At 46.4% G+C, this 72,089-nt stretch overlaps 1 protein-coding gene across 2 annotated transcripts; it reads right to left on the bottom strand.

Moving 5' to 3' along the window:
• Nucleotides 1-11,834: 11,834 nt before the first annotated feature.
• On the bottom strand, nucleotides 11,835-65,576 carry COPZ1 (COPI coat complex subunit zeta 1). Of its 2 annotated transcripts, XM_063952182.1 has the most exons (10): nucleotides 65,298-65,576; nucleotides 63,216-63,326; nucleotides 49,845-49,913; nucleotides 34,497-34,578; nucleotides 32,936-33,027; nucleotides 25,456-25,511; nucleotides 18,181-18,258; nucleotides 17,510-17,561; nucleotides 14,599-14,637; nucleotides 11,835-12,772 (listed from the first exon to the last, which is right to left on the bottom strand). In XM_063952182.1, exons 1-10 carry the CDS (start codon nucleotides 65,376-65,378, stop codon nucleotides 12,725-12,727), a joined length of 708 nt encoding a protein of 235 aa, XP_063808252.1. In that variant the 5' UTR covers nucleotides 65,379-65,576; the 3' UTR covers nucleotides 11,835-12,724. The 2 variants fall into 2 exon arrangements, with proteins under 2 accessions (XP_063808252.1, XP_063808253.1); XM_063952183.1 differs by lacking the exon at nucleotides 63,216-63,326 and having other exon boundaries at nucleotides 65,298-65,572.
• Nucleotides 65,577-72,089: the final 6,513 nt, after the last annotated feature.

Below are 72,089 nucleotides of genomic sequence, written 5' to 3'. Positions count from 1 at the left end.
CAGATGGAAGAATTAGGGTCAGGAGATTTCACCTGGAAGGTTTGTAATATGGTTATGTCCTTCTCCGTCCCATATGTTCTCCCCGATGATGCATATTTCATATGCGGGAGAAAGGCGTACAAGTGGCTTGCCCCAAACTCTGAAGGATTGTGTTATATTGGAAAAGTATTGCCTGAAGTGATGACTGTAACACATGACAAAATGAAAGACATACATCGTGGTGCCCAAGCTCCTTATACTCACACCCACTACGAGCACGTTGTTAAAAGACACCTGATAGAGAAGACAGAGCATCCGGCCTCTGATCTGATAAGTGAATCCACCGGGATTCAATTCTTAATCGCGTTAGATTTCACCCGCACCGCTAGAGGAGTGCTAAATTATAAATACATATCGGCGCTCGCAAATTTGTTAGATAATATCACTGAAATGTATGATGACACGTTTAGATATACTGGAAGGGAACTTCAAGCTTATAAAACAGAACTGGTGCAGCATAGAATGGTTCTTAATTACCTCACAGCAGTGACAGGCGGATATTGTGTTACATTGGCAACACAGTACGGCGTGAAGTGTTGCACGTATATCACGAATAGCACCGAGGATCCGGTCGAGGTCATAGACCAAAAGATGGACGATATTCTCCAATTGAAGTGGGAATTTCGCCGAAAACACAATCTCACTCTTGCTGCTGTAGGTAATGAGCTGACTGGTTGGGTGTCATGGTTGAACCCGCGAAATTGGTTCTCCGGTTTGGGAGACTGGGCTCAAGGAGTCATAATGGATGTTGGGAAGTTTCTCCTATGTATCTTAGGTGTTATCATAACGATCGGTTTGATATTTAGATGCGGTCAGGCTTTAATGAGGTGCAATCATCGTACTAAGGTAATGAGTTTGAGTAGTGAGGAAACTGTAATTAACCTGGATTTGATTTATGACCCAATGATAGAAGCAATGATGTGATGAAAATGCGATTTCTACGGTCCGTTTCTTTCACCTGTTTTTCTGGTTTTTCTCCAAGATAAAAAGACCCACTTGGACGAGGAAGTCGACGAGACGCTATACAGACAACGGATAGACCAAAGAAGAAGTTTTGACCACTTGAGATATGGACACTTGATGAACTTTGCCATGGATCCCCAGTTTCCCTAGAATTCTTAAACTTACGCTAGCCCAACATTTTTTTGTAAATCTAATGGCATTGACAAAGCTTTTTGCTCACACCTAATGGGCAACACAGCGCAAAGAAGACGACTTTCAACTGATACCGAACAAAACTTCAACCGACAGATGTACATTAACCTGACATAGAATACCACCGCATTTACCGTAATTATGTCTTTTCTTCATTTCTACAACCCTCAGGTAATGACACACATAGTATAGGGAATACAGGCACAGATATCAGCAATCACATATTCCCCCATTCATGTATCATCAACTAAAATGTGCTCCCCATTTTGTTCAAAATCCGAAAAGAGCTCGGTAAAGTTTGACAGCCCATCTACAGACCCGTACCACGGGATAAGAAGGAATTCAAATGTATACTTCGCAATACCTCGAAGCTTGATTTACAACACGTACGGCACGATGATACATGACCCCCCAAACATGGACTCATACACACATGCTTCTGCTATCTCACTAGGTCATACCCTCTTCCCACCTACTCCTCTCTCCTCCCTTACCCAACCATGGAAATGAATTAACCCCTGACATATGTATTTTTCTCCTTTTGAAATGTTTTAGAAGGTGGCAGTTATTATTGACTGCCAAAGGGTGGACTGTCAAAGTCAGAAAAATATCTCTATGCACACTACCATATTTGCACCTCACACAGGTCCGTGCTGCGCATGCGTACGCTCTCCCGTACGTGCGCATACTCACAGTCGCGGGCACCCGCAGGCGCATGGTATGCGTATTTACGGTAGAGTTTATGCGATCGTAGCGTGCGACTCAATCATTACATATTTTCACTAATAATGTATTTTGTAGATCATGGTCCCTTTGATAGATTCTGAAAGTTTGGTTAATATAGAATGTTTATGAACAGAGGAATCCCTCTTTGTTTGATACAAAGGGTCAGACAGGAGTAATACAGTGGTGTTTAGTATCTATCGGAAGAATATTTAATTAGAAATATTCCGGTGTTGGTTTGAAGCAGATCAATCGCTCGTGCGAATAGTTATGGACATAAGAAGTTTATGAACATTTACTTTATTTGCACTTTATTACCCATGCGGCGGGAAACCCAGTTTCCCTCCCACCTGAGCAGTTGGAAATAGTCACAGCCCACCTGTATGAATCAACCTATGACCTTTTGTTATAATGCGAAGCCGAATTCCTGTGTCCAATGAACAATGAGATTGTAGGGACCATTGAATTGTATTGTGTGTGGGGCATAAATAGGCAGGCCGACCATATCCAACTTCACTCTCTTCAACGGTTCTCATTGCTGATAATCGGGAGCTGGATATCGAGGCGCATGCGATCGTTTCCCCTTGTGCGCAAGTTTTCTCCGTAATCATATTGTCTTACTGTGAGCCATCTCTCTCTCTCTCTCTGTCTCTCCCTCTCTCTCTATCTCTCTCGTATTTTCCTTTAATTATATTGTATTGTATTTCCTGTCTAGTTTATCTGGTTAGTTGGTTTATGTTATATTGTAGTGTATCATTTGTACTGTGATTCCTTTTGCAAGTATAATAGTTATAATACATATAATAGGTTTTGGACCCTAAGCCCAGGTATCTGTGTATTTCTTAAAGGGTTAAGTATTCTCTGAGCGTCGGTGACGCTCAAGCAGCTTTGTAGTTAATCAGGTTACACCAGGTTGCACTTACACTCTGTCTCTACACTAAGGTATACTGTGTATCTCATCGTTAAAGGTATAGATATAAAGGTTTAACGTTGTAAGCGTCTGCACCGCTGGTGATCTCCTCGTGGTCCCGAGCGTACGCTACAGCGAATCATCACGTTAGTCGGCAGCCAATAGCGTCCCTGCCTGTGATCACTGGGCCGTAAGCGAACGTGACGCTTGAGCGTCTCGACTACGGTTGAGCGATCGCTACACAACTTGCGTACCCTTACGGTACTTCTTACGTAGATAGCGTACAGTGTTCTTAGACCTCTTAAAGTGTTTTATATACGATAAATATTTAGCTTTATCATATTTCTCGTAGTCCGTAGTGGATGCTGGGAACTCCGTAAGGACCATGGGGAATAGCGGCTCCGCAGGAGACTGGGCACATCTAAAGAAAGCTTTAGGACTAGCTGGTGTGCACTGGCTCCTCCCCCTATGACCCTCCTCCAAGCCTCAGTTAGGATACTGTGCCCGGACGAGCGTACATAATAAGGAAGGATATTGAATCCCGGGTAAGACTCATACCAGCCACACCAATCACACCGTACAACTTGTGATCTGAACCCAGTTAACAGTATGATAACAACGAAGGAGCCTCTGAAAAGATGGCTCACAACAACAATAACCCGATTTAGTTAACAATAACTATGTACAAGTATTGCAGACAATCCGCACTTGGGATGGGCGCCCAGCATCCACTACGGACTACGAGAAATAGATTTATCGGTAAGTAAAATCTTATTTTCTCTGACGTCCTAGTGGATGCTGGGAACTCCGTAAGGACCATGGGGATTATACCAAAGCTCCCAAACGGGCGGGAGAGTGCGGATGACTCTGCAGCACCGAATGAGAGAACTCCAGGTCCTCCTCAGCCAGGGTATCAAATTTGTAGAATTTAGCAAACGTGTTTGCCCCTGACCAAGTAGCTGCTCGGCAAAGTTGTAAAGCCGAGACCCCTCGGGCAGCCGCCCAAGATGAGCCCACTTTCCTTGTGGAATGGGCTTTTACAGATTTTGGCTGTGGCAGGCCTGCCACAGAATGTGCAAGCTGAATTGTACTACAAATCCAACGAGCAATAGTCTGCTTAGAAGCAGGAGCACCCAGCTTGTTGGGTGCATACAGGATAAACAGCGAGTCAGATTTTCTTACTCCAGCCGTCCTGGAAACATATATTTTCAGGGCCCTGACAACGTCAAGTAACTTGGAGTCCTCCAAGTCCCTAGTAGCCGCAGCCACCACAATAGGTTGGTTCATGTGAAAAGCAGAAACCACCTTAGGGAGAAATTGAGGACGAGTCCTCAATTCTGCCCTGTCAGAATGAAAAATTAAGTAAGGGCTTTTATATGATAAAAGCCGCCAATTCTGACACACGCCTGGTTGAAGCCAGGGCTAACAGCATCGTCACCTTCCATGTGAGATGATATTTTAAGTCCACAGTGGTGAGTGGTTCAACCAATGTGACTTAAGGAACCTCAAAACAACATTGAGATCCCAAGGTGCCACTGGAGGCACAAAAGGAGGTTGTATATGCAGTACCCCTTTTACAAATGTCTGAACTTCAGGTACTGAAGCCAGTTCTTTCTAAAGAAAATCGACAGGGCCGAAATTTGAACCTTAATGGACCCTAATTTTAGGCCCATAGACAGTCCTGTCTGCAGGAAATGGAGGAAACGACCTAGTTGAAATTCCTCTGTAGGGGCCTTCTTGGCCTCACATCACGCAACATATTTTCGCCAAATGCGGTGATAATGTTTTGCGCTTACATCCTTCCTGGCTTTGACCAGGGTAGGGATGACTTCATCTGGAATGCCTTTTTCCTTCAGGATCCGGCGTTCAACCGCCATGCCGTCAAACGCAGCCGCGGTAAGTCTTGGAACAGACAAGGCCCCTGCTGGAGCAGGTCCTTTCTTAGAGGTAGAGGCCACGGGTCTTCCGTGAGCATCTCTTGAAGTTCCGGGTACCAAGTCCTTCTTGGCCAATCCGGAACCACGAGTATCGTTCTTACTCCTCTCCTTCTTATGATTCTCAGTACTTTTGGTATGAGAGGCAGAGGAGGGAACACATACACTGACTGGTACACCCACGGTGTCACCAGAGCGTCCACCGCTATTGCCTGAGGGTCCCTTGACCTTGCGCAATATCTGTCCAGTTTCTTGTTAAGACGGGACGCCATCATGTCCACCTTTTGGTTTTTCCCAACGGTTTACAATCAGTTGGAAGACTTCTGGGTGAAGTCCCCACTCCCCCGGGTGGAGGTCGTGTCTGCTGAGGAAGTCTGCTTCCCAGTTGTCCACTCCCGGAATGAACACTGCTGACAGTGCTATCACATGATTTTCCGCCCAGCAGAGAATCCTTGCAGCTTCTGCCATTGCCCTCCTGCTTCTTGTGCCACCCTGTCTGTTTACGTGGGCGACAGCCGTGATGTTGTCCGACTGGATCAATACCGGTTGACCCTGAAGCAGAGGCTTTGCTTGACTTAGGGCATTGTAAATGGCCCTTAGTTCCAGGATATTTTTGTCTCCAGGCTTGACCATAAGCCCTGGATATTTCTTCCCTGTGTGACTGCTCCCCAGCCTCGCAGGCTGGCATCCGTGGTCACCAGGACCCAGTCCTGAATGCCGAATCTGCGGCCCTCTAGAAGATGAGCACTCTGCAACCACCACAGGAGGGACACCCTTGTCCTTGGTGACAGGGTTATCCGCTGATGCATCTGAAGATGCGACCCGGACCATTTGTCCAGTAGGTTCCACTGGAAAGTTCTTGTGTGGAATCTGCCGAATGGGATTGCTTCGTAGGAAGCCACCATTTTTACCCAGAACCCTTGTGCATTGATGCACTGAGACTTGGTTCGGTTTTAGGAGGTTCCTGACTAGCTCGGATAACTCCCTGGCTTTCTCCTCCGGGAGAAACACCTTCTTTCTGGACTGTGTCCAGGATCATCCCTAGGAACAGAAGACAAGTCGTCGGAACCAGCTGCGATTTTGGAATATTGAGAATCCACTCATGCTGCCGCAACACTACCTGAGATAGTGCTACACCGACCTCCAACTGTTCTCTGGATCTTACCCTTATCAGGGAATCGTCCAAGTAAAGGATAACTAAAATTCCCTTCCTTCGAAGGAATATCATCATTTCGGTCATTACTTCAGTAAAGACCCGGGGTGCCGTGGACCATCCCTACGGCAGCATCTGAACTGATAGTGACAGTTCTGTACCATAACCTGAGATACCTTTGGTGAGAAGGGTAAATTTTGACATGAAGGTAAGCATCCTTGATGTCCCGAGACATCATGTAGTCCCCTTCTTCCAGGTTTGCAATCACTGCTCTGAGTGACTCAATTTTGAATTTGAACCTCTGTATGTAAGTGTTCAAAGATTTTAGATTTTAAAATCGGTCTCACCGAGCCGTCTGGCTTCGGTACCACAATAGTGTGGAATAATACCCCGTTCCCTGTTGCAGGAGGGGTACCTTAATTATCACCTGCTGGGAATACAGCTTGTGAATGGCTTCCAAAACTGCCTCCCTGACAGCGGGAGACGTCGGTAAAACAGACTTTTTGGAAACGGCGAGGGGAATACGTCTCGAATTCCAATTTGTACCCCTGAAATATTACCTGAAGGATCCAGGGGTCTACTTGCGAGTGAGCCCACTGCGCACTGAAATTCACTGAGAACGGGCCCCCACCGTGCCTGAACTTGTAAAGCCCTAGCGTCATACTGAGGGCTTGGCAGCGGCGGAAAAGGGTTTCTGTTCCTGGGAACTGGCTGATCTCTGCAGCCATTTTCCTCTCCCTCTGTCACGAGCAGAAAAGAGGAACCCTTTTGTCCGCTTGCCAACCAGGACTGCGCCTGATAATACGGCGTCTTATTTTGAGAGGCGACCTAGGGTACATCCCCTTTTTTAAGGCAATACTTCCAAATGCCGTTTGGAATCCCTGACCACTTTACTGGTAGAATACAAAGCACTTATACTTGATGCCAGTCGGCAAATATTCCGCTGTGCATCATGCATATATAGAAAAGCATCTTTTAATTGCTCTATAGGCAATAATATACTGTCCTTATCTAGGATATCAATATTTCCAGTCAGGGAATCCGACCACGCCACCCAGCACTGCACATCCAGGCTGAGGCGATTGCTGGTCGCAGTATAACACCAGTATGTGTGTAAATACATTTTAGGATACCCTCCTGCTTTTTATCAGCAGGATCCTTAAGGGCGGCCATCTCAAGAGAGGGTAGAGCCCTTGTTCTTACAATCGTGTGAGCGCCTTATCCCCTGTAGGGGGTGCCAACGCACCCTAACCTCTGGCGGGAAAAGGTATACTGCCAATAACTTTTTAGAATTATCAATTGTTATCGGAGGAAAACCCACGCATCATCACACACCTCATTTTATTTTTCAGATTCAGGAAAACTATAGGAAGTTTTTCCTCACCAAACATAATACCCTTTTTTTGGTGGTATTCATATTATCAGAAAAGTGTAAATATTTTCCATTGCCTCAATCATGCAATGTGTGGCCCTATTGGAAATCACGGTTGTCTCTTCACGTCGACACAGGAGCCAGTATCCGTGTCGGCGTCTGTATCTGAGGTAACGGGCGCTTTAGAGCCCCTGTATGAGACATCTGGACATGCACAAGCTGAGTAGCCGGCTGTCTCATGTCAACCACTGTCTTTTATACAAAGCTGACACTGTCACGCAATTTCAACAGTACATCCACTCAGGTGTCGACCCCCTAGGGGGTGACAACACTATTTCAGACACTCTACTCCGTCTCCACATCATTTTTCTCCTCATACATGTCGACACAAAAGTACCGACACACAGCACACACACAGGGAATGCTCTGATAGAGGACAGGACCCACTAGCCCTTTGGGGAGACAGAGGGAGAGTTTGCCAGCACACACCAGAGCGCTATATATATACAGGGATAACCTTATATAAGTGTTTTTCCCTTTATAGCTGCTGTATTGTTTATACTGCGCCTAATTTGTGCCCCCCTCTCTTTTTTAACCCCTTTCTGTAGTGTAGTGACTGCAGGGGAGAGCCAGGGAGCTTCCCTCCAACTGAGCTGTGAGGGAAAATGGCGCCAGTGTGCTGAGGAGATAAGGACGCCGAGAAAGGGGCGGAGCCTATCATCCGTTTTTCTATATGTTTTGGCAGGGGTTAAATGCATCCATATAGCCCAGGAGTTATATGTGATGCATTTATTTTAGCCATATAAGGTTTTATCGATTTATTGCGTCTCAGGGCGCTGCTCCCCCAGCGCCCTGCACCCTCAGTGACCGGAGTGTGAAGTGTGCTGAGAGCAATGGCGCACAGCTGCGGTGCTGTGCGCTACCTTATCTGAAGACAGGATCGTCTTCTGCCGCCGATTTCACCGGACCTCTTCGCTCTTCTGGCTCTGTAAGGGGGCCGGCGGCGCGGCTCCGGGACCCATCCAGGCTGAACCTGTGATCGTCCCTCTGGAGCTAATGTCCAGTAGCCTAAGAAACCCGATCCACTCTGCACGCAGGTGAGTCCGTTTCTTCTCCCCTTAGTCCCACGATGCAGTGAGCCTGTTGCCAGCAGGTCTCACTGAAAATAATAAACCTAAACTAAAACTTTCACAAAGAGCTCAGGAGAGCCCCTAGTGTGCACCCTTCTCGTCGGGCACAGAAATCTAACTGAGGCTTGGAGGAGGGTCATAGGGGGAGGAGCCAGTGCACACCAGCTAGTCCTAAAGCTTTCTTTAGATGTGCCCAGTCTCCTGCGGAGCCGCTATTCCCCATGGTCCTTACGGAGTTCCCAGCATCCACTAGGACGTCAGAGAAAGGCCAATATCCCTTGCAGCTTCCTTTAGATAGGCTGCTGCGTCCCTGATATGACCCAGTGTCAAAAGAACGCTACCCCTGTCCAGGGTATCTATATCAGATGACAAGTTATCGGACCATTTTTCAATATCGCTACTTACCCATACCGAAGCCACGGTAGGTTTGAGCAGCGTACCCGTAGTGACATAAATGGATTTCAAAGTCTTTTCCTGCTTACGATCCGCAGGTTCCTTTAGGGCTGCCGTTTCAGGGGACGGCAGCGCCACCTTTTTGGACAGCCGTGATAAAGCTTTGTCCACAGTGGGGGGTGACTCACACTTTTCCCTATCCCCCGAGGGGAACGGATATGCCACCGGAATTCTCTTGGGAATCTGAAACTTCTTGTCAGGATTTTACCAGACCTGTTCAAAAAGCGTGTTTAGTTCATGAGAGGGAGGAAACGTTACCTCAGGTTTCTTTCCTTTAAACATACAGACCCTTGTATCAGGAACAGCAGGGTCCTCTGTGATATGTAACACATCTTTTATCGCCACAATCATGTACTGAATGCTCTTAGCCAGTTTTGGATTTAATCTGGCATCACTATAGTCGACACTGGAGTCAGAGTCTGTGTCGGTATCTGTATCTGGGTAAATTAACGCTTTTGTGATCCCGAGGGGATCTGAACCTGGGACAACACATCCTCTACGGATTTTTTCCATGCCTGGTTTTGAGACTCAGATTTATCCAATCGAGCCACATTCGCATTCAAAGCACTCAGAACATTTACCCAATCAGGAGTCGGCGGTGCCGACAGGGTCACTCCCACAGCCGTTTCTTTCCCTAATCCAGTCTCCTCCTGGGAAGAGCACTCTGCCTCAGACATGTCGACACACGTGCACTGACATACACAAACACACTGGGCATATAGGGGACAGACCCACAGTAAAGCCTGTCAGAGAAACACAGAGGGAGTTTGCCAGCTCACAACCCAGCGCATATCCCTGTTCTGAACACTTTTATATAAAGTCCCAGACCTGTTAGTGCTTTATATTACATTAAATAGCACCAAATATACTGTGCCCCCTCCTTTTTTTTGCACCCTGTTACTTGTACAGCAGGGGAGAGGAAGGCCAGCGTCTCTGCAGCTCTGTGGAGAGAAAATGGGGCTGGTGAGAGCTAAGCCACTCCCCCTCAATGGGGCGCTTCAGCCTCGCTATTCTATTCAATATTTATACTGGCGGGGGCCCGGATTCAGTGCTTAGGCACTTAAAAACCACTTTTGCCAGGTCTAAAGAGGATTTACATGCTGCCCAGGGCGCGCCCCGCGCCCCACCCCCCCGCACCCTGTAGTGCCGCTGTGCGGTACCTCCAAGCCGTCACTGAAGTCTTCTGATCTTCTTTTACTCATCCGTCTTCTGACTTCTGGCTCTGCAAGGGGGGTGACGGCGGGCTCCGGGAACGAGCATCTAGGCGTACCTAGCGTTCAGACCCTCAGGAGCTAATGGTGTCCTGTAGCCTAAGAAGCAGAGCCTTGAAACTCACAGAAGTAGGTCTACTTCTCTCCCCTAAGTCCCACGATGCAGGGAGACTTGCCAGCAGTTCTCCCTGAAAATAATAAACCTAACATAAGTCTTTTTCTGAGAAACTCTGGAGAGCTCCCCAGTGTGCAACCAGTCTCACTGGGCACAGATTCTAAACTGGAGTCCGGAGGAGGGGCATAGAGGGAGGAGCCAGTTCACACCCCTTTTAAAGTCTTAAAGTGCCCATGTCTCTTGTGGATCCCGTCTATATCCCATGGTTCTTGAAGCGTCCCCAGCATCCTCTAGGACGTATGAGAAAAGAGAACAAAAGTAATAGTAATAAGAGAGGCATTCATAACAATAGCACAGAGAACATCCTAATTGTCACTCTCGCCACCAGATTCATGCTTTTTAATGTAGCTCCCAAGTTAGCATTGCAGCATCAGGATAGCACATCTGTTAATACATTTGGCAGGAATGAGACTGCTGAATTTAAATTATTTAAGATAACAGCTATGCGGCACATACAGAGGAACAGCCAATGTTTACTGGAAATATGTCTGGTTTAAGATTTTAAATTATTACAGCACTGTGTTTATCTAGGAACAATTATGTTTAACGAACAGTCTGCTTCCTATACAAGAGTAAGCAGGTGTAATCCCTGGATGTAGGCAGGGGATGGAGTCTGACAAGCATGAGGACAAAATAGGATGAAACTGGGAAAGGGTGAGTAGGGCAATCAGTGGGGGGGTGATGCAGGGCAGCAGGAGTCGGTGGTAGGTAGGGGGCCATGCACAGTGTTACCACTATATAATGCCAGCTTGTGAGGGTGATCGTATAGAAGGAATGAAGTACATGTAGCATGGTGGGGGTACTGTGTGTGTAACGATACATGTATAGTGTGTTGGGGATACACTGTATGTAGGGCTGCATATGTAGTATGTTGGGGATATAGAGCGCGGTCACATGTATAATGAGCTGGAGGCACTATGTATATGGATAAATGTATAGTGTGCTAGGAGCATATACTGTAAGTATAGGGAGGGCTCAGCAGCCAATGACGGTATTGTAAGCTCGTCTTTAGTGACTGCTACAGGTATTTACTTTCCTTTCTCCCTATGGGTGCGATTCAGAGTTGGGACCCATTTTGCACCCAAGAGCAAAAGTAAAATGTGCTCAGGACAAAATCTACATTTTGCAGAGGTGGCCACAGATGCGAGATGAGACCAACCCTGTACAGGTAACAAATGCACTTACCTCCCTCTGTAAATAAAAGGAGCAGATGCGCACAACAGTACCACACAGTAGTAATTATAATGATGATGTTGGGTTGGTCTAAAAATGCCACAAATAGGCCCAGCACAGGGGTAAGAAAAGACTCTGGTTTGGGACTCTAGCGTGAGGTTCTGTATTGATCTCATTTCCCAGGTTATTTCAGCTTCTTGCGTGTCTTAGTAGAAAGCAAATTAAAGAGATGAAGGGTAATGCTTTTACAAAACAGATTGGCCCTGGCTAGACAAGGGTGAACCTTCATAAACCCAATGCAAGGTCCATGCATTCCAATGCAGCAGGGTATAAGTCATGCAGCCACATGTTGGTGAGCAATACAAATCATAATTAGAAAGTGAAGAGAGAAACTGGAAAACGTACATATTTTCATTTAATTTATTAATCATTGTATCAGTTTCACCTTGTACAGCATTTCCATGATCACAATAATGCACAACTTCTGTACTGAAAAGCTGCTTCCAGGCTAATTATATACTCCTGTCCCTAAACATTTAACATTTATAGGACCTTGCCTGTTAAGTAACCTTGGGAACTGAGGATGTGCTACCCAGATACAGCACAGGTATACATGGCATACATTGTATTGGTCCGCTAGTTATCTTAAACATTTTCAGTTTATAAAAAAAAAAAAAGTCTTCTGTTCCCCATGTGCCAGTCTAGAATACGGAAGAGCTCACATAACATATTTGGGCCCGGTACATGCAGTGCAAATGACAGCCATTTCAATTGGGTATGTCGGTATGTGCTTAATGTCCCGTGGAGAGGGAATGGGCAGCTGATGGGAAAAGCCATCTCCCGCTTTCAAGATCATGAATTTTAAACTTGCAGCTTCCAATGATGATGTGATACATGAGCCTGTGCTGCTGCAGCTTTGTGGCCCTTTCCTAAGAACAACATATGGTGACACAATTTCAGGGCTTTCATGTGTACTTCATTCAAGCTGTTCTGGCATTCTCACCAGCAGTGCAGGAGTATAGTCACCGACTGTTCACACATAATGAACCAGTAAAACATTATGGGGTTAGGTACTTTACATAGAGGCTTTGCTAGTAACAAGACATAACACACAGCAGGACACTTCAGTGCCAGGAGCCATTGCCCCGTACTGAGACAAAGGTGTAATACACATCAGTGACATTGCCCTAAATACTCAGGGGATTTAAAACAGAAGATTGGAGAGAATTTGGGACTATGGCAACCCATCCCATCCCATCCCATCGGAATGAACACGTCCTGGTACAGAATCAGCAGCTATCGCAGCAGAGACCACTTGATCTGCTCTTTTGCAGACTGGAGCACCTGAAAGGATACATAATCATTACAGTTACTATTCTCATACAGGAGCCACTGCTCATTCTATCATACCCAAAATGGTTAGATAAGAGACAAAGGACCAAAAAGGTATACACTTAGTTTTAAAGTTAGACCCAGATTTATCAAGCCTTAGGGTGTGTACACACGGTGAGATATTTTCTTTTGATTTTGACTATATAGTCAAAATCGCAAGAAAAGTTGGTGCAGATCGCAAAGTGAAAGTCACCTTGCGATCCCGATGCGCGGTCCCGCCAGGTCGGCATTGCAAGAAAAGATAGACTGTGCAGGCAAGTCAATCCTTGCTAGATCGGTGTACTATCTAATTCATCTCACATGTCAATGACATCTCACATAAGCCAAAATCGTAAGCACACATAGTCCATATCTCAAGAAAAGTTAGTCAAAATCTGTGCTATCTGGGCTCCAGGGAGTTCAAGGAAAATGGCAAGTGAAAATCTGGCATAGCAAGGATCACACACCCTTAGAGAGTGATAAATTACCAATCAATCAGCTCCTGTCATTTTTCAAACACTGCCTGTAACATGGTAGTTAGGCGCTGATTGACTGGTACTTTACTACCGTGCAATTTATCACTCTCCAAGGCTTGATAAATCTGGGCTTATTTTCTCCGAAAGGGAGATTGCTATGATTGCGCACTAAACTGTGTGCATGCCATACAAATAATGTATAAATAAGTGTAGGTATGATAATGCTTTAGGATTATGAAGAATATGTGCTGCTCTCAGGATGGAGAAAGAGCACACATGGGGGTTTAAGCTCATCTCCCTTTTATATGAACACAACTGTATTTATTACTTTAGTATTTGACTTAATACATTGTAAAGGCCAAGCAGTCCAGATATGGTGCGAACCTCACCTGTGCACCTCACTGTCTCTAAAGCTCTTGCATTGATAATGTGATCACATTCCGACACCATCCCATTAGCGCTACATCTATAATTGTGGAGGTGCATGGAGGTCTTCTCTGCCTACAGCTGCCATCAGTGAATGAAGACTTTCCTTAGTACTGTCCCAATGATGGAATGTTATTTTTGCGACAATATCAATGCATTATTTCAGTGCGGAAACGCAAAACTTTGCCTTAATCCAGAATCTGAAGTGAATGGCACCAACATCCCAGTCATTGTGAAGTGGTTGTGCAGTACAGTGTTCCGGTGCTGTAGTCACAGGATGTATAGTATGGTACCCATCACTATCTTCCAGATAATTTCTACTAGTGACAGTATAATTCAGGAGCCGCTCACAGTATAGTTCTGCCACAGTCGATCCCACACTACAGTTAATAAATACAATGTCACTGTCAGCAGAGTTAATCCGGGTACACACTAGACGATATTCTCCTTGAGCGATATAGTCAGTGTTTGCCCTTGAACTCCCAGGAAAACGAGATGTGCCTAAACACTAAATTACATCACTAACGATATTATTCAGTGACGTCATCCTGCCACATCCCCGAACATGCAGTTTCTGGCGATATCATCAGATTGACCAGCATGTTCAGATGATAGGCGATGTCGTTAACGACCCATGGGAGCTTGCATCGTTAACGACAGTACTGGACGATTGTCGTAACAATATGTCATTATCGTCCACATTGTTAAAAAACTACACTGCAGCACAGATAATACAGTTCATCTATCATACAATCTTCTTACGATACACGTCAGTACTGGCCACTGTTAGTACATAACATTTAACAAAAGGGGGTTTGTTCAACAATTGCAGCCTCTCCCCAAAATAGTTGGAGCCATACAGTGACACAGGAATATGCTGTAATGTCTGACACCTACCTGCGAGACCGTTTGTTCTGTGAGAGGAACGTCATCACCCTGAATAAAATAAAGGTTATTCTTAGTTATATTAGTATATGGGACTTACAACCTTCTCCCAAATACTTTGACCTAAAAAAATTATAGTGATAAAGTTTCCTTTCTAGGTTCTCTTTATATTAACCTCCACACTTCCAGGCACCCTACTGATCTTTGCTGTACTGCAGCCAATTGACACCACTTCCATCATTCTATAGCTCTGCAGGTGGCTCTGCCAGTAGCTGGGCGCAGATTCCTAAGAGCACAGCAAACACTGTAACAGCATGCTAATGGGGCCCATAAATCTGCCTTCTCAGCAGGCATTCACAGGGAGCTGTGTGGAGGACCCAGGGGACAGATGCTAGTAAGAGAAACAACATATGGTGATACTGCACTTAACTACTTCACCACTGGCAGAGATACACTGCACACTCTGATCGCACAGTCTCTGCATTGCTCAGGAAGTCTAAAGATATCGCACCTAACTACTTACTGGTGGCATTAGCGGGGACATCAATACTGTGAATACTTTCTAGGTATGTTACACACATAATTAATGACGGCCTATTTTTTAGCTTTCTACAGATAAAGGAATGCACAACTATATATTTGTTTATGGTGCATATATATATATATATATATATATATATATATATATATATATATATATATATATATACATACATACATATATGTCATACACAGTAGAACTGCAGATGGTATGACCAGCTCTTCTACCGCATGTTAAATAGTGCTGTACACACATAATTGTATTTGTACTGCAGAGCCAATATTGTTCTGGATAGCTCAGCAAGCCTACAGCAGGCCCCGTAGGCGACTAGAGCAAGCATCACCACCAAGTGCTGTCTGCCTGTTTTACAGGCTCAGTGTCTGCACACATAGGGGGCGTCAATCACCAGGCTAATAATATGCCCAGTGCATTGTGCCAATGTTCTGCACTGCTGCTTCTAGATGGGCCACACAACACAACCATACCATGCTGACTCGCCATTTAATAGCGTACCTAGGTGTACAGAGAGGCAGCACTGTACAGAAGTGAGAGCCTTCCTACCACGGCACGCTCACCCCTCTTATTAGAGTTTATTAAATTACCGTTCAGTTAAGCCTCATTGATGGCAAATATCAATCAACAGAGTGAGAAAACAGTGGATTATCTTAATACATACAGATTTTTTTTTTGTTTTACATTGGGCAAAGTGAGACTAGACACACAGGGGGAGATGTATGAAGCTGCGTTATGGGGATTAGTGGTATCAGTGTGTGTAGTTGTGTGCTGCTGGTACCGCTTCTCCCATGTATCAATGAGAAGATGTGTTGGTAATGATGGGAGGGATATGCGCCCCTGTCTTTATCGGCGTCGCCAGTGGCACTGCCCATTTTGACAGCACATCTGTCATTGCCCCACCACAGCAGTGACAGCACTGTCCTTGGCTGTTGCGGCTGTCAGGCTCCTTGCTGTGCATGGGAGATCTTGCAATGCTTGTGAGATCTCACGCATGCCCAGTGGAGCTGGCTGGGAGGTGAGGCACAGCACATCTGCACTAGATTGATGCGCTTTGGGGTCTGGCGGGGATCGCCGGAGGGGAGTTTTCACTCCGCCAGACGAGATGTTAATACATCTTATTGATGCTGCTTCCCCTTGGTAAAGAGGCGAAGCAGGAAGAGCTATAGCAGCAAGATTCGTGCCACTATAATACATCTCCCACACAGTTCTCTAGTGAAATTTCACAGAAAGGTATAAAAATGTATCCTTTGGAACAGCCCTCTGCAAGGGAAGCTTCTAAAGTGTGCCCCTCTCCACTGCTCTCTTACTCTGCACACTGGTGGGCTAACTCTGGGGCAGATGTAATAACCTGGAGAAGGCATAAGGAAGTGATAAACCAGTGATAAGTGCAAGGTGATAAACACACCAGCCAATCAGCTCCTGTTGATTTATATACTGGAGCTGATTGGCTGGTGTGTTTATCACCTTGCACTTATCACTGGTGTATCACTTCCTTATGCCTTTTCCAGGTTAATACATCTGCCCCTCTGTACTTTCAAGGAACACCCTCATGCAACCGTACTCCTCCCATCTGCTGGGGCAAGCATCTGCTCCTATGTGAACAGCGCCCCCTTGTGCCACAAACCCATGCACATGGGTGGATATTCAGCTGCATGGCACCACCACAAACTCCTCATTTTAAAATATGTGGTATAAACATGCTGTCTCTAATCTGCGCTGCCTTACTTTCCTGTTACTCTTCCCCAATGAAGTCAGTCTTTTCTTAACATACGATAACTACTGGACCCTATTGCAGTGGTTCCCAAACTGTGTGCCGTGGCACCCAAGGGTGCCTCGGGACACTTGCAGGGGTGCCTCAGGTTGGTGGTCCAGAACCAATTCAAATTATGCATGGTCAATGTAAAAAGCAAAACCAGTGCTGGTGGCTGCCAATCATAAAATATATTGACAGTCAGAAGCAAATCTTGTCCCTCACCACATAAGTTACCCTAAGGATGACATATAAAGACAATTCACTTAATTTAATATTTATTTCTGAATTTTTCAATAAGAAACTATTGGCTTAGGGGTGCCGTGAAAAAAATTCTGATACTCTAGGGTGCCGTGATTCAAAAAAGTTTGGAAACCGCTGCCCTATTAGCTAGATTTACTATGGTGTGGTATTTTAAAAATTTAGATGTTGCCTATAGCAACCAATTCGATCCTAGCTATGATCTTTTAGAAAATGCTACATAAATAAGTAGAATCTGGTTGCTATGGGCAACATCTCCACTTCTAAAAACCCACACATTAGTAAATCGGATTCTATACCTTACATGGAGCACTTAATGTGAGAAGAACATTCAAGTTAAAGTAATTTCCACATACCCTCAAGGCAACACGATGAACCACTTGCTGGGGGTCACTCTCCAAAATAACACTGCAACGAGGAATAGAGGTGAATGGGGTTAAAAGAAATGTAAGTTGTCATTGAACAGTTATACTAGTAAAGTCCTCCAGGCACCGACGAGTTAAAAAAAAAAAAAAAAGGCAATTCCTACATGTCATTATAGCCAGAGCACAGCGTCTCAATCTGCAGAAGCCTATGATGGAAGCATTCCTAATGATGTCATTACACGGATACATAGCAGCACTTATACGGTAATGACATTGTTAGGAGCTGTTCTCCTTACCGAGTCTCTATGGTGGTAACTGCTGCGCTATCACAATTCAAACAAAAACAAGCACAGACGGGAAATGTACAACTTCCAGATTAACACTTCTATTTACAATCACAGGAGGATTTTACGGTCTTCATTTGTGAATGTGAATTGCCTTGTGTTCATGCTGGATATTTAACCATTACATTGCCAGGAATGTAAGCAGCCAATACCACGGCTTAATAACCAGAGCATTGTAGTAACTGAACAGAGTTTATAACTTGAAAAGTACAAGCAGGTGAGAGGTCTTAGAGAGTACTGCAAAGTAATGCAGCAACACATGGTTTTTATATCTTACAGTTATAGATAATGGCCCAGAGCACAAATGTAATTTCTTACCCGCCATCTATTATCTCATCAACCGCGAGGAACAGCCCTTCCATGTTCTCCAGGAGGGTTCGCTTCTCCACATTTTTTCTGCAGAACAGGCAGATTTGACATTAGTTACGCTTCCCACAGGACAGCAAAAGCAAGAATGACACCTGCAAGCTGTTAAAATTGACTACAAACATACAAAGGAGAGATTGTTTTTTTAAACTCACACTAACGCTGGGTACACACCATTCAACAATGCCACCCAGCAATGCAAGGATACATGGCATCCGCTGTACAAGCTATACGTTCCAACAGCGCAATGCATCACCGCATGTGGCATGGAATCATCCCACTGGATGTGCAACACATCCAAAGGGGCGATTAACCGAACAACAGCTGGGAATAACCGATTAGGGGCACACACTACACAATGTGTACGATATATCGTTCCAACCCGCATTGTGCGCTAAGTCGTATAGTGTGTACCCAGCTTAAGGGGCAGATACAATTGCACTTCGGTATGTTGCTTCTTCTTCAGGGTAAAGTGCCTGGAGCTATTCAATTAGACCTGTGAGCAGCACCAAGGCAGCAGATAACACTAAATTTCCCCCCTCCCGGGCCATCAAAACTTTGAAATGTATTAGGGAACCGAAGGATTACAATATTACAGACGCTATGTAATAACCGAAGCACAGCTTTAAAGATGTGAAAATGTGTGATTGTATTCACTACCATGCGCATGAGAACAACATATAGGACCCAATTCAGATGCGGTCACAAAGCGGCTGTTGTACGCAAATCAGCCAGTGTTTTCTTACTGCAGATGCGTCTCAGGGAACGGACTGACAAGAAGACAGCTTTTTGGTATGGTAACAGTGAGTGGTCAGTTATACACAGGCATGCCATGGCTGTACAGATGGCGTTTTCTGGGCCTGCATAATTTAGCAGTTGCGATCTTCCTCGCTACGGGAGAGCATTCACCACCCCGGGAGAGCAGCTCAGCCTGCACGTCTTCAGAGGCACTCAGAATCATGGCACCGATGTATCAGCAATTATACGCTGGATAGAAATGATGCAACAGCAGTGAGCAGCCCACGTTCAGGTTAGCTCCTGCCCATACAGGTTGAGTATCCCATATCCAAATATTCCGAAATACGGAATTTTTTGAGTGAGATAGTGAAACCTTTGTTTTCTGATGGCTCAATGTACACAAACTTTGTTTAATACACAAAGTTATTGAAAATAATAAGAATTTACTCACCGGTAATTCTATTTCTCGTAGTCCGTAGTGGATGCTGGGAACTCCGTAAGGACCATGGGGAATAGCGGCTCCGCAGGAGACTGGGCACAAAAGTAAAGCTTTAGGACTACCTGGTGTGCACTGGCTCCTCCCCCTATGACCCTCCTCCAAGCCTTAGTTAGGATACTGTGCCCGGACGAGCGTACACAATAAGGAAGGATTTATGAATCCCGGGTAAGACTCATACCAGCCACACCAATCACACCGTACAACTTGTGATCTGAACCCAGTTAACAGTATGATAACAAAGGAGCCTATCTAAGGATGGCTCACTACAACAATAACCCGATTAGTTAACAGTAACTATGTACAAGTATTGCAGATAATCCGCACTTGGGATGGGCGCCCAGCATCCACTACGGACTACGAGAAATAGAATTACCGGTGAGTAAATTCTTATTTTCTCTGACGTCCTAGTGGATGCTGGGAACTCCGTAAGGACCATGGGGATTATACCAAAGCTCCCAAACGGACGGGAGAGTGCGGATGACTCTGCAGCACCGAAAGAGAGAACTCCAGGTCCTCCTCAGCCAGGGTATCAAATTTGTAGAATTTTGCAAACGTGTTTGCCCCTGACCAAGTAGCTGCTCGGCAAAGTTGTGACGCCGAGACCCCTCGGGCAGCCGCCCAAGATGAGCCCACCTTCCTTGTGGAATGGGCTTTTACAGATTTTGGCTGCGGCAGGCCTGCCACAGAATGTGCAAGCTGAATTGTACTACAAATCCAACGAGCAATAGTCTGCTTAGAAGCAGGAGCACCCAGCTTGTTGGGTGCATACAGTATAAACAGCGAGTCAGATTTTCTGACTCCAGCCGTCCTGGAAACATATATTTTCAGGGCCCTGACTACGTCCAGTAACTTGGAGTCCTCCAAGTCCCTAGTAGCCGCAGGTACCACAATAGGCTGGTTCAGGTGAAACGCTGAAACCACCTTAGGAAGAAACTGAGGACGAGTCCTCAATTCTGCCCTATCCGTATGAAAAATCAGGTAAGGGCTTTTATAGGACAAAGCCGCCAATTCTGACACGCGCCTGGCTGAAGCCAGGGCCAACAGCATTACCACTTTCCATGTGAGATATTTTAAGTCCACAGTGGTAAGTGGTTCAAACCAATGTGATTTTAGGAACCCCAAAACCACATTGAGATCCCAGGGTGCCACTGGAGGCACAAAGGGAGGCTGTATATGCAGTACCCCCTTGACAAACGTCTGAACTTCAGGAACTGAAGCCAGTTCTTTCTGGAAGAAAATCGACAGGGCCAAAATTTGAACCTTAATGGACCCTAATTTTAGGCCCATAGACAGGACTGTTTGCAGGAAATGCAGGAAACGACCCAGTTGAAATTCCTCTGTAGGGGCCTTCCTGGCCTCGCACCACGCAACATATTTACGCCAAATACGGTGATAATGCTGTGCGGTTACATCCTTCCTGGCTTTGATCAGGGTAGGGATGACTTCATCCGGAATGCCTTTTTCCTTCAGGATCCGGCGTTCAACCGCCATGCCGTCAAACGCAGCCGCGGTAAGTCTTGGAACAGACAGGGTCCCTGCTGGAGCAGGTCCCTTCTTAGAGGTAGAGGCCATGGGTCCTCTGTGAGCATCTCTTGAAGTTCCGGGTACCAAGTCCTTCTTGGCCAATCCGGAGCCACGAGTATAGTTCTTACTCCTCTCCGTCTTATAATTCTCAGTACCTTGGGTATGAGAGGCAGAGGAGGGAACACATACACTGACTGGTACACCCACGGTGTTACCAGAGTGTCCACCGCTATTGCCTGAGGGTCCCTTGACCTGGCGCAATACCTGTCTAGTTTTTTGTTGAGGCGGGACGCCATCATGTCCATCTTTGGTTTTTCCCAACGGTTTACAATCATGTGGAAGACTTCTGGATGAAGTCCCCACTCTCCCGGGTGGAGGTCGTGTCTGCTGAGGAAGTCTGCTTCCCAGTTGTCCACTCCCGGAATGAACACTGCTGACAGTGCTATCACATGATTTTCCGCCCAGCGAAGAATCCTTGCAGCTTCTGCCATTGCCCTCCTGCTTCTTGTGCCGCCCTGTCTGTTTACGTGGGCGACTGCCGTGATGTTGTCTGACTGGATCAACACCGGCTGACCCTGAAGCAGAGGTCTTGCTTGGCTTAGAGCATTGTAAATGGCCCTTAGTTCCAGGATATTTATGTGAAGTGACGTTTCCAGGCTTGACCACAAGCCCTGGAAATTTCTTCCCTGTGTGACTGCTCCCCAGCCTCTCAGGCTGGCATCCGTGGTCACCAGGACCCAGTCCTGAATGCCGAATCTGCAGCCCTCTAGAAGATGAGCACTCTGCAACCACCACAGGAGAGACACCCTTGTCTTTGGGGACAGGGTTATCCGCTGATGCATGTGAAGATGCGATCCGGACCATTTGTCCAGCAGATCCCACTGAAATGTTCTTGCGTGGAATCTGCCGAATGGAATCGCTTCGTAGGAAGCCACCATTTTTCCCAGGACCCTTGTGCATTGATGCACTGAGACCCGGTCTGGTTTCAGGAGGTTTCTGACTAATTCGGATAACTCCCTGGCTTTCTCCTCCGGGAGAAACACCTTTTTCTGGACTGTGTCCAGAATCATCCCTAGGAACAGCAGACGTGTCGTCGGAATCAGCTGTGATTTTGGGATATTTAGAATCCACCCGTGCTGCCGTAACACTAATTGAGATAGTGCTACTCCGACTACTAACTGTTCCTTGGATCTTGCCCTTATCAGGAGATCGTCCAAGTAAGGGACAATTAAGACGCCTTTTCTTCGAAGAAGTATCATCATTTCGGCCATTACCTTGGTAAAGACCCGGGGTGCCGTGGACAATCCAAACGGCAGCGTCTGAAACTGATAGTGACAGTTCTGTACCACAAACCTGAGGTACCCTTGGTGAGAAGGGTAAATTGGGACATGGAGGTAAGCATCCTTGATGTCCAGAGACACCATATAGTCCCCTTCTTCCAGGTTCGCGATCACTGCTCTGAGTGACTCCATCTTGAACTTGAACCTTTGTATGTAAGTGTTCAAGGATTTCAGATTTAAAATAGGTCTCACCGAGCCGTCCGGCTTCGGTACCACAAACAGCGTTGAATAATACCCCTTGCCCTGTTGCAGGAGGGGTACCTTGATTATCACCTGCTGAGAATACAGCTTGTGAATGGCCTCCAATACCGCCTCCCTGTCGGAGGGAGACGTCGGTAAAGCAGACTTTAGGAAACGGCGAGGGGGAGAGGTCTCGAATTCCAATTTGTACCCCTGAGATACCACCTGAAGGATCCAGGGGTCTACTTGCGAATGAGCCCACTGCGCGCTGAAATTCTTGAGACGTGCCCCCACCGTGCCTAAGTCCGCTTGTAAAGCCCCAGTGTCATGCTGAGGACTTGGCAGAAGCGGGAGAGGGCTTCTGCTCCTGGGAATTGGCTGTCTGTTGCAGCCTTTTTCCCCTTCCTCTGCCCCGGGGCAGAAATGAGGAGCCTTTAGCTCGCTTGCCCTTATGGGGACGAAAGGACTGCGCCTGATAATACGGCGTCTTCTTATGTTGAGAGGCGACCTGGGGTAAAAATGTGGATTTCCCAGCCGTTGCCGTGGCCACCAGGTCTGAAAGACCTACCCCAAATAACTCCTCCCCTTTATAAGGCAATACTTCCATATGCCGTTTGGAATCCGCATCACCTGACCACTGTCGCGTCCATAACCCTCTTCTGGCAGAAATGGACAGCGCACTTACTCTTGATGCCAGTCGGCAAATATCCCGCTGTGCATCACGCATATATAGAAATGCATCTTTTAAATGCTCTATAGTCAGTAATATACTGTCCCTGTCTAGGGTATCAATATTTTCAGTCAGGGAATCCGACCAAGCCAACCCAGCACTGCACATCCAGGCTGAGGCGATTGCTGGTCGCAGTATAACACCAGTATGTGTGTAAATACATTTTAGGATACCCTCCTGCTTTCTATCAGCAGGATCCTTAAGGGCGGCCGTCTCAGGAGAGGGTAGAGCCACCTGTTTTGATAAGCGTGTGAGTGCTTTATCCACCCTAGGGGGTGTTTCCCAACGCGCCCTAATCTCTGGCGGGAAAGGATATAATGCCAATAATTTTTTAGAAATTATCAGTTTTTTATCGGGGGAAACCCACGCTTCATCACACACCTCATTTAATTCCTCAGATTCAGGAAAAACTACAGGTAGTTTTTTCTCACCGAACATAATACCCTTTTTAGTGGTACTGGTATTATCAGAAATATGTAAAACATTTTTCATTGCCTCAATCATGTAACGTGTGGCCCTATTGGAAGTCACGTTTGTCTCTTCCCCGTCGACACTGGAGTCAGTATCCGTGTCGACGTCTGTATCTACCATCTGAGGTAACGGGCGTTTTAGAGCCCCTGATGGCTTTTGAGACGCCTGGACAGGCACAAGCTGAGTAGCCGGCTGTCTCATGTCGTCAACTGTCTTTTGCAACGAGCTGACACTGTCACGTAATTCCTTCCATAAGCTCATCCACTCAGGTGTCGACTCCCTAGGGGGTGACATCTCTATTATAGGCAATTGCTCCGCCTCCACATCATTTTCCTCCTCATACATGTCGACACAACGTACCGACACACAGCACACACACAGGGAATGCTCTGACAGAGGACAGGACCCCACTAGCCCTTTGGGGAGACAGAGGGAGAGTATGCCAGCACACACCAGAGCGCTATATATATACAGGGATAACCTTATATAAGTGTTTTTCCCCCTTATAGCTGCTATATTGTTAATATTACGCCAATTAGTGCCCCCCTCTCTTTTTTACCCTGTTTCTGTAGTGCAGGACTGCAGGGGAGAGTCAGGGAGACGTCCTTCCAGCGGAGCTGTGAGGGAAAATGGCGCCTGTGTGCTGAGGAGATAGGCTCCGCCCCCTTCTCGGAGGCCTTTTCTCCCGCTTTTATGTGGAATCTGGCAGGGGTTAAAATTCATCCATATAGCCCTGGGGGCTATATGTGATGTATTTTTGCCAGCAAAGGTGTTTTTATTGCTGCTCAGGGCGCCCCCCCCTAGCGCCCTGCACCCTCAGTGACCGAAGTGTGCTGAGGAGCAATGGCGCACAGCTGCAGTGCTGTGCGCTACCTTGGTGAAGACAGGATGTCTTCTGCCGCCGATTTTCCGGACCTCTTCTTGCTTCTGGCTCTGTAAGGGGGCCGGCGGCGCAGCTCTGGGACCCATCCAGGCTGGGCCTGTGATCGTCCCTCTGGAGCTAATGTCCAGTAGCCTAAGAAGCCCAATCCACTCTGCACGCAGGTGAGTTCGCTTCTTCTCCCCTTAGTCCCTCGATGCAGTGAGCCTGTTGCCAGCAGGTCTCACTGAAAATAAAAAACCTAAAACTAAACTTTCACTAAGAAGCTCAGGAGAGCCCCTAGTGTGCACCCTTCTCGGCCGGGCACAAAAATCTAACTGAGGCTTGGAGGCGGGTCATAGGGGGAGGAGCCAGTGCACACCAGGTAGTCCTAAAGCTTTACTTTTGTGCCCAGTCTCCTGCGGAGCCGCTATTCCCCATGGTCCTTACGGAGTTCCCAGTATCCACTAGGACGTCAGAGAAATTGTATTAAATGACCTTCAGGCTGTGTATAAGGTGTATATGAAACATAAATTAATTGTGTGAATGTAGATACACTTTGTTTAATGCACAAAGTTATTAAAAATATTGGCTAAAATTACCTTCAGGCTGTGTGTATTAGGTGTATATGAAACATAAATGCATTATGTGCTTAGACTTGGGTCCTATCACCATGATATCTCCTTATGGCATGCAATTATTCCAAAATACGGAAAAATCCGATATCCAAAATACTGCTGGTCCCAAGCATTTTGGATAAGGGAGACTCAACCTGTATTAGCATATAATCGCAACTGCACACGGCAAAAGATAGCAACAGCAATCGCTAGATCAACCACATCTGAATTAGGCCTATAGTGCAGGGTAAAGTTGTGATGTTACTTACCGGAGCATTTGGCTTAATGAGTCAAAGAGGCAATTCAGAACAGCCATCAGCATGAGCTGTACAGGATTAAAAGGAAATATGGGAAAACACGAGTAGATGTTATTTACATATAAAGTTTTCAAGTTCAAATTGTTTTGCAAAGTTGTACACTAGGTTCACGTGGATAGTAATTAAACCACTTCATGTCATTAATGACTGCTTAGGCAATATTCAGAATCTCAAGCAATAGTATTACCAATGGTTCTGAGCTTTGTTATCAACCACAAAACACTGCAGTAGCCGCACATTCTAAAGACCTAACAAAACACTATTCTGCACAAACACAAAGATTTTCAGGCTATATGCCAGACAGAGTTCTTCTGAACTTCTGCAGGCGAACTGGGCATTACTTTGAAACATATAGTGGCAAAGAATATCATATACAAACACCATATGTTCTGGGCCACCGTGGGCAAACAGACCCAATAATCATTGCACCCACTGTACCATGGCGCCCCTAGTGCTACATCAGGTCTTCATTCCAAGCCACAGAGCGAGTCTTGCGGGTTGCGCTTCTAGAGCAGCTGCAGTGTCATTTTCCTGCCATGTTAATGTAAATTTAATGCAGTCTCCATGCAGTCCACAGAGTTTAAGAATTCAGGATCATTTATTTAAATACAAAGTGCTTACTAAACAATTTACAGTGATTTAATAACAAAGTCAAAATGGCTCATTTGAAATGATTTAATTGACATCTGTGTGCCATTAAAGAGATATAAAGCAGTCAGGAATAACATCTTTTAAGTCCAATTTAGTTACATGCAAATAATTTAACCACTCAGTGCTGGTGTCTCTGATGCTGTAATGTCCAAACGCAAACTCTCACACAAGTCAATAGAGAGAAGTATATTTTAGGAGCCAATTAGTGAAACCTAGTATGTAGGGTGTCTTAAGAAGTTGTGCAATCGTTGCAGCCAATTAAACCCCCAAAAGTGGGTGTGCTCAGTTGTGCCCAGTTTAAGTGAATGCACACACTGGAAACAGGAGTTAAGATGCACACACACGGTGAGATATTGTCTATGCGATTTCCCTTGAACTACCCCAGAAGCACCGATCTTGACTATACACACTGTGCGATTTTGACTATGGCATACTTTGAACTACAGTAGATAGTCAAGATTGACTTGCCTGCACAGTCTATTTCTTTCTTGCGATACTGATCACGCGCATCGGTATTGCAAGCTGTATACACACTGGGGGTAATTCCAAGTTGATCGCAGCAGGATTTTTGATAGCAACTGGGCAAAACCATGTGCACTGCAGGGGAGGCAGATATAACATGTGCAGAGAGAGTTAGATTTGGGTGTGGTGTGTTCAATCTGCAATCTAATTTGCAGTGTAAAAATAAAGCAGCCAGTATTTACCCTGCACAGAAACAATATAACCCACCCAAATCTAACTCTTTCTGCACATGTTATATCTGCCCCCCCCTGCAGTGCGCATGGTTTTGCCCATTTGCTATCAAAAATCCTGCTGCGATCAACTTGGAATTACCCCCACTGTGCGATATGCACTAATTTTCCTTGAGATTTTGACTATATAGTCAAAATCGCAAGGTTATATCGCACCGTGTGTATGCACCTTTAGTGTTCATTCCGCTTTTGTCAATCTTGCTCACAACCTCAAAGGAAAAGCAGCTACAAAAGTTATTTTATTTCTAACACATTCATGTGTAAAAATAGGATTTTGATACCTACCGGTAAATCCTTTTCTCGTAGTTCATAAGGGATATTGGGTAACACATTAGTACGATGGGGTATGCACTGGCTCCTTTGGACCAGTCTATACCCCGTCGTACTGATGTGCTCCCCAATATCCCTTATGAATGCTAGAGAAAATATGAATTTGAGGCAATGACATTCTGTTTTTTAATAAACTGCAAGTGGAGTACGGTCCGCTCCTAATAATTACATTAGACATGGTGTCTTTAAAATCTGCACAGGCTCCTTTTCAGAGACCACTGGTCCAGTTCTTTGATAATCCTTCACTCCAGAATGCATTCAAACCTTAGGCTTTACATGCGGGCTATATCGTTCACACCTCTGCAGAATTACTACAAAAGGTACAGAATGAAATTAGCACTCTTCTCTGTTAAGCTATGTGGTTGGTAGTTTCTCGCTCTCCACTTTATCACTTTCAAAGGCTTAGCATAGACTGCAACCTTTATTTTTTTTAACCATATTGTTATCGTAAACCCTATTTGATCCTTATTTCTTTGTAAGGATATCCTTATATCCATCCCATGCATGTTTAAATTGATCTACTATCTTAGCCTCTACCACCTCTGATGGGAGGCTACTCCACTTGTCCACTACCCTTTCTGTGAAGTCATTTTTCCTCAAATTTCCCCTGAACCTACCTCCCTCCAGTTTCAGTGCATGTCCTCGTGTTCTAATACTTCTCTTTGAAGAATGTTTCCCTCCTGGACTTTGTTAAAACCCTTGATACATTTGAAAGTTTCTATCATGTTCCTCCTTTCCCTTCTCTGCTCCAAACTATACATATTAAGATATTTTAGTCTTTCTGGGTAAGATTTGTGCTGTACACCTTGCAACATTTTAGCTGCCCTTCTCTGTATAGTCTGTAATGTATTTATATCCTTCTGGAGATATGACCTCTAGAACTGAATATAGTGTTCCAGATGAGGCCGTACCAATGTATACTGTGGCATTATTACCTTTCTTTCTGCTGCCGATTCCTCTCCCTATGCAGCCAAGCATCTCACTAGCCTTCCTCATTGCTTTGTTACATTGCTTACCAGCCTTTAAGTCCCCTGAAATAGTGACTCCTCGATCCCTTTCCTCCTTTTTGGTTTCCATTATAGTGCTGTTAATACTATATTTAGCCTTTGGCTTTTTGAGACCCAAGTGCATGATTTTGCATTTTTTGGGCATTAAACTGTAGTTGCCACGTTCTTGACCATTCCTCTAATCTACCTAGATCAATCAATCATACGTTCTACCCCTCCTGGTGTGTCTGCCCTCTTGCATACCTTTGTGTCATCTGCAAAAAGGCATACTTTCCCTTCAATACCATTTGGAATGACACCAATAAAGATATTAAAAAGCACTGGTCCAAGTGCTCTATAAATAACATTATTATTGTTTTATATTAAAACATGAGCTGTAACTACTTGAATCTGGTGCTTTGTTACACAAATACAGCGCAGATGTTAATGTCATTTTAGTCCCTTTAATGTAAAGCTTGAGTAAATGTCAGCGCATTATAAGTAAATGATAATAAAAAAAGTAATTGTGAAAAATAGAATTTTGAATACCTACCGGTAAATCCTTTTCTATGAGTCCGTAGAGGATGTTGGGCTGCTCAAAGAACCATGGGGTATAGACGGGATCCGCAGGAGACAGGGGCACTTTAAGACTTTCAAAAGGGGCGTGACCTGGCTCCTCCCTCTATATCCCCCACCAGACTCAGTTTGGAATTGTGCCCGGCGAGACGGACATTTCGAGGAAAGGAATTAACAACAAAGGTGAGCACAACACCAGCTCACGCCATAAGCATGCCGTACAACATGGCAGATAACTGAACACATGTCAACGGACATGAACCAGATTCACCAAGAAGCTGAAAAAAAAAACATAACACCAACTGTGTTTAATCAAAACTACACTGCAGAAACAATACGCACGGGGACGGGCGCCCAACATCCTCTACAGCGAAGAATCTTTGTGGCTTCTGCCATTGCCGCTCTGCTTCTTGTGCCGCCTTGGCGGTTTATGTAAGCTACTGCCGTGACATTGCCCGATTGAATCAGAACCGGCAGGTCTCGAAGATGTTCCGCTTGTAGAAGGCCGTTGTAAATGGCCCTCAGTTCCAGAACGTTGATGTGAAGATGAGTTTCTGGACTTGACCATCTTCCCTGGAAAGTCACCCCCCAACCTCGGAGACTTGCATCCGTGGTCACTAAGATCCAGTCCTGGATCCCGAACCGACGTCCTGCAAGGAGGTGAGAGCTGTTGAGCCACCACAGGAGGGAGATTCTGGTGTTGGGAGATAGAATTATCTTCCGGTGCATATGCAGGTGGGATCCGGACCACTTGTCCAACAGATCCCACTGAAACACTCTGGCATGGAACCTTCCGAATTGGAGGGCCTCGTATGCCGCCACCATCTTTCCCAGCAATTGAATGCATTGATGAATGGAAACCGTTTTCGGTTTCAATAAGAGTTTTACCAAACTCTGAATTTCCAGAGCTTTCTCCACATGGAGAAAAACCTTCAGCTGGACCGTGTCTAGAATCATGCCCAAAAACGCCAAACGGGTTGTCGGGATCAACTGTGACTTTTGCAAGTTCAGGAGCCAGCCGTGCTGTTGCAGAACTGACATGGACAGTGCAATGTCCTGTAACAACTTGTCTTTGGACTTCGCCTTTATCAGGAGATCGTCCAAGTACGGGATAATTGTAACTCCTTGCCTGCGCAGGAGAACCATCATTTCTACCATTACTTTGGTAAAAATCCTCGGAGCCGTGGACAGACCAAACGGCAACGTCTGAAACTGGTAGTGCGTTTCCTGGATAGCAAACCTCAGGAATCTTTGGTGAGGAGGATAAATGGGGACATGAAGGTAAGCGTCCTTTATGTCCAAGGAGACCATGAACTCTCCTTCCTCCAGACTGGAGATCACCGCTCTGAGAGACTCCATCTTGAATTTGAATTTCTCTAGGAATAAGTTGAGAGATTTTAGGTTGAGAATAGGTCTCATCGAGCCGTCCGGCTTCGGCACCACGAACAGGCTTGAATAAAAGCCCTGCCCCTGCTGATCTAGGGGTACCGGGACCACAACCTGATTTAGACACAATTTTTGTACTGCACCGCAGACTAGTTCCCTTTCCTGCAGTGAAGCTGGCAAGGCTGATTTGAAAAACCGGCGAGGGGGCACGTCTTGAAACTCCAGTGTGTACCCCTGGGATACAATCTTCAACACCCAAGGGTCTAGACCCGAGCGAACCCAGACCTGACTGAAAAACCTGAGACGTGCCCCCACCTGAGCGGGTCCCTGTAATGGGGACACGGCGTCATGCGGTGGGTTTAGGATGAGCCGGGGAGGACCTCTGCTCCTGGACAACCGAGGAGGCGGGTGCCCTTTTTCCTCTACCTCTGGTAGCCAGAAAGAAGTTGCCTCGGCCCCTTCTATACTTGTTGGGCCGAAAGGAATGCATTTGATAATTTGGCTGTTTCTTTTGCTGCGTAGGAACAGAGGGTAAGAAGGTAGATTTACCCGCGGTAGCTGCCGATACTAAATCAGCAAGTCCTTCACCGAAAAGTTCTCCTCCCTTGAAGGGAAGGGATTCCATGTTCCTTTTGGAATCAGCGTCAGCATTCCACTGATGAGTCCAAAGCGCACGTCTAGCCGCAATGGACATAGCATTCGCCTTAGCACTAAGGAGGCCAGCGTCACGTACAGCCTCTTTCAAGTATGCAGCTGCATCTCTCATATAACCCAGCGTCACCTGGATGGAATCTCTATCTAGACTCTCCCAATCAGAAGATAAAGTGTCTGCCCACTTTTCAATAGCACTACTGACCCACGCGGACGCAATAAGAGGCCTGAGCAACGTCCCTGTAGTAGTGAAAATAGCCTTCATGGTAGCCTCCTGCTTACGGTCTGCCGGCTCCTTACGAGTCGTCGACTGAGCTGCAGGGAGGGCTACCTGTTTTGACAAACGCGCCAGGGCTTTGTCTACAGTGGGGGGATTCTCCCACGGGTCCCTATCCGACTCGGGAAAAGGGTATGCCACGTTGATTCTTTTAGGAATCTGAAACTTTTTATCAGGGTTATTCCTAATGCTATCAAAGAGAGCGTTCAGTTCAAAACAAGGAGGAAAAGTAACCGAGCGCTTTTTCTCCTTGTAAATCAGGACTCTGGTTTCAGGTGTAATAGGGTCCTCATTAATATTCAAGATATCTTTAACAGCTACAATCATATACTGAATACTCTTAGCCAATCTTGGATCTAATCTGGAATCAGCATAATCGGCATCAGAGTCCGTGTCGGTACCTGTGTCAACTAATTGGTCAAAACTACATTTGTGTGACCCTGCAGGGTCTTGCAACTGTAATAAAGCGTCCTCTACTGTTCTCTTCCACACCTGGGATTGAGACGCAGACTCATCGAACTTTTGATTTAATGATGTGACACTAGCATGCAAAGCATTCAAAGTATTTAACCAATCTGCAGTCGGCGGTGCCGACATGGCCACTCCCAAAACATTTGGTGTCCCCAACAAATCGTCCCCCGGAGAGGAATAATCAGCCTGCGACATGTCTACACCTGAGAAACAGCACACACACCAAGCAGTGAGGGAACACAAAGGGAAAAAGCCAGCTCACACCCCAGCGCCAAATAAGCAGGTCTGTGAACACCAAAGATGTCCCAGAGTTGTCTGCGCTTGTTTTAGATAAATAAATATGCCCCCTCTTATGTCTGTTTAGCCCCCTGGTACTTGCTGCGGAGAGGAAGGACCAGCGACTTCAGCTTGTGGAGGAGGAAATGGCGCCAGTGAGCCGTGAGGAAGAAGCTCCGCCCCCAACATGGTGCGCTTCTTCCCGCCTTTATTATTTCATTACATGCCGGCGGGGGTTAGGGGTCAGTGCCAGGGCACTGTAGGATTAAGCCAGCCTTAGGTAATATATACTCCCCAGGGCGCCCCCCCCCAGCGCCCTGCACCCAGCGGTGTGTACTCAGCGGGAGCTCGGCGCGCACTGTGCATAGCCGCTGTGCGGTACCTCTACAATGCCATCTTGAAAGATGAAGAGAAGTCTTCTTTCTTCTTATACTCACCTGTCTTCTGACTTCTGGCTTGAAGAGGGGGGACGGCAAGCTGTGGGAGGGAGCATCCAGGCGAGCCCGGCGTTCGTCTCCCCTCAGGAGCTGAAGGCATCCTGTCAGCAGCAGCAGAGCCCTGGATCTCATCAGAAGTGGGTCTAGACTGCTCTCCCCTCTTGCCCACGAAGCAGGGAGTTTGTAGCCAGCAGATCTCCCCAAAATAAAAAAACCTAACATTAAGTCTTTCAGAGAAACTCTAGGAGCTCCTCCTAGTGCCCTGTGTCTCGTCCGGGCACATTTCTAAAACTGAGTCTGGTGGGGGATATAGAGGGAGGAGCCAGGTCACGCCCCTTTTGAAAGTCTTAAAGTGCCCATGTCTCCTGCGGATCCAGTCTATACCCCATGGTTCTTTGAGCAGCCCAACATCCTCTAGGACGAAATAGAAATAACAATTCATGTTTGTATTCTTTTGACTGCATACTTTTATTAACTAGACCGGCTTAATGATCTCCTGTAGATAATATCATCCTATTAGCATGCCGGCTACTGCAGTGTAAAAACAGACATAATATATGTGCTATGGAAGAGTCAAAGGATGTTATGATCCAATCCAATTCTTCAACACTCAAGTAATTAGCAAGCTGTGGAACATACCTCATTCTCATGGGAACTTCCAATGACGTAGAAGTACAGGTCAATGCTGCTCTTATACACAACTGTCAGCCCCTCTAATAGAGCAATTTCACCTGCAGAGAGAAGTAAATATTAGCCAGAGATGCAGATAACACACCAGACAAGTGAGAAGAGGAATCGCCTCTACACTAATTTTTTCAAACAAAATCCACCTAGTTTGTGCTGTTTGGAAGATGCATCTGTTTTTTTTCAGGGTACCAAGGATGATTACTTCAAATCGTGGGTAATCCAGCACAGGGTCGTAACTAGGAATATGGAAGCGGCGACTCCGCCTAGGGCACGAGGCCAAACTTACAGAGTTGCACAAGCACTGTTTTTCTTATTTTTATAGACCTGGCTTTGTATTATACCTATGCTGCATTACTATTTTCTAACAATTGAAATGAACTCTTCTAACCCGTCCCTTCCCTCCCGATCTGGTTCGTGCATGTGTCACATATGTAATGCAGTGCATATCCTTGGGCACAGATCCCCTGTAGTGGGTAGTACAGCCTTGAGCACAGATCCCCTGTAATGGGTAGCACAGCCTTGGGCACAGATCCCCTGTAACGGGTGGCATACCCTTGGGCACAGATCCCCTGTAATGGGTAGTACAGCCTTGGGCACAGATCCCCTGTAATGGGTAGCACAGTCTTGGGCACAGATCCCCTGTAATGGGTAGCACAGCCTTGGGCACAGATCCCCTGTAACGGGTGGCACAGCCTTGGGCACAGATCCCCTGTAGTGGGTAGCACAGCCCTGGGCACAGATCCCCTGTAGTGGGTAGCACAGCCCTGGGCACAGATCCCCTGTAGTGGGTAGCACAGCCTTGGGCACAGATCCCCTGTAGTGGGTAGCACAGCTTTGGGCACAGATCCCCTGTAATATGTGTAGCACAGCCTTGGGCACAGATCCCCTGTAGTGGGTAGCACAGCCTTGGGCACAGATCCCCTGTAGTGGGTAGCACAGCCTTGGGCACAGATCCCCTGTAGTGGGTAGCACAGCCTTGGGCACAGATCCCCTGTAGTGGGTAGCACAGCCTTGGGCACAGATCCCCTGTAGTGGGTAGCACAGCCTTGGGCACAGATCCCCTGTAGTGGGTAGCACAGCCTTGGGCACAGATGCCCTGTAATGTGTAGTACAGCCTTGGGCACGGATCCCCTGTAATCTGTAGTACAGCCTTGGGCACACAGCCATCGGTGCTATTTTCTTGTAGTATATATATCCTCTCAATTCTTTTTTTTTTTTTTCAATGGCGGTTGGAGAGCAATTAAGTCATTACTATGTTGCGTTCACCCAGCCCGGCATTGTGGGGTGGGTTTCCCACACCCCGGGGAGAGGATGGGGGTGGATTATTAGGCCTTGCTTCAGGGATATCTCCCACTATTTCCAGAAGCCTTCTTGAAAGTTGTAAATATAATGTAACAGTGTGTGCTTTATTTCTGTGTGATTGGCTAGGGTATGTATCCATTCATTTAGATAAAAATGTATAGTCTTTAAACACGACTGACATTTCAGCTGTACTCATAGACCACACACTTACTGTCTGTCCGATGGGTTTTATTGAAGATATTCTTCTCAAAGGCCTTCTGTTCCTTCACTGTGGGATACGTCTCATCATAGTACTGTGGAGATAACAGACACGCTGTGACCAAGTTAAGAGAATGCATGCACATATATAGATTTACTTTTCCTCATTATCAGTCTGCAGGTTGAGTCTCCCATATCCAAAATTCTGAAATATTTTTTTCTGAGCGATTGAGATAGCGACAGCTTTGCTTTTTGATGGTTCAATGAGCACAAACTTTGTTTAATGCGCAAAATTATTAAAAATATCATATAAAACTGTATAAATTTATCGCCAGGCTGGGTGTATAAGGAGTATATGAAACGTGTTCTGTGTAAGACTATGGTCCAATCCCCAAAATCTCTCATTGTATACAAAAACCCCAAAATGCAGAAAAATCTGAAGTCCACAATACTTCTGGCCCCAAGCATTTTGGATATGGAAGACTCAACTTGGATATTACAAGATGCAGATACATTTATGTCCCTTAAATAGTTACTTGCTCTTAAAGATATAAAAAATAAACTTGTTAGGAGCAGATCACACATAGCTCCCATACATAAAGAAGTCACTGAGAAATTAACGCTGCATTTTATATTAACATAACCAAAATCTTTGGACAGTATTGGTCGTTTTATGCCATCAGTGGCTACCAGGTCTATTTCACTTTACAAGATACCAGATCCGCACTGCCTAAGTAACTGTGGCCCTTTTTGTAATGCAAAGTTTCACACAGGAACATTGAATTCTGGTGTCATTGGCAATGTTTAAGGAATGTCAAACATAGGATTTTAATTAGCTACCAGTAAATCCTTTTCTCGTAGTCCATAGAAAATACTGGGGTCCATTTAGTACCATGGGGTATAGACGGGTCCACTAGGTGCCACTGGGCACTTTAAGAATGTGATAGTGTGGGCTGGCTCCTCCCTCTATGCCCCTCCTAGCAGACTCAGTCTAGGAAACTGTGCCCGAGGAGATGGACATACTTCGATAGAAGGATAGATAAGGATAGTGGTTAGATTCCGAACTAGCGCACACACACACACACACACACACACGAGGAAAGCCAAACTAACCAAACTTGAAACAGGAACAGCAACCGCTGAACCAATATTACTTAATGTAACATTGCAGGAAGAATAAAGCACTGAGCGGGCGCCCAGTATCTTCTACGGACTACGAGAAAAGGATTTACCGGTAGTTAATTAAAATCCTATTTTCTCTTACGTCCTAGAGGATACTGGGGTCCTTTTAGTACCATGGGGGATGTACCAAAGCTCCCAAACCGGGTGGGAGAGTGCAGAGGTTCCTGCAGAACTGATTGGCCTCTGAGGACCTCCAGTTTGGTCAAAGTATCGAACTTGTAGAACTTAGTAAACGTGTTTGAACCTGACCAAGTAACTGCGCGGCAGAGCTGTAAAGCCAAGACACCCTGGGCAGGCGCTCAGGGAGAACCCATTGACCTAGTAGAGTGGGCCTGTACAGATCTTGGACATGGCAAACCTGCCGTGGAATAAGCATTCTGGATAGTAAGCCTGATCCAGCGTGCAATAGACTGCTTTGAAACAGGATACCCAATCTAATTGGGATTATAAAGAACAAACAACGAGTCCGATTTTCTGTGACGAGTTGTTCTCTTCACATACACCTTCAAAGCCCTCAAAACATCTAAATACTTTGAAGTGGCAGAAGTGTCGGTGACAACCGGTACCACAATAGGTTGGTTGATGTGAGACACAGACACCACTTTAGGAAGAAATTGCTGACGAGTTCAGCTCTGTCCTTATGGAAAATTAAAAAGGGACTTTTATGAGACAAAGCCCCCAATTCCGGCACACTTCTTGCTGAAGCCAAGACCAACAGTGTGACGGTCTTCCACGTAAGATATGTTACGTCCACCTCCTGTAACGGTTCAAATTAGTCCGATAGGAGGAACTGCAGCATCACGTTGAAATCCTAAAGGTGCCGTGCGAGGCACAAAGGGAGGGTAAATGTGCAGAACACCTTTCAAGAACGTCTGGACCTCAGGGAGAGAAGCAAATGGTTTCTGAAAGAAAAAGGACAAGGCCGAATCTGGACTTTTAAGGAGCCCAGACGCAGGCCCACATCCACACCTACCTGCAGAAAAAGCAGGAAACGTTCCACATGAAATGCCACTGCAGAATAAGTCCTGCTCTCACACCAAGAGATGTATTTCTTCCAAAGACGATGGTAATGCTTAGACGTTACCCCCTTCCCGGCTCGGATCATAGTCAGGATTGATCTTCCTGTTGAGCCGAGAGGCCAAGTCTACTCCCGGAATGAAGACCGCTGACAAAGCCACAGCATTTCTTTCTGCCCAGAGGAGAATTCTTGACACCTCTGACATTGCTGCTCTGCTCTTCAGTCCGCCCCGTCGGTTTATGTACGTCACTGCCGTCACATTGTCCGACTGGACCTGAATGGCCCGATCTTGAAGAAGATGTGAGGCCTGCAGAAGGGCGTTGTATATGGCCCGGAGTTCCAGAATTTTGATTGGAAGGACAACTTCCTGACTTGACCATCTTACTTGAAACTGCACCACGTGAGTGACTGCTCCCCAAATTCTGATGCTTGCGTCTGTGGTTAACAGAATCCAGTTCTGAATTCCAAACCTCCAACGAGGTGAGAAGACTGTAGCCACCACAGAAAGGAAGTCCTGCCTTTTGGCGACAGACGGAACCTCTGGTGCATGTGAATATGCGATCCAGACCATTGGTCCAACAGATCTATCTGGATGAGTCTTGCGTGAAACCTTCCGTATTGAAGAGCCTCGCAAGAGGCCACCATTTTTCCCAGAAGGTGAATGCACAGATATACTGACACTGGGCTGGCTTCAGGACGTCCCGAACCATCGACTGGATCACCAATGCCTTTTCCAACTAAAGGAATAATTTCCACGACTCCATGTCCAGTACCATTCCCAGGAATGGGAGCCTCCTTGTTGGCTCCAGGTGAGATTTCAGAAGGTTCAGAATCCACCAGTGATCCTGGAGGAGTTTGGTTGAGAGACCAATGCTGTCCAGCAACCTTTCCCTGGACGGTGCTTTTGTCAGGAGATCGTCCAGGTACGGAATTATGTTCACTCCCTGTTTGCGGAGTAGAAACATCATCTCTGCCATCACCTTGGTGAACACCCTCGGCGCTGTGGAGAGACCAAAGGGCAGGGCCTGGAACTGGTAACAACAGTCCTGCAGTGCAAACCGTAGGTAGGCCTAATGAGGCAGCCAGATCGGAATGTGAAGGTACGCATCCCTGATATCCAGGGACACTAGGAATTCCCCCTCCACCACACCTGAGATTCCCGCTCTCAGAGACTCCATCTTGTTGAGATGATAAGGTGGAACTGGAACAATGACAAAAGTCTGTACCAGTTTTTGGATGGCATACTGTGAAGTTATACTCGCCTTTTGTGAAAGTATACTTGATACATTGCTGTCTGATACAGGAGCAGTTATTCTGCTACTAAAGGGAATTATTCTCTGGCATTCAAGGAGTGAGACAATCTTATCTCCGTGTTACTTATAGGGAATTGACAGTTTGTTTTTCTAAGCTGAATGTTGTTCTAGATGGAACCATAACAATACTTATTACATGTGTCTGATACTGGTAACATTTCCCTATCTTATTTGCAAAATAGCATTTTCTGGGTTTTCTTTATCTGTGGTGTATATTGAACAAGCCCAATGGGCGTTATAGTGATTATTACATAATATTGGAGCGTCCTCTCTAAGCGCATGCAATTAATCTAACAATCAGGACTCATTACAGTCCGAATAATATTTTGGCCCCAAAAATCCAAGCATTATTTATAATGTACCTGCACAGGTTTAATCAATAAATTATTGAAACCTATACGGCATTTATTCGCTGTCCAGGAACATAGTTTTCCCCTTTTTTATGTGTATGTGTGTCTGTGTTGTTCCTCTTATTTTAATGCATATCTAATAAATAGTAGATTTTAGACTTCTCAATATTGATACCGTTCTGGACTCTTTTTCCTATTATAGTTAAGAGTGACCCCAGTATAGAGTCTTCTTTTTTCCTCACACCAAAATACGGTTTTTCTGACTCTGGGGAGGCACCACCATGTATTATTGATTTTGCTGACTTAACATCAGCCATCAAATGAAAGGAATTTGGTTATTCATTTGTTTTTCTATCTCCTTATGCAATGCTAAGCATTCCTACTCACCCTAGAGGGTTAATAGGGCTAGAAGTGATCCTGTGCGGTAAAACCCACGCTGTTTTTTCTGCTTTTGTGAAACTGGCATGCCTGATTTGAAGAATCTGTGAGGTGGGAGCTTTTGGAACTCCAGTCTGTAGCCCTGGGAAATAAGAACTATGACCCAAGGATCCTGTCACAAACTTGACCAGATCTGACTGAAGAATTGTAGCCGGGCTCCCACCTGACAGCTTTCCAGGCATTGCGGTCCACAGTCATGCTGAAGCCTGTGAGGAATCAGAGCCTGGGCTCTGTTCCCGAGCACCTGCAGTTGCGTGGTTTACCTCTTGCGTCGCTGGAGGACGTAGAAGCGCCTCTGGATTTGACCTTGAACTTGGGCGTCCGAAAAGGACTGTAACTGAGAAGCTGAATAAGTCTTCTTGGTTGGGGGAGCTGCGGAAGTAAGATACGTAGACTTACCCGCAGTAGCTGTGGAGATCCATTTGTCTAGTTCATCTCCAAACAAGGCCTCTCCTGTGAATGGGTAGGCCTTCCACACCTTTCCTGGAATCCGTATCAGCAGTCCACTGGTGTAGCCACAAGCCCCTGCATGCTGACACTGCCATAGCATTGGTGCGTGCATTAAGCAAGCCTATTTCTATTATGGCTTCCACCATAAAGTTCGCAGAGTTCTGTTGCTGCAGGAGTAAGACAACATCCCCCCTAGATAAGGAATCTAACCCCTCAATTAGATTACCTGACCATTTAGCAATGGCTTTAGTGATCCACACACATGCAATACTGGGTCTTTGGGCCACCCCAGCAGCTGTGTACAATGATTGGAGTGTAGTCTCAATTTTACGATCCGCCGTGTCTTTTAGGAAGGCTGCACCAGGAACAGGCAATACAATTTTGATGCATCCACTATCGGTAGATTTTCCCATTTTTTCCATCCTCCAGAGGAAAAGGAAAAGATGAAAGCAACCTTTCAGGGATCTGAAACTTCTTATCAGGATTTACCCATGATTCGTCAAAAATAAGATTCCTCACACTCCTCTGACACCTTATCAGGAATATGCAAAACATCTCTGATAGCCTCTATAAGAGCCTCTATTCCCTGTGACAGAGGCGCACCCCCCCCCCCCCCCCCATCCGAGTCCACCTCCCCCATGTCTGACTTGTCAGCGTCAAACTGCAGGATATGGCCAGAGACAAATGGGAGGGGATTGAGAATGTTTTGGGGACTGAGTCTCTGGGGTAAATTTACTAAGGTGGGAGATTTTTAGAACTGGTGATGTAGCCCATGGCAACCAATCAAATTCTACTTACCATTTATCTAGCTGCTTCTAGCAGATAATAGATATAATCTGATTGGTTGCTATGGGCAACATCACCAGTTCTAAAAATCTCCTACCTTTGTAAATTTACCCCTCTGTTCATAAACTCATCCACAGTCTGTTTTAAGTATTGCATCACTTTCTCATTGCAGGACAATTTTGTAGAAAGAGTTGAGATCATTCCCTTAAGAGAATTAACCCATTCCGGTGCAGGCCCGCTAGCCTGTGAACTCCGAGTACCCAGTAGTGAGCCTCCTGGTGAAGAGGAACACTCTGCGGTACAAGAAACACACCCTTTGCCTGACATAATGTAATGTGACAGCACACACACAGGAAAAGGTTAAGCACAAATAACCCACAAAGAGCCCTTCAGGGAGACACAGTTGTTTGGAGTGAGCCTCCACTGCGCCCTTATCAATAATGCCAAGCTTAGTCGGGTCGCGGACTAAGTACCCTGACAGGGGACCTAGTACACTAATAGTCGCGCCCCCCCTCCCTGCTATGACTCCCTGGTACCGCTGAGGTAAACTGGAGTCACACTGAAGGAGCTGAGCGTCCCTGTCCTGTCAGCGTCTGTGTCCACTGCAGAGGGAAAATGGCGCTGGTGAACTGCTGGATCCTCTCATAGTGAAGCCCCGCCTCTTCAATGGCGTGCGGTCTTCCCGTGTTTTTTATACTGGCTGAGGATCTGGTGCTTAAAATGGAGAGAACCGTTTTAAGACTGTTGTGCCAGTATGGGTACTGCGTACAGTGTACGGGGATGCAGTTATGTACTGTGTCCAGAGACGCATTCCGCCGCGTTTAGAAGCCGTGCGTCTTCGTACCCTCATGCCGCCATAATGGCCAAGGGCCGGCTATCCAGGACGCCGGCTCATTACTCACCACTCTTCATTGTTCTAGCTCTGTTAGGGGTGGCGGCGTGCTGCGGGACTGTACGCTTGCCGTTGGGGGGCATGCGAATGGGTCCCTCCGGAGCTCAGTGTCCTGTCAGCGGGGAACGGGACCATTAACCCTTCAAGAGGTTGGGCCGTCCCCGTCCCCCCCTCTCCCTAAGTTCCACGAAGCAGGCAGGCTGTGGCCATCCAGCCCTGCCTGAAAATAACAAACATAGAAAATAAATGCAGAAAACGCTTCAGGAGCTTCCTTCAGCGTGACCGGCTCCTCCGGGCACATTTTCTAAACTGAGTCTGGTAGGCGGGGCATAAAGGGAGGAGCCAGCCCACCCTACCAAATTCTTAAAGTGCCCATGGCTCCTAGTGGAACAGTCCATACCCCATGGTACTAAATGGACCCCAGTATCCTCTAGGACGTAAAAAAGAGACTAGACCAGTATTGATAACTATAATGATGCATGTGTTGACTAAAGTAAAAGGGGTTCCAATTAATGTATAGACAGTGTCTAGAGTCACAGTCAACAGGTCAAGACTAGATGGTCGACATGCAATAGGGCGACATGGCTAAAAGGTAGACACAAGTTTTAGGGTGTTTTCACATACTTTTCAGCTTTTGCATGCGGTTAGTGCTGCGGCAGCGGAGTGAGGCACCTTGACCGAAGTTTGGCGATCAAAGCAAGCCCACGAGGGTACAACTTCACACCGACTGCTGTCACAGACGCTGAAACATAGAAAACTACATCCAAAAAACTTGTGTCGATCCTTTCTCTGTTAACCTTTTGACCTAATGCATGTCAAACATATGGTGTTGACCTAAAGATTATCTTCTATATCACACCCAAATAAAAGATACCAGGCAGACACTTCCATTACATTAAACACCCCACTCCCCCCCCCCCCCCACCCCCAACAAAAAAACCCAACCCTCCCCCATACTATTAATTTTATAAAGTTGATCTAACGTGTAGTTGCAATTTGGATCTATGATCTCCTAGAGGTAAGGAAAGTAAAAGGGATACTGGTATTGGTGTTAGGTGATCTTTGTAGACTTTTTAGGAAACTGATCATGGACCATTAATGAAATAATGCCACTGTAATTTATAAACAGTTGTCAGAGGCATAATTGGTCCCTATATGAAAAATACAGACACAAAGAAAATGCACTGCAGGGAGGGATTCAATGGTACAGTATGTCCTCTAGTTAAACAGTAACAGAAAATGTGTACAATTGTGGTTGTGTAAAAAGAAAGAAGGAAAAAAAAAATCCAAATGTAATAATGGTCATGAAAATGAATAAAGAACAGACATTAATCTGTGTTCAATAAACACAATGATGACTTAATAAAATGCTGCTACAGAATTTATAAATATTGTTCCCAAATGAACCCCTAATAATCAAACAATTGGAGTTTCAATAACCAAAGTATAATCCTCCTGTAACTGGCACAGAGTTAGCCATGATACAAAACCAGTGACCATGCAAATAGAGGGTCCAGCCGTGAAGCCCATAGAGGCAGCTGTGTGGGTGCACCCTCAATATCGGTGAACAGTTATATGGATGGCACCCCTTAATCATTTTGAAACGTTGGCTCCAATGGTGGAGTTAGCAATGGTGCTGAAATCCAGTTCCAGTGATCACAAGTATACTTGCAGAGATGTAGTGGTGCCCCCTGATCCCACCTCGCAGTTAATGTCCTGTTGCAGGCTTAGCTGGGAAAAGATGTATTTCCTTGTCATCTGCTGTATCCCATGGAAAAGACTTGTAAGTAAGTGTGGAGATGGCATAGAAATGTACATGATTCTTGTATTGCTATAAGAGGGAAGTAGCATGGAAATCGCTATTGTCTATATGGCACCTGACCGCTTCAGCAGGTGCTGGAAACCCTGCCTGAGTTCTTCATGCAGACTCCTCAGCTGCATTTTAGGACCATTCCAAAATGTCATTGTTTGTAACTGCTAGAGGACAGTCGGTTAATGCGCTCACTGCAGCCCTGGATTTGATGTGTTATTTATGTTTAAATGGGGAATATGTCGCTCTGTACATACGGCAGCTTGGTTTGAGGGATACTGATTTTATGGTTTGTCTACAGACTGTTCTTCTCAGCGCCACTAGTGGTCACAGTTGTTTTTTTTAACAGAAGGACCGCTATGACAAGCACTTCTATTCACTGCCATGTTAGTGAGAGTTGAGAAGGAACTGTACACGTCCCATGTTGAGAAAAAGTAAAAACAGATGGGATTGATGAAGGTGTGACGGCTGTAACAATCAGTGAAAATAAGAATTTACTCACCGGTAATTCTATTTCTCGTAGTCCGTAGTGGATGCTGGGTACTCCGTAAGGACCATGGGGAATAGACGGGCTCCGCAGGAGACTGGGCACTCTTAAAAGAAAGATTAGGTACTATATCTGGTGTGCACTGGCTCCTCCCTCTATGCCCCTCCTCCAGACCTCAGTTAGGGAAACTGTGCCCGGAAGAGCTGACATTACTAGGAAAGGATTTGGAATCCAGGGTAAGACTCATACCAGCCACACCAATCACACCGTACAACTTGTGATAACTATACCCAGTTAACAGTATGAACAACAGCTGAGCCTCATTCAACAGATGGCTCAGAACAATAACCCTATAGTTTAGCAATAACTATATACAAGTATTGCAGAAGTCCGCACTTGGGACGGGCTCCCAGCATCCACTACGGACTACGAGAAATAGAATTACCGGTGAGTAAATTCTTATTTTCTCTGACTTCCTAGTGGATGCTGGGTACTCCGTAAGGACCATGGGGATTATACCAAAGCTCCCAAACGGGCGGGAGAATGCGGATGACTCTGCAGCACCGAATGAGCAAACTCAAGGTCCTCCTCAGCCAGGGTATCAAACTTGTAGAATTTTGCAAACGTGTTTGATCCCGACCAGGTAGCAGCTCGGCAAAGTTGTAAAGCCGAGACCCCTCGGGCAGCCGCCCAAGAAGAGCCCACCTTCCTCGTGGAATGGGCTTTTACTGATTTAGGATGCGGCAGTGCAGCCGCAGAATGTGCAAGTTGAATCGTGCTACAGATCCAGCGAGCAATAGTCTGCTTAGAAGCAGGAGCACCCAGCTTGTTGGGTGCATGCAGGATAAACAGCGAGTCAGTTTTTCTGACTCTAGCCGTCCTGGAAACATAGATTTTCAGGGCCCGGACTACGTCCAGCAACTTGGAATCCTCCAAGTCCCGAGTAGCCGCAGGCACCACAATAGGTTGGTTCAAATGAAACGCTGATACCACCTTTGGGAGAAATTGGGGACGAGTCCTCAATTCTGCCCTGTCCATATGGAAGATCAGATAAGGGCTTTTACATGACAAAGCCGCCAATTCTGACACACGCCTAGCCGAAGCCAAGGCCAAAAGCATGACCACTTTCCACGTGAGATACTTCAACTCCACGGTCTGAAGTGGCTCAAACCAATGTGATTTTAGGAAATCCAACACTACGTTGAGATCCCAAGGTGCCACTGGAGGCACAAAAGGGGGCTGAATATGCAGCACTCCCTTAACAAACGTCTGAACTTCAGGCAGTGAAGCCAGTTCTTTTTGAAAGAAAATAGACAGGGCCGAAATCTGGACTTTTATGGATCCCAATTTTAGGCCCATAGTCACTCCTGACTGTAGGAAGTGCAGAAATCGACCCAGCTGAAATTCCTCTGTTGGGGCCTTCATGGCCTCACACCAAGCAACATATTTTCGCCATATGCGGTGATAATGTTTTGCTGTCACATCCTTCCTAGCTTTTATCAGCGTAGGAATGACTTCAACCGGAATGCCCTTTTCCATCAGGATCCGGCGTTCAACCGCCATGCCGTCAAACGCAGCCGCGGTAAGTCTTGGAACAGACAGGGCCCCTGCTGTAGCAGGTCCTGTCGGAGCGGCAGAGGCCAAGGGTCCTCTGAGATCATTTCTTGTAGTTCCGGGTACCAAGTTCTTCTTGGCCAATCCGGAACGATGAGTATAGTTCTTACTCCTCTCTTTCTTATTATCCTCAGTACCTTTGGTATGAGAGGAAGAGGAGGGAACACATAAACTGACTGGTACACCCACAGTGTCACTAGAGCGTCCACAGCTATCGCCTGAGGGTCCCTTGACCTGGCGCAATATCTTTTTAACTTTTTGTTGAGGCGGGACGCCATCATGTCCACCTGTGGCCTTTCCCAACGATTTACAATCAGCTGGAAGACTTCTGGATGAAGTCCCCACTCTCCCGGGTGGAGGTCGTGCCTGCTGAGGAAGTCTGCTTCCCAGTTGTCCACTCCCGGAATGAACACTGCTGACAGTGCTATCACGTGATTCTCCGCCCATCGGAGAATCCTTGTGGCTTCTGCCATCGCTATCCTGCTTCTTGTGCCGCCCTGTCGGTTTACATGGGCGACCGCCGTGATGTTGTCTGACTGAATCAGCACCGGCTGGTTTTGAAGAAGGGGTTTTGCTTGACTTAGGGCATTGTAAATGGCCCTTAGTTCCAGAATATTTATGTGTAGGGAAGTCTCCTGACTCGACCAATGTCCTTGGAAGTTTCTTCCCTGAGTGACTGCCCCCCAACCTCGGAGGCTTGCATCCGTGGTCACCAGGACCCAGTCCTGAATGCCGAATCTGCAGCCCTCGAGAAGATGAGCACTCTGCAGCCACCACAGCAGAGACACCCTGGCCCTCGGGGACAGGGTGATCAACCGATGCATCTGAAGATGCGATCCGGACCACTTGTCTAACAGATCCCACTGAAAGATCCTTGCATGGAACCTGCCGAAGGGAATTGCTTCGTAAGAAGCTACCATCTTTGCCAGGACTCGCGTGCAGTGATGCACCGACACCTGTTTTGGTTTTAGGAGGTCTCTGACCAGAGATCACAACTCCTTGGCCTTCTCCTCCGGGAGAAACACCTTCTTCTGTTCTGTGTCCAGAATCATACCCAAGAACAGCAGACGCGTCGTAGGAACCAGCTGCGACTTTGGGATATTCAGAATCCAGCCGTGCTGTTGTAGCACTTCCTGAGATAGTGCTACTCCGACCAACAACTGCTCCATGGACCTCGCCTTTATAAGGAGATCGTCCAAGTACGGGATAATTATAACTCCCTTCTTTCGGAGTATCATCATTTCGGCCATTACCTTGGTAAATACCCTCGGTGCCGTGGACAGACCAAACAGCAACGTCTGGAATTGGTAATGGCAGTCCTGTACCACAAATCGGAGGTACTCCTGGTGAGGTGGGTAAATGGGGACATGTAGGTAAGCATCCTTGATGTCCAGTGATACCATAAAATCCCCCTCTTCCAGGCTTGCAATAACCGCCCTGAGCGATTCCATTTTGAACTTGAACTTCCTTATATAAGTGTTCAAGGATTTCAAATTTAGAATGGGTCTTACCGAACCGTCTGGTTTCAGTACCACAAACATTGTGGAATAGTAACCCCGTCCCTGTTGAAGGAGGGGAACTTTGATTATCACCTGCTGGAGGTACAGCTTGTGAATTGCCACCAGTACTACCTCCCTTTCCTTGGGAGTAGCTGGCAAGGCTGATTTGAGGTAACGGCGAGGGGGAGACGTCTCGAACTCCAGCTTGTATCCCTGAGATATCACTTGTAGAACCCAGAGATCCACCTGTGAGCGAACCCACTGGTCGCTGAAGTTCCGGAGACGGGCCCCCACCGCACCTGGCTCCACCTATGGAGCCCCAGCGTCATGCGGTGGACTTAGTGGAAGCAGGGGAGGATTTTTGTTCCTGGGAACTGGCTGTCTGGTGCAGCTTTTTCCCTCTACCCCTGCCTCTGGGCAGAAAGGACGCGCCTCTGACCCGCTTGCCTTTCTGGGGCCGAAAGGACTGTACTTGATAATACAGTGCTTTCTTAGGCTGTGAGGGAACCTGAGGTAAAAAAGTCGACTTCCCAGCTGTTGCTGTGGACACTAGGTCCGAGAGACCGTCCCCAAACAATTCCTCACCCTTATAATGCAAAACTTCCATGTGCCTTTTAGAATCAGCATCACCTGTCCACTGCCGAGTCCATAATACTCTCCTGGCAGAAATGGACATTGCATTAATTCTAGATGCCAGCCGGCAAATGTCCCTCTGTGCATCCCTCATATATAAGACTACGTCTTTAATATGCTCTATGGTTAGCAAAATAGTATCCCTGTCAAGGGAATCAATGTTATCTGACAGGGAATCAAACCATGCTGCTGCAGCACTACACATCCATGCTGAAGCAATAGCAGGTCTCAGTATAGTACCTGAGTGTGTATACACAGACTTCAGGATAGCCTCCTGCTTTCTATCTGCAGGCTCCTTTAAGGCTTGAAAAGAAATATTTCTGTATATCGCGCCAACTGTGAACAGCAGCTTTAGTGCACCAAAAAGGACTCCTCACAGGTCCCTAGATAATAGGCAGAACAAGATATATATGGGCACCAATGCACTAATCACAAATGTTCTTATCAAAGTCCAAATATCTTACATCAAACGATGTGTCAGAAGTATTCAGTCTCTATTCCAATGTTCCTCCCAGAATAGTCAGCGTACCGTGTGGAAAAGGACCTTAATTAGGAATTTATCCTCTTGTCCTCACATATGTAGCTCCACCACAGGGATAGATGTTACCTTTAAATTTGCCTCTGATGAAGGACTGAGGTCCGAAAAGCTTCAGGCGTGGTGACTGGTGTTTTGTGGACAATTCCTGGCGGTGACAGTCTCCTGTGAGTGGGGTTCAGTGTATCCGGACCGCTGAACCGCATCATCCCATCTGAGATCTGGGAGGGTAACTGCACGAATGCCTGGCAAATGTCCTAACCCACAATAGTGGTTACATGCTTTTTATCATTCTGTTTATTGTGAGTGCAATTTTATTAAAATATCATTTTTAACTTTGCATTCGACTGTACTTGCACTATTTTCCGTTTATCTTTGGAAAATTTAAAGGTAACATCTATCCCTGTGGTGGAGCTACATATGTGAGGACAAGAGGATAAATTCCTAATTAAGGTCCTTTTCCACAAGGTACGCTGACTATTCTGGGAGGAACATTGGAATAGAGACTGAATACTTCTGACACATCGTTTGATGTAAGATATTTGGACTTTGATAAGAACATTTGTGATTAGCGCATTGGTGCCCATATATATCTTGTTCACGCTCCTTTAAGGCGGCCGTATCCTGAGACGGCAGTGCCACCTTTTTTGATAAGCGTGTGAGCGCCTTGTCCACCCTAGGGGATGTCTCCCAGCGTAACCTATCCGTTGGCTGGAAAGGGTACGCCATTAGTAACCGCTTAGAAATCACTAATTTCTTATCTGGGGAACACCACGCTTCTTCACACAATTCATTTAACTCATCAGATGGGGGAAAAGTCACTGGCTGCTTTTTCTCCCCAAACATAATACCCTTTTTTGTGGTAACCGGGTTAATGTCAGAAATGTGCAACACATTTTTCATTGCCGTAATCATGCATCGGATGGCCCTTGTGGATTGTACATTTGTCTCATCCTCGTCGACACTGGAGTCAGACTCCGTGTCGACATCTGTGTCTGCCATCTGAGGTAGCGGGCGTTTTTGAGCCCCTGATGGCCTCTGAGACGCTTGGGCAGGCGCGGGCTGAGATGCCGGCTGTCCCAAAGCTGTTACGTCATCGAACCTTTTATGCAAGGAGTTGACACTGTCGGTTAATACCTTCCACATATCCATCCACTCTGGTGTCGGCCCCGCAGGGGGCGACATCACACTTATCGGCTCCTGCTCCGCCTCCACGTAAGCGTCCCCATCAAACATGTCGACACAGCCGTACCGACACACGGCACACACACACACACACACACACACACAGGGAATGCTCTGACTGAGGACAGGACCCCACAAAGTCCTTTGGGGAGACAGAGAGAGAGTATGCCAGCACACACCAGAGCGCTATATAACAGAGGGATTTACACTAATACAAAGTGAATTTTCCCCCAATAGCTGCTTATTATCACAATTGCGCCTAAATTTATGTGCCCCCCCTCTCTTTTTTACCCTTTCCGTAGTGTATACTGCAGGGGAGAGCCTGGGGAGCGTCCTTCCAGCGGAGCGGTGAAGAGAAAATGGCGCTGGCTGTGCTGAGGAAGATAGCCCCGCCCCTTCAGCGGTGGGCTTCTCCCGCTTTTTTAATAATATTTATGGCGGGGGATTAGGCACATATACAGTTTAGAACTGTATTCTGTGCATTTTGCCAAGTAAGGTATACAAATTGCAGCCCAGGGCGCCCCCCCCCCCCCCCCCCCAGCGCCCTGGACCCACCAGTGACCGGAGCGTGTGGTGTGCTGTGGGAGCAATGGCGCACAGCTGCAGTGCTGTGCGCTACCTTATTGAAGACCGGAGTCTTCAGCCGCCGATTTTCTCCCGGAATCTTCCGTCTTCTGGCTCTGCAAGGGGGACGGTGGCGCGGCTCCGGGAACGGACGATCGAGGTCGGGCCCTGTGTTCGATCCCTCTGGAGCTAATGGTGTCCAGTAGCCTTAGAAGCCCAAGGTAGCTGCAAGCAGGTAGGTTCGCTTCTCTCCCCTCAGTCCCACGTAGCAGTGAGTCTGTTGCCAGCAGATCTCACTGAAAATAAAAAAACCTAACAAATACTTTCTTTTCTAGTAAGCTCAGGAGAGCCCACTAGGTGCATCCAGCTCTGGCCGGGCACAGATTCTAACTGAGGTCTGGAGGAGGGGCATAGAGGGAGGAGCCAGTGCACACCAGATATAGTACCTAATCTTTCTTTTAAGAGTGCCCAGTCTCCTGCGGAGCCCGTCTATTCCCCATGGTCCTTACGGAGTACCCAGCATCCACTAGGACGTCAGAGAAACAATGTAAACACAAACTGGCAGAGCCACGGAGCCAGTGCTGGCACAGACAGTGAACACATACCTTAGCAAACAGCCTCTCCCCATCATTGTCCAAAATGAGAACAGCTTTCACTGTGTACAAGGAGGGATCCTATCAGGAGAAACACAAAATTATTCTATCACTCAGCATCCACCCCCCACCTCCCTCCCCACACACCTAATGCAACTGATGAATAGCTTACAATTGCTTATTTACAGAATACTAGCAAAATGTTATAGTTGCTAGAAGAAAAAAAAGAAATAGTATTAAGTTAATCATTAAACCCATCTAGACACACACACAGTGCATGTTGTGTAATAGGACAAGACAGGAGAAAGGACATGGGCGAGTAGGTTTTGGCAGGAGCTGCGAGAAAATATACTTGGCCATCAGCCCCCGTCATAGCGTGACCCTCCGGTCAGATTGTGCCTTTTCCCAGATGTACGAGAGCCCTCGAGACAAAGTTCTGTGATGCACTGACTTCCACATACTCACAGCCTAAGTGTATAACAGAACTTCACCTCAAATGCTGGCTGGCCGTCACTTCCATCAGGTTTCTAGGGTACATCAATTATCACAGCTGTGCTTACCGAAATCCGGGCACACACACAAGGTTCATTTTATACATTACATAAACTTCTCATCACTGGAGATGCCCCTAAGCTTACATGTAGATGAGCACAGCATGGAAATAGTGAATACTCACAGTTCTCATTTCAAATGTCAGACAGACCTACAGGTTTTTCTTTGTTTTTTTGCCCATCTGGCATTTAAGGATTTTCTATTGATGAGGCCTAAGGAAGTTGTGTTCACCCACTACCTGATGCAGGAACACACACTACAGGTGGCTCTATACCCACTCATAGATACAGAACCTAAGGCATGTGATATATATTTGCACAACACTGTTGTTCAACCTCTACACCTGCACATCCTTCACTCCAATGGTCTTGATGGCATGACCTACCCGAGCACCTTCAGCATTTCTGGCACATGCTCCACTACTGCTGTACTGTATCTGCTTATCTCACTGGACACCTGGTTTCTCAATTAACCAAATAAGCTTTTGCTGTCCAGCACAACCTCTGATAACCTCCTTTTTCCATAATCTCTCCTCTTCCATATGATCATGTGTTACCAGCTCTCTGCCATCTGCACAAAGTCCACAATGTTGCTTATAGCTAAATATGTCTATACCGGAGCACATGTCCTCCTCCCATAGTCACCACCTCCCCATAATCTCCCGCACATCCAATAACACACAATTTTCCTTAAGCCCACTGCCTTGGTGTTATACCCGAGTCCACCCATTGCTTTACCCCTCACATCTAGTCTCTCTGATACTTCTGTTGCATCCAACTGCAAATTATTTCTAGAACATGGAATTAAAATGTTTCCAATCCCCATCTCAATTACTGGAACCACTTCTATGCAGCATTATCCTGACCATCTATGCTCACTTTGTCAACATCTCCCCTTTTTTCTAAACCCACACATGTGACGGAAGATAAAAACCACTTGACCCATCTAGACTGCCCTAAACACATGTACACGCACACACTAGGGTTCATTTTTGTCAGGAGCCAATTAACCTACCAGTATGTAATTTGAAACTTCCTTCAACAACAGGTACCATTACATAATGCAGTATTCCCCCCTTTTGTGTCACACACCTCATAAAACTGCAAATCTATACCCTGTACCTCTTGATGTGCTTCAGTTTATTCCAAGCGTTCAATGATAAGTATACCAAGTAGCCCCTTATTAATAAACATAAATAAAATCTGTAGTCTTCATGCTAGGCTGTTTTATAAAGGCGCCGCGCCCTGCCAAAAATAAGAATTTACTTACCGATAATTCTATTTCTCGGAGTCCGTAGTGGATGCTGGGGTTCCTGAAAGGACCATGGGGGAATAGCGGCTCCGCAGGAGACAGGGCACAAAAGTAAAGCTTTACGATCAGGTGGTGTGCACTGGCTCCTCCCCCTATGACCCTCCTCCAAGCCTCAGTTAGGTACTGTGCCCGGACGAGCGTACACAATAAGGAAGGATTTATGAATCCCGGGTAAGACTCATACCAGCCACACCAATCACACCGTACAACCTGTGATATAAACCCAGTTAACAGTATGATAACAGAAGAGCCTCTAAAAGATGGCTCCCTACAACAATAACCCGAATTAGTTAACAATAACTATGTACAATTATTGCAGATAATCCGCACTTGGGATGGGCGCCCAGCATCCACTACGGACTCCGAGAAATAGAATTATCGGTAAGTAAATTCTTATTTTCTCTATCGTCCTAGTGGATGCTGGGGTTCCTGAAAGGACCATGGGGATTATACCAAAGCTCCCAAACGGGCGGGAGAGTGCGGATGACTCTGCAGCACCGAATGAGAGAACTCCAGGTCCTCCTTAGCCAGAGTATCAAATTTGTAAAATTTTACAAACGTGTTCTCCCCTGACCACGTAGCTGCTCGGCAAAGTTGTAATGCCGAGACCCCTCGGGCAGCCGCCCAAGATGAGCCCACCTTCCTTGTGGAGTGGGCCTTTACAGATTTAGGCTGTGGCAGGCCTGCCACAGAATGTGCAAGTTGGATTGTGCTACAGATCCAACGAGCAATCGTCTGCTTAGACGCAGGAGCACCCATCTTGTTGGGTGCATACAATATAAACAACGAGTCAGATTTTCTGACTCCAGCTGTCCTTGCAATATATATTTTCAATGCTCTGACAACATCCAGTAACTTGGAGTCCTCCAAGTCACTTGTAGCCGCAGGCACTACAATAGGCTGGTTCAGATGAAATGCTGACACCACCTTAGGGAGAAAATGCGGACGAGTCCGCAGTTCTGCCCTGTCCGAATGGAAAATCAGATATGGGCTTTTGTAAGATAAAGCTGCCAGTTCTGACACTCTCCTGGCCGAAGCCAGGGCTAGTAGCATGGTCACTTTCCATGTGAGATATTTCAAATCCACATTATTTAGTGGTTCAAACCAATGAGATTTGAGAAAGTCCAAAACAACATTGAGATCCCACGGTGCCACTGGGGGCACCACAGGAGGCTGTATATGCAGCACTCCCTTAACAAAAGTCTGGACTTCAGGAACTGAAGCCAATTCTTTCTGGAAGAAAAATCGACAGGGCCGAAATTTGAACCTTAATAGATCCCAATTTGAGACCCATAGACAATCCTGATTGCAGGAAATGTAGGAATCGACCCAGTTGAAATTCCTCCGTCGGAGCACTCCGATCCTCGCACAACGCAACATATTTTCGCCAAATGCGGTGATAATGTTGCGCGGTTACTTCCTTCCGTGCTTTAATCAAAGTAGGAATGACTTCTTCCGGCATGCCTTTTTCTTACGCCTCTTTGCCGTATAATTCTCAATACTTTTGGTATGAGAGGCAGAGGAGGAAACACATATACCGACTGGTACACCCAAGGCGTTACCAGCGCGTCCACAGCTATTGCCTGCGGATCTCTTGACCTGGCGCAATACCTGTCCAGTTTTTTGTTGAGGCGAGACGCCATCATGTCCACCATTGGTCTTTCCCAACGGGTTACCAGCATGTGGAAAACTTCTGGATGAAGTCCCCACTCTCCCGGGTGAAGGTCGTGTCTGCTGAGGAAGTCTGCTTCCCAGTTGTCCACTCCCGGGATGAACACTGCTGACAGTGCTATCACATGATTTTCCGCCCAGCGAAGAATCCTTGCAGCTTCTGCCATTGCACTCCTGCTTCTTGTGCCGCCCTGTCTGTTCACATGGGCGACTGCCGTGATGTTGTCCGACTGGATCAACACCGGCTTTCCCTGAAGCAGAGGTTCTGCCTGGCTTAGAGCATTGTAGATTGCTCTTAGTTCCAGAATGTTTATGTGAAGAGACGTTTCCAGGCTCGTCCACACTCCCTGGAAGTTTCTTCCTTGTGTGACTGCTCCCCAGCCTCTCAGGCTGGCGTCCGTGGTCACCAGGATCCAATCCTGTATGCCGAATCTGCGGCCCTCCAATAGATGAGCACTCTGTAACCACCACAGAAGAGATACCCTTGTCCTTGGAGACAGGGTTATCCGCTGGTGCATCTGAAGATGCGACCCTGACCATTTGTCCAACAGATCCCTCTGGAAAATTCTTGCGTGGAATCTGCCGAATGGAATTGCTTCGTAAGAAGCCACCATTTTTCCCAGGACTCTTGTGCATTGATGTACAGACACCTTTCCTGGTTTTAGGAGGTTCCTGACAAGCTCGGATAACTCCTTGGCTTTTTCCTCCGGGAGAAAAAACTTTTTCTGAACCGTGTCCAGAATCATCCCTAGGAACAACAGACGTGTTGTCGGCATTAACTGGGATTTTGGAATATTCAGAATCCACCCGTGCTGTTTTAGCACTTCTTGAGACAGTGCTAATCCCATCTCTAGCTGTTCTCTGGACCTTGCCCTTATTAGGAGATCGTCCAAGTATGGGATAATTAATACGCCTTTTCTTCGAAGAAGAATCATCATCTCGGCCATTACCTTGGTAAAGACCCGAGGTGCCGTGGACAATCCGAACGGCAGCGTCTGAAACTGATAGTGACAGTTCTGTACGACGAACCTGAGGTACCCCTGGTGTGAGGGGTAAATTGGAACGTGGAGATACGCATCCTTGATGTCCAAGGATACCATAAAGTCCCCTCCTTCCAGGTTCGCTATCACTGCTCTGAGTGACTCCATCTTGAACTTGAACTTCTTTATGTACAGGTTCAAGGACTTCAGATTTAGAATAGGTCTTACCGAGCCATCCGGCTTCGGTACCACAAATAGAGTGGAATAATACCCCTTTCCTTGTTGTAAAAGAGGTACCTTGACTATCACCTGCTGAGAGTACAGCTTGTGAATGGCTTCCAAGACCGTCACCCTGTCGGAGGGGGACGTTGGTAAAGCAGACTTCAGGAAACGGCGAGGTGGATTCGTCTCTAGTTCTAACCTGTACCCCTGAGATATTATCTGCAGGATCCAGGGATCTACCTGCGAGTGAGCCCACTGCGCGCTGAAATTCTTGAGACGACCCCCCACCGCCCCCGAGTCCGCTTGAGAAGCCCCAGCGTCATGCTGAGGCTTTTGTAGAAGCGGGGGAGGGCTTCTGTTCCTGGGAAGGAGCTGCCTGTTGCTGTCTCTTCCCCCTTCCTCTGCCTCGTGGCAGATATGAATATCCCTTTGCTCTCTTGTTTTTAAAGGAACGAAAGGGCTGCGGTTGAAAAGTCGGTGTCTTTTTCTGTTGGGGAGTGACTTGAGGTAAAAAGGTGGATTTCCCGGCTGTAGCCGTGGCCACCAAATCCGATAGACCGACTCCAAATAACTCCTCCCCTTTATACGGCAAAACTTCCATATGCCGTTTTGAGTCCGCATCGCCTGACCACTGTCGCGTCCATAAACTTCTTCTGGCCGAAATGGACATAGCACTTACCCGTGATGCCAGTGTGCAGATATCCCTCTGTGCATCACGCATATAAAGAAATGCATCCTTTATTTGCTCTAAAGACAGTAAAACATTGTCCCTATCCAGGGTATCAATATTTTCAATCAGGGACTCTGACCAAGCTACCCCAGCACTGCACATCCAGGCTGTCGCTATAGCTGGTCGTAGTATAACACCTGTATGTGTGTATATACTTTTTTGGATATTTTCCATCCTCCTATCTGCTGGATCTTTAAGTGCGGCCGTCTCAGGAGAGGGTAACGCCACTTGTTTTGATAAGCGTGTGAGCGCCTTGTCCACCCTAGGAGGTGTTTCCCAGCGCGCCCTAACCTCTGGCGGGAAAGGGTATAAAGCCAATAACTTCTTTGAAATTAGCATTTTTTTATCGGGGGCAACCCACGCTTCATCACACACCTCATTTAATTCTTCTGATTCAGGAAAAACTATAGGTAGTTTTTTCACACCCCACATAATACCCTGTTTAGTGGTACCTGTAGTATCAGCTATATGTAACGCCTCCTTCATTGCCAAAATCATATAACGTGTGGCCCTACTGGAAAATACGGTTGATTCGTCCACGTCACCACTAGAATCAGTGCCTGTGTCTGGGTCTGTGTCGACCGACTGAGGCAAAGGGCGTTTTACAGCCCCTGACGGTGTTTGAGGCGCCTGGACAGGCACTAATTGATTGTCCGGCCGTCTCATGTCGTCAAACGACTGCTTTAGCGTGTTGACACTATCCCGTAATTCCATAAATAAAGGCATCCATTCTGGTGTCGACCCCCTAGGAGGTGACATCCCCATATTTGGCAATTGCTCCGCCTCCACACCAATATCGTCCTCATACATGCCGACACACACGTACCGACACACAGCAGACACACAGGGAATGCTCTTAACGAAGACAGGACCCCACTAGCCCTTTGGGGAGACAGAGGAAGAGTTTGCCAGCACACACCAAAAGCGCTATATATGACAGGGATAGCCTTATAATAAGTGCTCCCTGTATAGCTGCTTTAATAATATATTTTTGCCACAATTTTGCCCCCCCCTCTCTTTTTTACCCTGTTTCTGTAGTGCAGTGCAGGGGAGAGCCTGGGAGCCGTCCTGACCAGCGGAGCTGTGTAAGGAAAATGGCGCTGTGTGCTGAGGAGATAGGCCCCGCCCCTTTTTCGGCGGGCTCGTCTCCCGCTCTTTAGTGGATTCTGGCAGGGGTTAAATATCTCCATATAGCCCCCGGAGGCTATATGTGAGGTATTTTTAGCCAAATTAGGTTTTCATTTGCCTCCCAGGGCGCCCCCCTCCCAGCGCCCTGCACCCTCAGTGACTGCCGTGTGAAGTGTGCTGAGAGGAAAATGGCGCACAGCTGCAGTGCTGTGCGCTACCTTTAGAAGACTGAGGAGTCTTCTGCCGCCGATTCTGGACCTCTTCTCGTTTCAGCATCTGCAAGGGGGCCGGCGGCGAGGCTCCGGTGACCATCCAGGCTGTACCTGTGATCGTCCCTCTGGAGCTAATGTCCAGTGGCCAAGAAGCCAATCCATCCTGCACGCAGGTGAGTTCACTTCTTCTCCCCTAAGTCCCTCGTTGCAGTGATCCTGTTGCCAGCAGGACTCACTGTAAAATAAAAAACCTAAGCTAAACTTTTCTAAGCAGCTCTTTAGGAGAGCCACCTAGATTGCACCCTTCTCGGCCGGGCACAAAAATCTAACTGAGGCTTGGAGGAGGGTCATAGGGGGAGGAGCCAGTGCACACCACCTGATCGTAAAGCTTTACTTTTGTGCCCTGTCTCCTGCGGAGCCGCTATTCCCCCATGGTCCTTTCAGGAACCCCAGCATCCACTAGGACGATAGAGAAACAGTCTGCCACCGCAAGAATACATGTCGTGCACAAGCGCATGACATCTATTCACATTAAATGGAGAGCTTGGGGGAAGTCCAGCAACTCCGTAGGTGCTTCGCACACAACCATCAGTGACGCTGATGGCTGAAGCGTGCCCCCTTTAGTGACGTTAAGGGGGTTGCACCACCCCAATGGCGATGCCAGCGGGAAGGTGCCCCCTTTTTGGACACGTGCGTACTTAGTAACATCACCGCTTCTGCGCCCTACCCACCACGAATTCTAAATCAGAATATAAATAAAATTAAGATAAAAGTTCTAAGGGTATCCGGATGATGGGTCAACAGTCAAAAGGTAGACAAGTGTTTTTTATTTTAAACATTTTTTCAACTTTATCATTGCATGGCGAGTCGACCTTTTTATTGTGTCAACATTTTTCACATGTCGGCCTTTTATGGTCAACCTAGACAGTGTCACCCTTTTCACTGTTGACCATTTGACCTTTAACTAGTTCTAAGTAACCTTGGAATATACAGGGGGGGGGGGGGGGGGGGATGAGGAGGCTTGCGCATCGGATGCCTTGCAATACTCTGTCAGTCCTCGGGACCACCATCACGCACTACCAATCTCAGTGCCGTATTTAAGGTCCTTAAAACACTTGTATAAAGTGGTCTGTATAGACTACTGCTGCCAGATCAGCAGTCAAGAATTTTACAGGCCAGGCCAAAACCACTTCGTGCCCTCATTCATTACCATGGGGCTTTTGTATTAATTAAAAACATCTCATTACTAATAAACCAAGGACATTTAAAAAGCCTGTTTAATCATTTCATAAATCTATTGCTACTGGGCCGGAACAACTACAAGCAGCTCCAGCACTTGATTAATCTCGCTCTGGAGATGGAAGATGAGCGATTTGGATCTGATCGTTATGCTGCTGCTGTAAGGTGGAGAGTAAGTAATTAATTCTTATGTGCACATTATTTACTAGTAGTTCAATTAGCTCTCAAAGGCTGATGTAAATAAATACTGACCCAGCCATTAAAGGCTGGACAGGCTGCGACATTGCTATATGACATACAGTTAATTGTGTCTGGGACTTAATATCATCCAATTACATACCTCTAATCAAAATGCTCCTGAACATAAGGGACTTTTATGCTCTGCTCCTAACTCCATAAACCTTCAAAACTCATTCACATTCCTTATAAGACCCAAACAATCATAAGATAACACTAAAATTGAAGCCAGTTTAGGACTCGTCTGGGATACAGCAGTGAATCTCCGCTATGTGGGACTTATTCTGAGTCAGATGCAAAGTGGCTGTATCTGTGGACAGGTGCAGAAGCCAGATTTACTAATGTATGCTAGTGCCAGTTTCTGTACAGCTAATGCAGGGGTCCAGGTGTCTGCAGCTGGAAACGCATGTCGCCCACAGCTGCAATAGTCATCCCCCATGCTAGCTGCAAGAGATACCTCAGAACTGGCTTCACCTCACTACACTTGCGAGACAGAATCGCACGTAGCTGTAGATACACTCCCACATGTGGGGGAGGTTGTGTGTGATCACATTGTCACCTCCCAGTTCCCGCCCCAAAATGCCCAATTTCAAAGAAAGACAGATCCAGCCAAGTTCCGTCCAACTCAGAATAGGACGGACACAGGCAAAGAAGGGTAAATTCCAATCTGTACATGTGCTATATGCCAACACTCGCAGATTGTGCCCATGCACAGAGATCCGTCCAAATCAGAATCAGCCCGTGTTGGGTAAACAAATGCCTGGCTGGGTGTTATTGACCTACTATATTAAATAAAAATCTTCTCTACATGTGCAAATTAGAATGACCAGTCAATCAATAGCAATTGTAGCTAAACATTTTTTAGTGTTCACGCTAGGCTGTTTTAGCAAGGTGCCACGCCCTGCGCATGGCATCTATTCACAGTAAGGGAAGAACTTTGGGGGTGACGAGGACAGGTTGGCATACCCCCTATTGGTGAAGTGGACGGACTGGCACACTCCCCCCATTTGTGCAGCGGAGAGGGCCGAATCGCTCCCAATAGTGATGCCGGCGGGGCCTGTGCGCACTCCCTTTCCGAGGGCGTGCAGCCCTTCCCGCACTTCTGCGCCTTGCCCTTCCCACATCCTAGCAAGAACACTTATTTTCTAAATAGAGCATTGCACGAATAGCAGTAACCAGCTGAGACCAATACCCCTTTCCTCCATACAGACTGCTGGGAATATTTCATTTTAATGTCCAGTTAAGTTGTGCGAGATGAAATATCCAGCACAGCGTACAGATATATAAAAGTAATATATTATCCACAGTTTGAAGCTAAAGTGATGCTACTGAAGTGGAGATCAGGGCACAACCAGAACTGTTGTGCCACCAATATGAGTCCCCTGGAGCTATGTGGTGCCAGACAGTTCCAATATCCCTGGCTGAGTGGAGAATCGGCCCCTAAGCTAAGCAGAGCAGTGACACCAAACTGGTTTTTGATGGCAGCAGAGGGGTTTTTGGTGAATCCAAGGTCTCCTGATGGTAATGATGCAGTATCAGTACACATAACGTGCACAGACACCACTTCGCCCCATATCAGAGGACACATTTACCCCTGTGTTTGAAAAATGGCAGAAGCCAATCGGTTGGTAGTTTCTCTCTCTCTCCACAGCTTTGTACATCAGTTTCTAATATTACAAAATGACTGGGTCCCACATGCACTAATAACAATTACAATGTCCATAGGCTAAACCATACAGTTCATTTATATTCATTCTCTTTATATATTGGGGATGAATTTACTGTGAGTGGTGCAGTCTAAGGTCATTCAGATGCGGATTCTTATTCTAGGATCATGTTGCTTAGCCAATGAGAGAGCTCCCCTTTGGCAGATCAGACTGTAGATGCAGAGAGAATGCTGGAAACGCTTTAGCATTCAGTACAGTCGTCTCTCTGCCTTGTGACAGCGAGATCCCTGCCTCCGTGTGCCTCTAGTCAGTGTACACAGCCCTGCTGGGAGATGATCAGGGCAGACAGCGCAAGACTCCTCTGCTATCCCACCATACCGATGTGGGTCGTTTCCAAACCGGCCTCCATCAACAGACCGCGCTGGGAGTCTGGCTCATTGTTGTATTCACCATGGTAACTTTTATATTAAAATAAATGTCTATCGGCCATTTGAATGTGAGCTACTTGTAGTGTCACATTTGTAGCTGATGGATGAATGTAGCGCAGGCTGTACATGTTACAGGACACAGAGCATACTGGCAGCATGCATGGAACTGCAAAGGAAGCAACTGCATGAGAGCGTGTGATGAGCAATGGGAGACATGTAATGAATGAGGCAAGTATGCAGTGTTGTCACTAGAGGGGAATTTACTATATAGTGGTTTTAAAACGCATGACTTTGGGTGGTCTTTCAGCGGCACTTGAGGCTTTGTTTTTTTGGGTTGTTTTTTTTTTTTTTAAACACATGGCAACTAATGCACTTGATGAAACTCAAGACATCTGTATGATCTTACGGGGGAAAGAATATGGAAGAGTTTACTAAAATCCTGATACTGGACAATAAAAAAGTGTTTTCCAGCTGCAGCAATACCATCAGCTCAGTTATTCATCTATGAACCATAAAAATCTGCTTCATGCAACAGAACGTCATATTGGAAATTAAAACAATTACTGCTGAAACCTTTAAGAACAGAAACTGCTGGTAATGAAAATCCTAGTGCTAAATCTAGACTTGGTGGATTAGATTGGTGTTAATGCTTTTCATTGGCCGAGGTTTCCTCATTTACCGATACCACAGAACAGTGCTAACAACTCACTCAGATAAGATAGCATTTTTAGAGATACAAGGATGGGGATGAGCAGCATAGATAGAGGTGTAAAACAAACACAAAGAGAAACAGCTAATTATTGGCACAATCTAGTGTATATTATTACTGATTAGGTTGCCTGAGTGGTTCAAAGCACAATAAAAGTGGGGATTCAATTGTTTTTAGCCGAGTGTAAGTAATGGGCACCTGAAGGGCAATATTCAATTGTTCTGCAGATGGGTGCCATTGCCGTGGGCAGCCATTACTTTTTGCATCCAAATGCAGCAGGTTTAGCATAAAGTGGCTAAACACAAGCAAAGTATTGGAGTGTGCTGCCAAAACCGTTTGGGCACCCAAAAACCCAACTTTGGCCAATTTCCACTTGCCGCCTCAAGAGGGTGCTGAGGGCACCCAAACAATTCAATTTCCCCCAAAGACGGAGATGGAAAGCCCTATACAGTTTTTAAGGTATCACCACTTTTTCTTTTTTATGGAAAGAAATTTACTACAGTATATGAAATGTTTATTAGATCTGTTTGCTCCTTTTAAGCCCCAGGATTCCTCATGGCGTAGATGGCTATTGAGTATTCAATAGTAACGAGGCAATACTAATTGTATAAAACCAGCCCCAGTATGAAACATTCAGTGGCCCATTCAGGCTGGGAGAGGAAAGTCTGAAAGAAAAGCCAACAATCGCACTGCATCCTGGTCAGACTGCAACAGGTATTTCATGACCCGGTATTTCAACCCTAGTCGTGAGCAGGGTTGAACATGTCTTCAACCCGGCTCACTGTGCGATATGAACGGGAGCTGGGTCGATGCGACCTGTTTCCCGTTAACTTTCTGTGTACAGGCAGCACTTGGAGATCATGTGATCTCCAAGCACCGCCCCTACTGCATCACCGCTGACGGGTTACAGTCAGCGGCGGCGGGGAGCCTGAGGCGAGTGGTACATTGGGAGCTACCGTGTGTGACCCACCTCAGGTAGTCTGAAAGGGGTATAACTGAACACTGTTTCAAATAGTGTCACAGCGGCCCTTGAAACCTCGTTCACACCATAGGCTAGACACGCAGGTGAGTGGCAGGTTTCTGACGGTGCTTGAAGATGACATCATCTTCAACTGCCGTGATCCGGCTCTCCACAGGCTTTTAATGGGACCTGGATGGCCCATTTACACTGTATCATTACCGGGGTCCAACTCTAGTAGCTACCTGGGTCGGATTCCCTGGTCACTGGACCCTGGTTATTTTTCAAGAACTCTTTTCCACTGAGCCACGACCCAGGTTAGTGCGGCAGTGAAAAAGGAGTATTGAGTGTATCCATACAGCCATGTGAGAATGACAGAGCATATTTTACCAAACATGCCTTAATAATTACATCTGGAATTCCAAGAGAAGACCGACCATTTCCAGACCATAAATGTTATGGGGACAAAACTGGTATAATAAATTGATAATTATGTAAATGCTGGACACTGCACTCAGTTTTGTTATAGATAGGGAATCCATTAACAAGAATGTATAGGCCTTTTGCTTTCTGTATAAAGTTCTCTTCTCCCCACACTTGCAAACCTAAAACAGGACATTACATTTAAAAATCCCCTGCCGGTCCTGACACTTGCTGTCTCATTAAAATGGTTTAAACTCACTATAGTAAGAGCCACTTTAAAGATCATGTCTGTGCAGCACAAATCATTAACTTTACTTTCCCCTTTCTGGATTTAAGAAAAATTTGTACAACTCGTTTTTAACAATTTGAGGACCTACCCATTAGCAGTTTACTAGATGAATTAAAACTGCATGAAATCTATACTATATAAATTCCTGTGACTAAAGTCCAGCCTATTTGGCAATCTAGCAAAGCGCTTTCAGCCTAACAGTTTCTGTTTTGCTGCAAACATATGGAAGCAACACTGCTTCTTACCGATTCGATTTTAAAGTGCTATCATGCCAATGTAGCAGGCATATTCTCTCATGGGACGTCAGAAACTAAGTAACTTCAGTAATATTATGGATTAGACATAAAGAATGGCAATAATTAAATGCTAACTTTAGTTCCTGCTCCAAATCTTTACGGGCATTGGATAATATATAGGATCAGATCAGAAAGCTTTAATGAGAACGTTGTATCTGTCACCGAAACAGAACCACAAAAGGTGTTTTCTACAGACAACCAAAGGGAATTTTTCACTTGACCATGTGAATCACAATTCCTATTTCACTCCTGTGCCCAAAGCTGCAGTGTGTGTGTGTGTTGCAAGCTATTTGATCCAGGATATTTATTCTGTCTTCTTTGGGCTACTCACTTTTTCACTTTGCTGTCTAATATCAGCGGCTCCATTATGCAAATGAGAGGGAACAGACAGATTAGGCAGCCCTCTGGTAGTAAAGTAAGAAAGACGGTCTCTGACACTGCACTTTAAGAAGAGGAAAGGACAGAAAAAAGTAATTACAAAAGTTCCTTTATATTGTCAACAAGTAATCGTGTTTAGGATTAGTTCTATGCAAAGAGCAAGACCTGAAAATGAACAAGGTGACAGCAAACAAGAAGCAGATCATAAATAGATAAGAGAGTTAAAATTTGGGCATAATACACATCTATAGTACTGAAACAGAAGTGTTCAATTAAACAGAAAAACAAAAGCATATTATTTGAGACCAGTGGCTTAGCACAATTTATAGTCGTGATGTTAATAAGCCAGGCTACATCAGACATTGCAATCAACAACCAGTAATTCTCTAGCTGAAACAAGTCACAGCATGAACTAACTGTTCACCCAATGTCTCATACACATAGCTTTTTCCCTGTGCTTGCGGTACACAGTTTGAGTGGCGATCACTGCAGGTTAGCCTTGTTTGAATACTAAGCCCGACAAGAGGTTGGGAGACAACAAACTGACTACACAGACATGTGAAAATGTGATACTCCAGTCTCCAAATACGAGTATGCAGCTTTACGGGAAGTAATTTTGTTTGTATAGCAATTAATTTCCATTTGACAAGGATCATGGATCTTACACTGCTTGTTGTAGGAAGGAAAATGTAGCATAAAAAATTATGAGAGTAATGGCCAATAAAGAGCTCATCTGGCTGGACAACCATGATGCTAGCGACAGCCTGGTTTTCTTACGACGGGGACAGAAGTGATGGCCACAAAGCGCTGTGTCAGCATCGCAGATAGCACACATAGAAACACAGAATTTAACGGCAGATAAGAACCTCTTGGCCCATATAGTCTGCCCATGTACACACACACACACACACCTACACACTAGGGCAAATTTTTGTTGGAAGCCAATTAACCTACTAGTACATTTTTGGATTGTAGGAGGAAACCCAGGCAAGTACAGGGAGAATATTCAAACTCCACAGTTAGGGGCTTAGCAGGAATCAAACCCATGACCTCAGCGCTGTGAGGTACTAATGGTAATATTACGGGTGTAGTACGGTATGCTGGCACTCGGGCTCCCGGCGACCAGCATACCGGCGCCGGGAGCCCAACCGCCGGCATACCGACAGTGTGGCGAGAGCTAAGGAGCTCCTTGCAGGCTCGCTGGGCTCGCCACGCTGCAGGCACGGTGGCGCGCCACACTATTTTATTCTCCCTCCAGGGGGGTCGTGGACCCCCACGAGGGAGAATAGCTGTCGGTATGCCAGGTGTCGGGATATTACACCAGCCGTACTTCCCCTCACACCCCAGAGATTTGCAGGAGAATGTGCAATGTTGAGGTAGTGTAACACTCTGTTATATGTGCGGCTGCACTCTACAGAGAAATGAATTGCCCCCTGGAGCTGTGAGAACACTGCAAATAAACGTCCCCATTCACTGCAACGTACAGACTCACATGTATAATGCATGCAATGTATTGTGCAGGACCAGATCTGCTGTCTGCAGTTAAGTAGCTGAAATGGGACAGTTGTGATACATGGAATGATTGACAGACCACTAACACACACATACATATACACACACAGGGTTATGACAACAATACAACTGTAATGGGAGAATTACAGTTGTTAGATCGCCTGAGATACATGCCCTGTATAGGAGCAGTGGTCTTGAAACCTTGTCCCCCAATGTAATCATAGATGACCTGGAATAGCATTAAAGTGTACAACTGGGATTATCATCACATAACACACACACATTGTCACACATATAAATCCCAGCGGCTGGGGTGTAACCCATCATTATGCCATATACCCTGCCGCACACTGTACTGAGCATATGCCAGTTGGCAAGACATGGGTACGGCCCTAACCTCCACACTGCACAGGCACAGCACAACTCATGACCCCGACATACACATCCGCACAACGCTAACACGCCCGGTGCCCGCAGGCTGGAAACCGGGGAACCAGAACTAGCCACCTGCGGCCTCACTCACCAGCAGCACCGCGTCCATTTTACTCAGTTCTGCAGACGTGGAGCAATGCGTGGGTTGGCCAGCAGCGCTGTCAGTCTGCATAGATTATCCCGCCCCCTGCCCTTTCTGATTGAATAGAGTCAGAAAGAAGGTGGGACGTTGCGTTCTGAGTCCTCTCATTGGTTACATGACTGACAGTAACACGTACGACTTCTCCTATGTACGGGTGGAAGCTATTCTTATTGGTTAATGGTTTTCTATGGTGGTTTTCGTTGTCGCTGTTGATTGCCTCGTTGTGACTGGACTCATCTCTTAAGTGTCGAGTTCAGATCCGGCTTTGCGCTGATTGGTTCGTTTACGTCATGAAAGGCAGTACCGGCTTTTGATTGGTGCGTCAACAATGAAAGCGTTAGTTCAGTTGCTATGGTAACTGATTGCTGCCTGTTGTTCCGGTGCAGTCGTGTCCCGAATTATTATGGGATATCCGCTGGCCTCAACCATGACCTACAGTAGTCTACTATAATGTATATGTACTATGTATGAGAGTTTTAAATGTTAGCAAAACATGAATGCGTTGAAATAGTGTAAATATATATATATATATATATATATATATATATATATATATATATATATATATATATATATATATATATATATATATATATAGTGCTTAAAGTGGTCTTAAGAGGTGGTAGAACTCATCCCACCCCGCTGGCAACTGTGCAATAAATAGAATGCGAGTGCCGCAAAAAAAGGGGGCGTACCCAAAAGAAAGGCGTGGCCATGTAATAATATTCCTAATTCAAATTACGCCGCACATTAGCACAATCTTACATTACATCACATAGTAGTGTCCCTTATTCATGTTATTACACACATTAGTGCCCCTTATACACAAAGCCCACAGTAGTGTAAATACCAAATTGCTTTCTAACAAGTATTTAAAATGCCCGCTCTAATATATACTGCAGACGCCAGGCGCATCTTATTACCATATACGATAAATGTGTGCTGTACATCTCAAAACACTACATCCCTTAAGAGAAAAGAATACACCCACACCTTATCTGAGTTCCAAAGCTCATTGATGTATATATTTGTTATTAAAAATAAGAATTTACTTACCGATAATTCTATTTCTCGGAGTCCGTAGTGGATGCTGGGGTTCCTGAAAGGACCATGGGGAATAGCGGCTCCGCAGGAGACAGGGCACAAAAGTAAAGCTTTCCGATCAGGTGGTGTGCACTGGCTCCTCCCCCTATGACCCTCCTCCAAGCCAGTTAGGTACTGTGCCCGGACGAGCGTACACAATAAGGGAGGAATTTTGAATCCCGGGTAAGACTCATACCAGCCACACCAATCACACCGTACAACTTGTGATCTAAACCCAGTTAACAGTATGATAACAGCGGAGCCTCTGAAAAGATGGCTCACAACAATAATAACCCGATTTTTGTAACTATGTACAAGTATTGCAGATAATCCGCACTTGGGATGGGCGCCCAGCATCCACTACGGACTCCGAGAAATAGAATTATCGGTAAGTAAATTCTTATTTTCTCTATCGTCCTAGTGGATGCTGGGGTTCCTGAAAGGACCATGGGGATTATACCAAAGCTCCCAAACGGGCGGGAGAGTGCGGATGACTCTGCAGCACCGAATGAGAGAACTCCAGGTCCTCCTTAGCCAGGGTATCAAATTTGTAGAATTTAGCAAACGTGTTTGCCCCTGACCAAGTAGCTGCTCGGCAAAGTTGTAAAGCCGAGACCCCTCGGGCAGCCGCCCAAGATGAGCCCACCTTCCTTGTGGAATGGGCATTTACATATTTTGGCTGTGGCAGGCCTGCCACAGAATGTGCAAGCTGAATTGTATTACACATCCAACTAGCAATAGTCTGCTTAGAAGCAAGAGCACCCAGTTTGTTGGGTGCATACAGGATAACAGCAAGTCAGTTTTCCTGACTCCAGCCGTCCTGGAACATATTTTCAGGGCCCTGACAACATCTAGCAACTTGGAGTCCTCCAAGTCCCTAGTAGGTGCAAGGCACCACAATAAGCTGGTTCAGGTGAAACACTGACACCACCTTAGGGAGAGAACTGGGGACGAGTCCGCAGCTCTGCCCTGTCCGAATGGACAAACAGATATGGGCTTTTTTGAGAAAAAAACCACCAATTTGACACTCGCCTGGTCCAGGCCAGGGCCAAGAGCATGGTCACTTTTCATGTGAGATGCTTCAAATCCACAGATTTGACTGGTTTTAAACCAATGTGATTTGAGGAATCCCAGAACTACGTTGAGATCCCACAGTGCCACTGGAGGCACAAAAGGGGGTTGTATATGCAATACTCCCTTGACAAACTTCTGGACTTCAGGAACTGAAGCCAATTCTTTCTGGAAGAAAATCGACAGGGCCGAAATTTGAACCTTAATGGACCCCAATTTGAGGCCCATAGACACTCCTGTTTGCAGGAAATGCAGGAAACGACCGAGTTGAAATTTCTTTGTGGGGCCTTCCTGGCCTCACACCACGCAACATATTTTCGCCACATGTGGTGATAATGTTGTGCGGTCACCTCCTTTCTGGCTTTGACCAGGGTAGGAATGACCTCTTCCGGAATGCCTTTTTCCCTTAGGATCCGGCTTTCCACCGCCATGCCGACAAACGCAGCTGCGGTAAGTCTTGGAACAGACATGGTACTTGCTGAAGCAAGTCCCTTCTTAGCGGCAGAGGCCATAAGACCTCTGTAAGCATCTCTTGAAGTTCCGGGTACCAAGTCCTTCTTGGCCAATCCGGAGCCATGAGTATAGTTCTTACTCCTCTACGTCTTATAATTCTCAGCACCTTAGGTATGAGAAGCAGAGGAGGGAACACATACACCGACTGGTACACCCACGGTGTTACCAGAACATCCACAGCTATTGCCTGAGGGTCTCTTGACCTGGCGCAATACCTGTCCCGTTTTTTGTTCAGACGGGACGCCATCATGTCCACCTTTGGTATTTCCCAACGGTTTACAATCATGTGGAAAAAACTTCCCGATGAAGTTTCCACTCTCCCGGGTGGAGGTCGTGCCTGCTGAGGAAGTCTGCTTCCCAGTTTCCATTCCCGGGATGAAACACTGCTGACAGTGCTATCACATGATTTTCCGCCCAGCGAAAAGTCCTTGCAGTTTTTGCCATTGCCCTCCTGCTTCTTGTGTCGCCCTGTCTGTTTACGTGGGCGACTGCCGTGATGTTTTTCCCACTGGATCAATACCGGCTGACCTTGAAGCAGAGGTCTTGCAAAGCTTAGAGCATTATAAATTTACCCTTAGCTCCAGTATATTTATGTGGAGAAAAGTCTCCAGACTTGATCACACTCCCTGGAAATTTTTTCCTTGTGTGACTGCTCCCCAGCCTCTCGGGCTGGGCTCCGTGGTCACCAGCATCCAATCCTGAATGCCGAATCTGCGGCCCTCTAGAAGATGAGCACTCTATAACCACCACAGGAGAGACACCCTTGTCCTTGGATATAGGGTTATCCGCTGATGCATCTGAAGATGCGATCCGGACCATTTGTCCAGCAGATCCCACTGAAAAATTCTTGCGTGAAATCTGCCGAATGGAATTGCTTCGTAGGAAGCCACCATTTTTACCAGGATCCTTGTGCAATGATGCACTGTTTTTAGGAGGTTCCTGACTAGCTCGGATAACTCCCTGGCTTTCTCTTCCGGGAGAAACACCTTTTTCTGGACTGTGTCCAGAATCATCCCTAGGCACAGCAGACGTGTCGTCGGGATCAGCTGCGATTTTGGAATATTTAGAATCCACCCGTGCTGTTGTAGCAGTATCCGAGATAGTGCTACTCCGACCTCCAACTGTTCCCTGGACTATGCCCTTATCAGGAGATCGTCCAAGTAAGGGATAATTAAGACGCCTTTTCTTCGAAGAAGAATCATTATTTCGGCCATTACCTTGGTAAAGACCCGGGGTGCCGTGGACAATCCAAACGGCAGCGTCTGAAACTGATAGTGACAGTTCTGCACCACGAACCTGAGGTACCCTTAGTGAGAAGGGCAAATTTGGGACATAGAGGTAAGCATCCCTGATGTCCCGGGACATAGAGGTAAGCATCCCTGATGTCCCGGGACACTATATAGTCCCCTTCTTCCTGGTTCGTTATCACTGCTCTGAGTGACTCCATCTTGATTTGAACCTTTGTAAGTGTTCAAAAAAAATTTTTTAGAATAAGTCTCACCTAGCCTTCTGGCTTCAGTACCACAATATAGTGTGGAATAATACCCCTTTTCTTGTAGTAGGAGGGGTAATTTAATTATCACCTGCTGGAATACAGCTTGTGAATTTTTTCCCATACTGCCTCCTTGTCGGAGGGAGACCTTGGTAAAGCAGACTTCAGGAGCCTGCGAAGGGGAAACGTCTCGACATTCCAATCTGTACCCCTGGGATACTACTTGTAGGATCCAGGGGTCCTGTACGGTCTCAGCGCCATGCTGAGAACTTGTCAGAAGCGGTGGAACGCTTCTGTTCCTGGGAATGGGCTGCCTGCTGCAGTCTTCTTCCCTTTCCTCTATCCCTGGGCAGATATGATCTTATAGGGACGAAAGGACTGAGGCTGAAAAGACGGTGTCTTTTTCTGCAGAGATGTGACTTAGGGTAAAAACGGCGGATTTTCCAGCAGTTGCCGTGGCCACCAGGTCCGATGGACCGACCCCAAATAACTCCTCTTCCTTTATACGGCAATACACCTTTGTGCCGTTTGGAATCTGCATCACCTGACCACTGTCGTGTCCATAACATCTTCTGGCAGATATGGACATCGCATTTACTCTTGATGCCAGAGTGCAAATATCCCTCTGTGCATCTCGCATATATAGAAATGCATCCTTTAAATGCTCTATAGTCAATAAAATACTGTCCCTGTCAAGGGTATCAATATTTTTAGTCAGGGAATCCGACCAAGCCACCCAGCTCTGCACATCCAGGCTGAGGCGATCGCTGGTCGCAGTATAACACCAGTATGTGTGTATATACTTTTTATGATATTTTCCAGCCTCCTGTCAGCTGGTCCTTGAGGACGGCCCTATCTATAGACGGTACCGCCACTTGTTTTGATAAGCGTGTGAGCGCCTTATCCACCCTAAGGGGTGTTTCCCAACGCGCCCTAACTTCTGGCGGGAAAGGGTATACCGCCCATAATTTTCTATCGGGGGGAACCCACGCATCATCACACACTTTATTTAATTTATCTGATTCAGGAAAAACTACGGTAGTTTTTTCACATCCCACATAATACCCTCTTTTGTGGTACTTGTAGTATCAGAAATATGTAACACCTCCTTCATTGCCTTTAACGTGTGGCCCTAATAAGGAATACGTTTGTTTATTCACCGTCGACACTGGATTCAGTGTCCCTGTCTGTGTCTGTGTCGACCGACTAAAGTAAACGGGCGTTTTAAAAACCCCTGACGGTGTTTTTGAGACGTCTGGACCGGTACTAATTGTTTGTCGGCCGTCTCATGTCGTCAACCGACCTTGCAGCGTGTTGACATTATCACGTAATTTCCTAAATAAGCCATCCATTCCGGTGTCGACTCCCTAGAGAGTGACATCACCATTACAGGCAATTGCTCCGCCTCCACACCAATATCGTCCTCATACATGTCGACACACACGTACCGACACACAGCAGACACACAGGGAATGCTCTTAACGAAGACAGGACCCCACTAGCCCTTTGGGGAGACAGAGGGAGAGTTTGCCAGCACACACCAAAAGCGCTATATATGACAGGGATAGCCTTATAATAAGTGCTCCCTGTATAGCTGCTTTTATAATATAATTTTTGCCACTATTTTGCCCCCCCCTCTCTTGTTTTACCCTGTTTCTGTAGTGCAGTGCAGGGGAGAGATCTGGGAGCCGTCCTGACCAGCGGAGCTGTGTAAGGAAAATGGCGCTGTGTGCTGAGGAGATAGGCCCCCCCCCTTTTCCGGCGGGCTCGTCTCCCGCTCTTTAGTGTATTCAGGCAGGGGTTAAATATCTCCATATAGCCCCGGAGGCTATATGTGAGGTATTTTTTAGCCAAATAGGTTTTCATTTGCCTCCCAGGGCGCTCCCCTCCCAGCGCCCTGCACCCTCAGTGACTGCCGTGTGAAGTGTGCTGAGAGGAAAATGGCGCACAGCTGCAGTGCTGTGCGCTACCTTTAGAAGACTGAGGAGTCTTCTGCCGCCGATTCTGGACCTCTTCATGTTTCAGCATCTGCAAGGGGGCCGGCGGCGAGGCTCCGGTGACCATCCAGGCTGTACCTGTGATCGTCCCTCTGGAGCTGATGTCCAGTAGCCAAGAAGCCAATCCATCCTGCACGCAGGTGAGTTCACTTCTTCTCCCCTAAGTCCCTCGTTGCAGTGATCCTGTTGCCAGCAGGACTCACTGTAAAATAAAAAACCTAAGCTAAACTTTCTCTAAGCAGCTCTTTAGGAGAGCCACCTAGATTGCACCCTTCTCGGCCGGGCACAAAAATCTAACTGGCTTGGAGGAGGGTCATAGGGGGAGGAGCCAGTGCACACCACCTGATCGGAAAGCTTTACTTTTGTGCCCTGTCTTTCGGAGCCGCTATTCCCCATGGTCCTTTCAGGAACCCCAGCATCCACTAGGACGATAGAGAAAGGATATGTATTCAATATATCACACTGCACAGTATACATATAGTTACATGGTTACAATTTATACAGTAAGCAGTTAATACATACAGTTACAGTAAAGTATATACTTACCGATAATTTCATTTCTTCGAGATACTCCATGGCAGCCAT

This window comes from Pseudophryne corroboree, chromosome 2 (genome assembly GCF_028390025.1).
Source record: "Pseudophryne corroboree isolate aPseCor3 chromosome 2, aPseCor3.hap2, whole genome shotgun sequence".
Classification (NCBI taxonomy): Eukaryota; Metazoa; Chordata; class Amphibia; order Anura; family Myobatrachidae; genus Pseudophryne; species Pseudophryne corroboree.
This window is presented reverse-complemented; position numbering and strand designations above follow the sequence as displayed.

What these genes read in the sequence shown, in the direction of transcription:
- COPZ1 (XM_063952182.1), bottom strand. Translation starts at nt 65,378, where the DNA reads ATGCAGACTGACAGCGCTGCTGGCCAACCCACGCATTGCTCCACGTCT. An exon ending in GAAGTTCCCATGAGAATGAG is followed by an intron (nt 25,512 to 32,935) that starts GTATGTTCCACA and finishes AATCCTGTACAG; the next exon opens with CTCATGCTGATGGCTGTTCT. An exon ending in TCATTAAGCCAAATGCTCCG is followed by an intron (nt 18,259 to 25,455) that starts GTAAGTAACATC and finishes CCTGTTCTGCAG; the next exon opens with AAAAAATGTGGAGAAGCGAA.